The sequence below is a fragment of the Humulus lupulus genome, chromosome 4 (genome assembly GCF_963169125.1).
Source record: "Humulus lupulus chromosome 4, drHumLupu1.1, whole genome shotgun sequence".
Lineage (NCBI taxonomy): Eukaryota > Viridiplantae > Streptophyta > Magnoliopsida > Rosales > Cannabaceae > Humulus > Humulus lupulus.
The window spans coordinates 153,555,281-153,627,369 of record NC_084796.1 but is presented as its reverse complement, the minus strand read 5'-3'; the positions used below and the strand labels follow the sequence as shown (position 1 = coordinate 153,627,369).

General features: G+C 38.5%; 1 protein-coding gene across 2 annotated transcripts; it reads right to left on the bottom strand.

Annotated features, from left to right (window-relative positions):
- Positions 1-14,932: 14,932 nt before the first annotated feature.
- On the bottom strand, positions 14,933-67,879 carry LOC133830908 (DExH-box ATP-dependent RNA helicase DExH3-like). 2 transcript variants are annotated; one of them, XR_009892268.1, is made up of 20 exons: positions 67,232-67,879; positions 66,775-66,929; positions 66,595-66,682; positions 65,903-66,148; positions 65,727-65,822; positions 40,363-40,551; positions 40,016-40,175; positions 39,124-39,254; positions 38,599-38,772; positions 38,251-38,523; positions 36,212-36,406; positions 31,694-31,897; positions 17,687-17,756; positions 17,427-17,575; positions 17,011-17,319; positions 16,720-16,779; positions 16,445-16,597; positions 16,242-16,352; positions 15,393-15,962; positions 14,933-15,284 (listed from the first exon to the last, which is right to left on the bottom strand). XR_009892268.1 is itself a non-coding variant. In XM_062261024.1 (19 exons), exons 1-19 carry the CDS (start codon positions 67,646-67,648, stop codon positions 15,471-15,473), a joined length of 3,672 nt encoding a protein of 1,223 aa, XP_062117008.1. In that variant the 5' UTR covers positions 67,649-67,879; the 3' UTR covers positions 14,933-15,470. The 2 variants fall into 2 exon arrangements, 1 of the variants encoding a protein (XP_062117008.1); XM_062261024.1 differs by having other exon boundaries at positions 14,933-15,962.
- Positions 67,880-72,089: the final 4,210 nt, after the last annotated feature.

Here is a 72,089-nt window from a genome sequence, read left to right as displayed (position 1 = left end):
CTCAAGTTTAGCCAATTTTGTAGAAAAATCCACATGTACATTCTGCAAGATAGATTGGCACTTACTGTAAGTACTGTCTTTTCATACCTATTTCCTCTGCTTTCTTTTATTTACCTCAATTCTATAAATTGTAGGTTATGGTCGATATACCTGAGATAGGTGACCTTGTGATAGGAAACCTACCCATGATCCCTACGCCTATGATCAATTACTATAGACTCTTTAACCATGAGAATCCTCGACACTTCGAGTATGATCAACAGCATCGGCGTGTCATTTGGCAATGGACGCATTACATGACAGAAGTCTTTGATAGGGCCAACACACCCGAGCGACGGAGAGTGCGATATGCCAACACTTGTCTAAGAGGCTCAGCACAGATATGGTTTCGTCACAAATGTTGGCGGCTGGTTCGTGACATGTGGGATGACTTCCGTATGCAGATCAAGCTAGCGTTTTGCCCATGGATTGCCCTATCTCCGTGGTTGATAGAATACCTCAGGGCAGGGCGATAGATCCCAAGGAGGATCCCAAGCAGACTGACAAGGATATCGTCATATAGATGGATATGTTGATGGATAGCCTAGATTAGGTTAGGCTGGGAGGGTCTTGTTGATACTTTTTATAAATACTTGGCAAACCTACTAGGTTGTAGGGGTTTTGTGCAATTGTAACAAGTAGATGTAGAAACCTGACATGTAGCTAGGGTTCTCTTATTCTTGTATTTATCATTCTGCTAACTAAAACCTTGTAGCATGATCTTTCATGATCATTTTGTATTGCTAGGCTATATCCTTGAATGTTATGAATACCTGCTTTGAGTTGAATCGTATGGTTCTTCTTTCTTGTATATGAGCAAAACTTGTATGCTCATTTAATGTTAGGTTAGTATTCTTCCCTACTATACATTGTTGTATAGAAATTCGCGATGGTGCCTAACACCCGAGCCAGGGGAGGTCGAGCTGTTAACCCACCAGACCCAGCCGAGAGAGCAGCCGTTGACCAAGAGGCAGGTTGTGGCCGAGGCAGAGGAAGGGGTCGAGGCTGAGGGAGAGGCCGAGGACAAAGGGTACAGCCAGAACCAAATCTGGCAACTCAGATAGAGGATTTAAGAAGGACTGTACATGAGTAGAATGCAGAAAATGCTCAGATGTTCGAGGCATTAATGCGGAGATTCCTGGAAGTGCCACACAACCCCGCACCCCCAGCACCCCGGGAAGACATTCCCGAACAACAAGAATTCCCGATGCAAGAAGACCCACTGGTGGGCGCAAATCCATCAGCAGATGCACCTAGAACAAAAATGTCGAAACCGATATCGAAAGGGTTTAGCAGGCAAAACCTACCCGTATTCGAAGAAGGGACTTCGAACCCCCTGATGGTAGAAGAATGGGTCAGCATGCTGGAGAGAATCTTTGACTTTTTGGCGGCTACCGAAATGGAAAAGGTAATATGTGTTGTGTATATGTTGAGGAAGGACGCCCACATCTGGTGGGATATTGCTAGGAAGGGGCATGGTGTTGCACAGATGGAATGGGAAGAATTATTGACCCAGTTCAATGCCAAGTACCACAACCAAACAGTGATAGATCGGAAGGTGGTTAAGTTTGCCAACCTAGTCAAAGGGTCATCTAGCGTACAGGAGTACGCACGCAAGTTTGACCAACTCTCAAGTTTGACCAACCTGGTAAACACTGAAGCCAACTAGGTGTGCAAATTCATGAAGGGGTTGAAAAGAGAGATAGCTCAATCCGTGGATAATTTGCCTAGAGTCATGGCTGGTAAAGGAGAAGAAAGAGCCCTACAGGGCAGAAGAACGAGCACATGTCTCCACTGACCAAGCATCCAAGGAGAGAAAACAACTATTTGTTGCAATGCAACAAATGCAATCGTCGCCACCCAGGCGAGTGCGACAAAAACAACTGCTTCACCTATGGAAAGCAAGGTCATTTCTCTAGGCACTGCCTAACTCATGGTCAGAAGGGAGGAAACAACCAACCAAATCCAATAGGAACTGCACCGCGAGTCTATGCAATCACCCAGGGTGATAAAGGAGCTAAGACTTTTGACATGGTGTCAAGTCAGCTTCCTGTGACTAATAACTTAGCATATGTATTGATGGACACTGGTGCATCCCATTCTTTTATTATTGCATCTTATGTTGATCAGATAGATATGAAGCTTGAGCCTATGGCAAATTTATGTGGTGTATCCTTACCTTTGGGGGAGGATATGATGGTACGGTCTTAGGTTAGAGTCGTACCAGTCTAGGTAGAAGGTCGAGAGCTGACCATAGATTTGCTAGTTTTAGATTTACATGAGTACGATGTTATTTTTGGTATGGATTGGCTAACCAAATACAGGGCGGTGGTGAATTTCAAACAAAGAAGGGTGACTTTTAACCCACCTGGGGAAGAACCGTTCGTGTTCCAAAGCAATGTCGCAAGAAGAATTTTGCTATAATCTCCACCTTGAAGGCTAGGAAACTACTGAACGATTGATGTATCGGCTACCTGGCAAACATAATATACAGGGATAGAAAGGCTAACCTACAACCAACTGAGGTAGCAGTGGTGTGCAAATTTCCAAAAGTGTTTCCTAAGGATCTTCCAGGGATACCCCCAGATCGGGAAGTCGAGTTTGAGATCGAGTTAATTCCAGGAACCTCACCTATTTCAAAGGCACCGTACCGGATGGCACTGGTAGAGCTCAATGAAATGCAAGCACAACTACAAGATTACCTTGATAAAATCTTCATACGACTGAGACAATCTTCGTAGGGAGCCACAGTACTATTCGTGAAAAAGAAAGACGGATCCATGAGAATGTGTATAGACTACCGCGAACTCAACAAAGTGATGATCAAGAACCGATACCCATTGCCTAGAATTGATGATCTATTCGATCAACTGTAGGAAGCATCGATATTCTCGAAGATTGATTTGAGATCCAGCTACCACCAGTTGAAGGTCAATGAATCGAATATCCCCAAGACCACATTCCAAACTCGGTATGGCCACTACGAGTTCGTGGTGATGTCTTTTGGACTCACCAATGCGCCCGCGGCATTCATGGATCTTATGCATAGGGTACTGGGTGAGTATCTGGAAAAATTCATGATCGTGTTCATAGACGATATATGTAACGCCCTACCTCCTTAGAGTCGTTACTAAGTGAGTTTAAAAACGTGATTTCATCTCGCTAATCGAGGTTTTAGATCAAACAGTGTAATTAAGCTATAAACAGAGAGAAAACCTTAAAAATATTAATTTCCATAGAAAATCGTAAAAGGTTTACACTTGGGATCCCAAAATCCAGTTTAGAAATGTTTACAACATATTAATTAAACTAAGTCGACTAGATGACAAAATCAGAGTTTATTTACAAGCATCTCCCAAAAACCTCTGGCCGTGGCGGCCAGGCTGGCCGAACATGTACACGCCGCCTCACGCCTGCTGTACTCATGGTTGGTTGATCACCTCTGTACCCTTTACCTGCACCACAGAGCATCTGTGAGCCGAAGCCCAGCAAGAGAACCCGCAAGCAGATAACATATGCATCACATATATCGAATATATAAGCATGCCACCAATGGCTAAACACGTACGGCCTAGCCGTCCCAGACATTTACTAAGCTCTGGAACTGCAGACCATGCCGTGAGGATATCCCAGGTATCCTTCTGGGGACTCGCCCTGACAACTCACACTCCACGTGCTCAGCGCTGCCTCCGGCCCCTTTTCCGTTCTCGGCCTTGCACTCATTGTGCCCAATGCCGTTCTCGATCTACACCGTTCCCGGCCCAAGCCGACCATTCACATCATAATTCACAAAGCATAACAAGCATACATAGAGTTCTAGCATAATCAGATAAAGGGCTACGCCCCACAGTTCTAACATATTGGGCTCAGCCCCGCATATTAATCCATTCAATCACACTGGGCTCAGCCCTGCATATCAGTTCATTCAAACACATTGGGCTTAGCCCTGTACACAAGCTCTATGGAAACAAGGGTTCTCTTACCTGAGTTCCGAGCTTTCCGAGCACCGATGTCCCGAGCACAGTCCTCAAACTGGAGCCTTGTCAAAATCCCTAGTCACAACACATCACCAATATTCAGTCATCAAGTTATAATCCAATGAATAACCTCAAACCATAACCCTAACCTCCGGGACCTTGAATTCTACCAATCCGAATGATAAAATCCATCCCGAGCCTTACCCTTTAAGTTCCCAAGTCGAAAATATCATTAAAATCCTCACTGACACTAAGGGTCGCGGCCCCTCCCACTAGAGCCGCGGCTAGCCTCAAAACAGAGGCTAGCTCTCCACTGACCACCACACAGGCCGCGGCGCGCCCTGCAAGCGCCGCGGCGCGCTCGAATTCCCTCAGCCTCCCATGGCTGCGTGCGGATGCGGGCCGCGGCACACCCCTCCTAGGGCCGCGACGCTCCCCGTTGAACCCAGAATTCTTCATCAATTTCCTCCCTTTTCTTCAAGCTAACCCTCACCAAAACTCACCTATCTAACCCAGATATTAAACACATACTTCAGCCCAACAATAACTCAGTAGCAACATTATAATCCATCAAAGTCTACTACAAAAACCCAACTAAAAATACTCAAGAACACATCAAACTTAACTAGCATGCACTCTTACAAACCAGCAGCAAATTAAAGCATAAACCTATAATTAAAACTTACCCTCTTACTGAACTCAATCCTTGAAGTTGATCCTCAATTCCCCAAGCTTCAAGCTCCTGAGTTTCCTCAGCCCAAATCCTTGCTTAAGTTAGCTTTCTCCAAGTTTCCCTTGAGTTGTTCCTTAGAGAGTGAAAGAGAGAGGTGAAAATAGTGAGAGATTCTATCCTTAGCTGAAACTAGAGGTATAAGTCGGTTTCCCAAGGCTTCCAATTAATTCCCCCTTTTTGTTTTATTTAACTTAAATCTAAAGGGTTACCTCAAGGCTCGGGGTACCAAAACGTCCCCGAGGGAAAAATGTTAAAATTCCCCAATATACCCGCCTAGACATTCTATCCTCAAATATATCTCCAAATATTTATTTTCATGTCCCAATAATCCCATAACACACCTAGTACCCAAATTACCCCTCGACTCGCCCCGAGTCGGGATCTCAACCCCGTTGTGACCCTCTGGCTAACCGCTCCCCAGGACTGTCTCGGACCGTGCTGCAAAGACATTTCACATATATCACATTCACGCCCCCAATGCCCAGTCGGGACCCACATGCACATTTAATTCACTAAACATGCACTATCATATATTCACATTAATCCACCCATAACACATTAAAGCATAATAAATCACTTATTGCCCTCCAGGCACACTAACCAAGGCCTTAAGCTCGATTAGCAAATTCGGGTCGTTACAATATACTCGTATACTCGCGAAACCAGAAAGAACACGCCAAGCACCTGGAGTTGATCTTACAATGATTATGCGAGAAAAAGTTGTACACCAAAATCTCCAAGTGTGAATTTTGGTTGACTCAATTGAGTATCCTAGGGCACGTGGTGTCAAGAGATGGAATTGCAGTTGATCCAGCCAAAATCGAAGTAGTGAAATATTGGAAGGCCCCGAAGAACGCACAAAGAAGTTCGCAGTTTCTTGGGTCTGACAGGGTATTATAGGAGCTTTGTGGAAGTTTGTTCCAAAATAGCAACACCTATGACCGCACTAACCTGAAAGAACGTCAAATTTGAATGTACGGACAAGTGCGAACATAGTTTTCAAGAGATAAAGACCAGATTAACAACTGCTCGCGTACTCACTATTCCAAATGGTACTGGGGAATATGCTATTTATAGCGATGCATCAAGTCAAGGACTCAGAGCAGTACTAATGCAACACGGGAAAGTGATCGCGTATGCCTCCCTACAACTGAAAAACTACGAGAGTAACTATCCAACACACGACTTCGAGCTAGCAGCGATAGTGTTCGCATTGAAGATTTGGAGACACTATCTCTATGGGGTCCACTACGACATATACACGGATCACAAGAGTCTGAAATATTTCTTCACCCAAAAAGAGTTAAACATGAGACAATAGAGGTGGTTAGAATTGTTCAACGATTATGATTGTGATATACTGTACCACCCAGGAAAGGCTAATAAAGTAGTTGACGCATTGAGTCGATAGCCAATGGCTTATGTAATGACGATGAAAGAAATACCCCAAGAACTACAAATCAATATCTCCAAATTAGATTTGGAGATAGTAGTGGGAATATTGGCAAAGTTATACGTGCTACCCAAAATCATGGAGGCACTCCATGGGAAAACTTACAGATTCGGATCCAACGACTGCTGCATGAGACTGTGAAAGACATGTGACCAGGGTTTCACATCTTGGAGGATGGAGTGATGGGTTTCAAGGGTAGATTATGCGTGCCTGATGATAAGGCGATTAAGAAACAAATCTTTTATGGGCCCATAATACTCCTTACGCTATGCACCCTGGAACCACTAAGATGTATTAGGATCTCAAAAGATACTTTTGGGGGGTAGGAATGAAGAGAGATGTAGCAGAGTACGTGGCACACTGCTTGATGTGTCAACAAACCAAGGCAGAGCATCAGCGACCCACAGGGTTATTGCTGCCGCTAGAGATCTCTAAGTGGAAATGGGAAATGGTCACCATGGACTTTGATATCGGGTTACCACACACTCCAAAAGGGAACAATACAATCTGGATTATCGTGGATAGACTAACAAAATCCGCTCATTTCTTACCCATTAAGACAACGGATGGTGCGGATAAGTTGGCAGACTTGTACATTGCTGAGATAGTGCGATTACATGGGGTCCCCATCTCTATAGTGTACGATCATGACAAGCGATTTACCTCCACATTCTAGAAGAGAATGCAAATGGGATTGGGAACTAAAGTCAAGTTTAGTACTACCTTCCACCCATAGACGGATGGCCAAAGCGAACGAACGATTCAGACCTTGGAAAACATGTTGAGAACTTGCGTGTTGGATTTTCAAGGTTCGTGGAGTGTAAAACTTCTATTAATTGAGTTCCCCTACAATAATAGCTATCATGACTCGATAAAAATGGCTCCATAAGAGGCACTATACGGAAGAAAATTTCAATCTCCAATCCACTGGCATGAGACTGGTGAGAGAAAATTCTTGGGATCAGAAGAGGTAGACCAGGCTACGAATGACATTAGGTCAATTCGTTAGAGGTTACAAACCTCCATAGATCGACAACGTAAGTATGCTAATCATCGATGGAGACCTGTAGAATTTGAAGTTAAGGACAAGGCATTGCTAAAGATAGCTCCACTGAGAGGAGCTATGAGGTTCAAGAAAAAGGGAAAGTTTAACCCTAAGTACATAAGACCGTTTGAGGTTTTGGAAGGTGGCTTATTGACTAGCCCTTCCGCCCGTGTTCTCTAAAGCTCACGATTCCATGTGTCAACCTTAAGGAAGTACGTGTACGACCCCACTCATGTGCTAAGTTACGATGAACTTAGCATAGATCCTCAGCTAAGTTATGAGGAAAAACCTGTCGCAATTCTGGATCGGAAGGACAAGGTGTTAAGAAACAAAATAATACATTTGGTAAAGGTGTAGTGGTGTAACCACAGCATTGAAGAGGTGACCAGGGAGACGGAAGTCGAGATGTGGGAGCAGTATCCCCATCTATATTGAGTTTCGGGGATGAAACTTTTATAAATTGCAGGTATTGTAACGTCCCATGTTTTGAACACACGCTAGTAGCCAGTTGGAGTTGGTCGCTAAAATATGCACGTAAGTATACGTGTTCGTGTCAAGTAATAAATTCCATAAGAACGGATATCGTCCCACAAAGACTATTAATCAATTACCAATAATTGCTTTTCAATTTCTATTTGGTGATTAAAATTAAGATGAATACATATAAACTACAAACACAATTTAAATAACTATAAATAGAACACTGAATCAAATGGTAAAATAAATAATAAAAAGCCTAGGGAATTAATTTCATCAACTTTTCATTCTATTAATTTTACTAATCAGTTCTAAATCTCTTCTTCCTATTCTAATAGCAGGTTAACAAAAATCAACTCCTATTATTTTTCAAGATATAAGATCTCAACCTATATGCAAGTTTTCTACATCTCTGTGATAAACTTAAACACATAGCAGGCATTAAGAATGGTAACCTAATTGCTACACAAGTCATACAAGTACTCTCGTCCAATATGTAACCTATGTCTATATAATGATAGCATATTCAATTCACATCTTTCGAATTTTGAATCAAAATCATAAATCAAGCAAATAGTGATCAAGTATTTACTAGCATTAAGCAAACATCATATAGATTAGAATAAAGAAGAAATATCAATAGAACATCATAATAAAATTAAATTGAAATTCAAGGGACTACATTAATCCCTAGATAAAGGATTTAGTTCATATCAGACATAATGATAATAACATTCAGATACTTGTTCATAGAAAATAACCTAAAGAATTAAGATAAAGAAGAAATCTAGAAAACAATAAATCAACAACCTTTTCTTAATCTAGGGTTTACAAAACTAACAAGGCTGCTAAAAATCACAGAATAATGTCACTTAAATAGTTTTTCAATGCTCCCAAGTGAAAAGATTGTTTTGTCCTTCTAAAAGTGGCTTAAAATTGCAAAGTCGTGTTGATAGCGTTGCAGCGCTAGGTTTTGGGCGCTTTGGCGCTTATAATAGAGCCGAATCCCATTAAAAATCTGCCAACTAGCGTTGTAGCGCTAGGTTTGTATCGCTATAGCGCTACAATCAGACCCCCAAATTAATGTCAACTAGCGCTAGGTTGGTAGCGTAGTAGCGCTAGGTTTGTAGTACTATTATGATAGCGATGGGGCGTTATTCACAGTGGCTTAACTCGGACCCCTTGCTTCCAAAAAGACTCAATTTTCTCCAAAATAACTCTATTTTTTCCCACTTTTACTTCATTAATCTATTTTTACCGTCTTAACATCGAAAACCTGAAACATGAACAAACAAGCATAAATCTGCAACAAAATAACCCTAAACTAATGAAAACCTCCCTAAAAACTAGACCATAAAAGAGCCTAAAACTCGTTTATCAAGAGCTGGTGAAGAATTATGTGGAATATTATTTTGATAAATGAAATTATATGAATTTGTGATGATTCGAGAATTTTTATAGCCGTTGTGATGATCCGGTAAAGGATCTAGCTTTATGTAAAGAAAGATTGGTCTCGGACCGAGTAAACCCTAATGGGAGAAAAATCTCGGATTAACTAAAATAGGAAATACTATGGAATAAAAATATTAATTTTTTCTAGCAATTGGGACTTTACAGTTGAACAAATAAATTTTAGAAAAATTGATTGAGGTTTGAATTCCAATCAACTGAGCTTAAGAGTGAGAATTTCTTGCTAAGGCCTCTAAGGGCACTTTGGTCAATTTGATAAAATTACCAAAATTATGTGATATGTGACAAATTTTATTTTTGGGTCACATTTAATTTAATTAATTAAGGTTGGAGATATTTAAAAACTATAGGGTAAAAATTTAGGGAATTTTAGATAAGTAAAATTACCAAAGGGCCTTTGAGTGTCTAATGAGAGGTAAAAATGAGCAAGGGCATAAAGGTCTTTTCCAAGGGAGGAGAGAGAGTGTGGTGGACGGCAAGGCTATGCCCTAGGGCTCTCAAGAGCCTAGGACACCTACCCTAGGGGAAGAGTAAGAGTCTTACCCCACTCATAAGTTAAACCATAATCATTTCTTTCTCTTACAATTATAAATAGGATTAATACATTTTTTGACCATGTATTTTTTCTGATTACCTGTTTGGACCCTCTGTTTTAAAAAATTCTTTTTTTGACCCTATATTTTGTAAAATGGTTCAAATAGACCCCTAAACTCAATTTTGATGAAGAAAAAATTTAATATAACAACACAGTTTTTAAGCAGAATGATTTTATTTTTGTTCTAAATTGTTAGTTTGGTTAATTATTTGTGATTTCAATTGAAAAAACTTTGACCAAACGCTATTAATTACAACACTATTAAATTTTGGTCAAAACGCTTCTCCCTTGATCAAAACGCTATTAAATTTGGTAGGGTGTTATTTTAAACATTTATAAGGGTCACTATAAAATTTTAGAGGAAAATGTGTTATGGTATAAGATATATAATTTTTTAAAGTTTGCTCTAAAATTTGGAAAAAATACTTCTGGGCAGCAAGCACTGCTCAGATTGCTTAACATTTGATGGGTTCTATTTCTCCAAAAATTATGAAATTTTGATGGAAGCTAATTTAGACATGTATAAATATCCCTATAAAATTTTAGAAAGAACTGGGCTACGATGTAAGTGAAATAAATTTCAAAAGTACCTTAAAATCTGGGAAAAATTTCTAGGCAGTAGGCACTGCTCATATTGCGTTAAATATTTGAATGGTTTTTCCCATCCCAAAATTTATAAAATTTTGATTGAAATTAGTTAAGATGTGTATCAAGACCACTGTAAAATTTTAGAGAAAACTATATAAAAATTTAAGAGAAATAATTTTTCTAAGTTTGCCCTAAAATTAGAAAAGTAGTAATTTCGAACCTTAACGAAAAGTGATTTTTGGTAGGTTAGTTCTCCTAACCTAAAACAAGTTTTGACGCAAGACTTTTCCCTAGCTCTCGTCCTTATGACAATAATACATGAACGATAGTTTAAGGGTTTTGGTTAAAAAAACTCAATTTAGGGCAAAAGCTTAAAAACGAGACTTTATCACTTTAAAACATATAATGACATTAATGACTTTATCACGTTACAAATTAATTAATTCAATTTAAATTACCAAAAGTTTTTAAATAATTTATTTTGTTAGAAAATATGGGATTTTTGGAAAAATCAAAGAAAGGGTAAAATCGGTTAAGCTTCAAAGTTTCTAAAACTAAGTTTTTTCGGCTAGGCTCGATAAAGAGAACGAAGTAGGAAATGTTGTAAAATGCCAACTTTCAAATAATTGTTTAAGGGAAGTTTTCCCAAAAGTTATAAACGCAGTTATGGCTTAAAATGTGTGAGAATGAAAATACATTTGGTAGGTATTTTGTTATCACTTTAATGCCTAAAGTAGAGTGCTAATCTACTATAATATCATAATTAATCTGTGTACAATGTATGTTAGTTACAGTGTTGGCTAACAAAGCGGAATTCTCCGAGGAAAGATTTGTCGCGCGCAGCTAAGGACATTTTGTAAGTCAATTTATGATTTATATGTCTGCAACATGAGTTAACTGGTGTATTGTTTGTTAGAAGTATGGTTTATACGCTAGTTAGAGAGAGAGGGCTCATTTAGAGGCAATGATTAGGCGGTTCTTACGCTCCATTTGTAATTCATAAACGGTTTCCATGTTATCATGTAGTGCAGACGTTTTCCATACTTAATGACTGTGCAGACGGTTTCTGCCTTTGGCCTACCTCATGAGTCCAAGACAGTTTCCACCGGTTATATAATAATGGGCAGACGGCTTCTGCTCGGGTCATGAGTGGTGGACGGTTTCCACCCATTTACTTGTAGCGCAGACGTTTTCTGCCTATTCACCCATTGTGCAGGCGGTTCCTTCCCTTGACATTATTGGTCTGGTTAGCAATAATATCATGAGAGTTTATCTTAAATTACATGATAATTATGAGTTTCTAGATGGAAGCTCATGTTTAAGACCAAATGCAATATTGAGGAACAAATAAAAGTGAATTAAAGCCTATAGATAGTTGCTACCTTGATGAAAAGGGAAATTCCATAAATCCTTCTTGCTTTTGTGAAAAGGCGTAATCAGTTTTGTACTATTATTGAATGGTAAGGTGACACGAATTTGGAAATCAATATAAAAAGATGTGAGAACTAAATTCTTGTTTAAGATTTTTATTATTATTATTGGCTCGATTATGCCTTGAGATAGCTAATAAGGATACCTCAGTTCACAGAATTAAAATCTATTTTTGTTGAGTGGCATCAAGATAATGACTATTAGAATATTCTTAAATGTCACTTTGAAAGATGATTTATTAGTTGATGTTGATGTAAGAGGTCAGTGAAAAATGCATGATGATGTGAGACTAAGATTTAGTCTCGATATTGTGTTTCAAGTGGATCCATATTGGGAGTTATCGACATGCTTTGTGAATCTCTGTCTAGCTATGTATTATATGTGTATCTTGTCGATACAATGTGTTGCATAATTAGTTTTAGTCATTTGTGCTTCATGAGCTTCTTGTTTATAGGCATTATGGTTGAGTGAACATTTATTGATGTAACTATGAAATCCAAGTGGGAGAATGCTATAATTTTCATCTGGATTAACATAATAAGTAGCTCGAGTATCATTAGTAGCATGTAAGGATAACTATATGTTTATATGCATGAAATAGTGATTGTTGTTAATTAACACATAATAGGATGGTAACTTACTATACATACTTGAGGTATATGGATGCACCTAGCTTGATCATTAACTAGCTCATTGAGTTAGGAACCACATTTAGAACAAAATACAATTTTGGTGCTCATTAATGGGAGAACATTTGTGTGTTTATAAAATACTCGGGATGCATATTTATGTTGTGTAGACCAAATTTATCCACGTGTTTTATTATGTTTTAGTATGTATTTTGATATATGATTATTTTCTATAGTATTGTAACACTTATCCGATTTTATGAAGATCGACTAAAAAGGGATTTGATCTTGCCTAATACTTATGTGGGTTGAACATACTGGCCCATAAGGATCGGGAGGGTCTAATTTTACTTGATCCTCATTACTTAAGTTGTTATTTCCACCGTCTTTGAGCTGTTGGCGTGGGCCAATCGGGATAAGTCTTTCTTTTCCCTTAACCGAGCTATTGTGTCTATAAATAGCACTTCGAGGGACTTGAAAAAAGACCTTGGATTCATTATTCACTTGCTTTACATTTATTGAGAGACTTTAGAGAGAGAATCTCTACTGACTTGAATATCAAAGTACCCCGAGAAGGTTTCTATCATATCTTCAAGACTTGGTGAATACATCATTGGTGACTATTGTCATTTAACACTATGATATTATTCTGTGATCATCCCCAATCGAATAATATTGCACATCAACTTTTTGGGTAGAACATATATTATGTTGGCTCTATATGGGTTTATATGGAGAAAGGTTGAGAGTGTATGGTGGGTTAGTCTTTATGTACCCCTCTTGCTTTTCTTTGATTATTTTGTGGGTTATAGAAATCCCAAATCATCCTTATAACCATGTTTAAGAAGTTAGCTTCCTAATTCACTCTATTTTGATATGCCCTATTATCCTATGAGTAACTATAGAATTTGTGCATCCTATTGAGTAACTATAGAATTTGTGCTTATGTTGATGAGTTATTTTGTTAATATGTATGCTCATCATTTAATAATTTTATCACGTAATTCCATGCAAAATTATAATCATTCTTATTAATAATAAAAATTGTATGCTACAAATTCAGATATAAACCCTCTGAAATAGGTGAGAAAAAAAATTAAGAACGTGTGATGTGGGCAAAGCAACAAAGATCTTCATCTTCCCATTGATTTTGGATCATACAACATTGTCATACTCATGTCCCTTTCCCCGACATAATAACTGAAGTCGAAGAAGTAGGGGCACATATCCTTGTCAGAGCTTATGCGTCACTTTATTGCTAAAGGTTGGTTCATCGCGTTGCAGCCGAAGGCTAGGGTATCGCAAAAGGAGTAGGAGAGACGATCGGGGAGAATCGAATTGTGTCTATAGTAGACACATTTTCATATTCTAAATGTTTTTTTACTAAAATTACCATATTTTAATGACAAAGCTATTATTCCCATTTATAAGTTTACAAATGCCTTTAAAATCCATAAATATGAAAAATACCTATCATTTTTTTCCTGGATAAAATTTATTAAACCATACTTTATTTTAAGGATGTTTTTGTATTGTAAAATTAATTTTGGTTATTATTTAATACCATGGGGGATTATATTTGTACCCCAAAAATTTATAACTACACCCCACTACTAAGTTTATCTCATTTTATTTATCAAAATATTTTTTTTATAAAGACACTCATCTCTATTTACCAAATGAGGTCTTATTTGAAAAATGACACCTCAAATTTTTTACACATTAGATTATTCTTCCATTGATGAAATTTCAAATTGTTATTCCACTAGAGAATAATTTCTAAAATTTAAAGATGCTTAATTTTTTTAAAAAAAATAATAATTCATAAGAATATTAGATATCGAGTAAGTGAGGTATACTTACAAAAGGAAATTAAGATTTAAAAATGTATATTTTAGTCATTTTACATAGTAAAAAAATATGTAATTAAAAAAAATTTAAGACAAAAGAGGTATACTTGTCAATTTGGGGGTGTGAATATGATGCCCCAATATCATTACCTATGCAGAAACCCTTACAATAATAATACAATAATAAACAAATTATGATTTAAGAACATGTTTGGAAGTCAAAGTGTCCTAGTAATTACACTATTTTAAAGTACAAATTGTGTTTAAATGTAAAGTAATAATTAGTATTTATTAATTATATAATGTATTTACACCTGATTCTCATATGGCTAAGAGGAATGGAGAGTGTAATGAAGCACTTCAAATAGCTCCACTTACTTGGTTATTGTGTTATTATTACTTAGTTAAACAGACATGACAAATATAGTAAAACTAATGATACATAGTACATACACGCTTAAATTACACACTCCAATCACACTCAATTCCTATTACAATATAACTTTCCAAACATACCCTAAATAAATTACGAACTTACATAGCCATGAATAAGTAAATTAGCATTGTTGGAAGATCCATCAAATGGTTTATGATATTATACCACGTTATAACATAACCACAAAATGATCAAACAGAAATCCGAACTAATAATAATAATAATAATATAGAAGTTAAATATGAGGTACAAGGCTTTTGCCCACGTAAAACATGTTCTCTCTTTATCTAACCCTTTTCATTGTGCTAATTCCTTAATTTACTAACACTAATATTATTATTATATACAAAAGTTAAGCAGTTACCTAATGGAGCAAGAAGCTTGGATCAATGTGATCCCCGACTCTATAGGACTGAAAAACAAAATGTCAAGTATATTACTTCAACGGAACTGATAAAAAAAATTCTCCATCTTCTGTCGGCGAAGAATGTAATATCATCTCTTTTCCCCCTCAAAAAAATACTGATTCAATCCTTTTGAAGAACGTAATGCAATTCAATCCTTGCAAACAAACACGAGGGTTTGGTTTGTTTAGCATCTTACGGCTGCAGCTCCATTATCATCATCATATATAAATATATATATATATTGACTGTCCAGCAGCATTACCTGAACCAATTTGAAAATGACAAGAAACGCTGGTTGGTGAAAAAGAATCAGGCATATAGTATCATTCTTTGACCCTCCTTAGCCCCACTTGGCATCTTGAAAAGACTTCCTTTTCTGACTCTTCTTTTTGCTGGTCTTCTTCAAGAGCATCGACATGTGGTCAACATTGGAGGAAGATGAATGGTTCTCCCCCTGCAACCATAGCAAAGCCTCAGAGGCTGCATCTTTCTCTGCAAGTTTCTTACTGCTGCAAGGACTCCCCGCAAAATCTAACCCATTGAAGATCACTGTTGAACGGAACTGGTTATTTTTCAATTGTTTTGTCTTGTAAGTGGGCGATTCATGTCCAGCTCTGGCTAGCAATGTCTGCAGATGATTTTTGGAATTATTCCCACCAGAACCATTATTGCCTCCTTTTGCAACAGGTGGTATCTCTTTTTTTGCCTTTTTCGGGATCGGTATCTGGCGACCAAAGACGAATCTTCCCTCACATTGGTCCCCTGAAACCAGTAATCTTAAAGCAGAAAGGAGCTCAGGATGGGATTGTATATCTAGCTTGGGATTCAGGAGCTGCATATATGGAAAGCATCAATGCATTAACGTAGTGATACAAATGCATAGAACTATAAGATAATATAGAATACAAAATGGTTAACTAATAATGCTGCCACTAGAAGCTAAACTCAAGTGGTTGGATGGATGTGTGAGTATGGGAGTGGCTCGGGGTTCAAGTCTCCATATATGTATCATATAATAAGAGCAAAAAAATAAGGAGAAGAAAAAAAAAAGAAGTCAAGTAATAAAACGCAACTGCATTAAGATAGATGACACTAGTGGCGAAGAACTAACCTTCATCTGAATCAGTTCATCGAGCTCCTTCTTCAAATAAATGTATGTTTCTGCTAGAGCAGGTTTCATAAAAAATTCCAAGTATCCTCCTAACATTTTTAGATGCCCATCCTATCGAAGCAAGTGTTGGATTAATATTGTGTATGAGCAAACGAACATTTAATAATTGGAGTAATATGTAGAAACAAAGCTAGGGAACGTACTAGTCCACCCCTGGTAATGCTCCCTCCAAATAGAAGAAGCACAGAATCAGAAACAGCGGTTGAATCTCGGAGGAAAACCGAGTTTACTTTCACCTTTTCATTGAAAACTAACCATGGATATGGTATCTTCGGTACCCCAGCATTCACAGAATTCTATTTGGTGGAGTCCATTATTTAACACAAAAAACATTGTATCAGTGGTTAACAGTCATTAAACACACACAAACACATGTAAGAACATAACCATATAATTAGTAAAAGATAACAAAACTTACCGAATATAGAAGTACTTGGCCATCCTCCATTGTCTTTAACACTATCGATCTTTCCTTGTTCTGTGAAATAAAAAAAGAAAAAAAGTTTATGCACTCTTTCTTCTAAAGTTAAGAAACACTATGACAATTCCCACCTTAAAAGTCACATTGAAACTTTTGTGTACAGTTATTTAAGTTGCATCAGAACAAATTAGAGAAGCACAGCAAGTTAACTGGCAGAGAAAAAGAGAACATTATTTTATACATTTTGATCTAAGCGAAACCAGATCAAACATGTGCAGCTCAACTTACCATAACAGAGCATAACCCAGGGAACAAGCCTGCACAAATGATTGCACGGATAAGATGCTCATCATGGCTCCATGTGTTACAGCTTTCTCTATAGCGATCAACCAGACCAGTATCCTCCAGCAAATAAAAAAACTGTTTCCGAAGAGAGTCAATTGCTTTTAAAGTTTGTGCAGAAAGAAAATTCCGCCAGCAATACTCGTAACCAGATTGCTCTCTTTCAGCTTCTTTCCAACCCTCATAAGCACGAACCAGTGCCAGATGATCACTGTACTCACGAGCTGAGAACTGTGCTTTTGCTGACTCTGCTAACTGAAAAATGTAAAAGTAAAAGGAAGAAACAATAAATAAATTCAAACTACTTTTACAACAATAAATAGTGAGTTAAAAATTGTAAAAATAAATTATAGCATTCTTACATCCTTCTTGTCAAAAGGCATCAGGAATGGATCTCTGGAACTAAGGCCCGCAACAACAGTCATTACAGGATCAAGACAATTGAAAATAGCTCCTAATATGAGCATCTTTCCAAGTTTAGGCTCAACTGGAAGCATTGACAGGTTGCGTCCTGTAAAGCACCAAATCATTATTTTTCAAAATAGAAGAATAGTATTACAATAACACAGCTGCATAATCAAGAAGACATTTATTAACAGTAATAGTAGCATGATTTCCTCACCTAAACTTGTTAGATTTTCATCTTCATTCAAAGCTCCAATGATCTTCAAATATTCAACAGCATTTTGAACCTGCAAAGAGAAACATTGATGTCAATTCAATTTTAGAAGAACAAAAGTTGAGATATCTGAGAACTGATAGGAACTTCCCTGCAAAAAGAGTTAGAACACAGAATAGATCTAGAAAAGTGGGAATAAAATCTGTATGTATTGATAATTCCAGGAGTTCAAGAGCCTGGTCTCTCCCAAACGGCTACAGCCAAACAAAATACTCAACAACCCTCACAATAATCCTCCCTAGCTCTTATTCTATTACTCAGGTGTATACCCATTACCTACACCTCACGTACAGTAAAGCACTACCCACATAACTACCCTCTAGCTACTCACTATCAGCTGCTGACTTAACCCCTGCTTTACCCTTCGTTGCTGACCTGGCCTCCACTTGGCTTGCTTTGCCTCTTCTTGCATAAACGTAAGTGAGAAGAGGCTTATCAATACCGCCCGCCCAAAGATGCACCTTGTCCTCAAGGTGGAAATGTGGGAATTGCTCATGAATCACTGAAAAATCCTCCCAAGTTGCCTCATACTCGGGCAGATTCAACCATTTGATGAGGGCCTGTGGAGACTGTGTTCCTGGACGCACATCCAATACCCTCTCTGGCTCTAGCCTCCATTCGAACTCCGCAGTCATATCAGATGGGAGAGGAGTAGCGGCTTGGTTAGGTCCCAATGCTGCCCGTAACAAAGAAACAAGGAAAACTGGATGAATACGGGCATCAGGGGGCAATTTGAGACGATATGTCGCTCACCAACGCGAGCTATAACCTGAAATGGTCCAAAAAAATCTTGGTGCCAGCTTCTCGTTCTTTCTCTTAGCCACTGATCGCTGCCTATACGGTCTCTTCTTCAGATATACAAAATCCCCCACAATGAATTGCACGTATCTTCTCTAATTGTTTGCTTGAGCTTTCATCTTCTGCTGAGCACGCAACAAATTGGTTTTCAAAACAGCAATGACCTCATCCCGAGCTTGGAGGTTCTGCTCAACAGCGGAGACATTGGTGCCGGTTGTTTCGAAGCGAACTAAGGGTGGTGGGTCTCTGTTATTGAAGTTTTCTGAGAATTGAAAAGAAAAGCTTCTTTTTTTTATATATATATCTTCTTATGTGTTGATACACATATATATACATGTACTGTTCAGAGTTTTCCTAGAATAAGAACCTAGAAAATCTCTCCTAATGAATACAAATATTATGCTATTAATACAAATATTCATCTATATCCACAAAGTCAAACAAGGAGAAATTAGGAAATCAGTTCCCTAGAAATCAGGGTTATAGTAATGCCTACAGCTCAGCTTAGGTTGTTTTTCTACACTCCCCCTCAAACTAGGTGATATATGTTTTCCAAGCCAAGAGCTGAGCTTAGCTCAGTTAGGTTAGGTCTGAACAGAGCTTGGTTAGGGAATCTGCTACTTGTTGCCTTGAAGGAACAAGCTAAGAGTGACGGACGTGTTTTCAATTTTCTCACTGATAAAGTGCCTATCAATCTCCACGTGCTTAGTTCGATCGTGATGAACTGGATTCTTGGCAATAGCGATTGCTGACTGGTTGTCACATAAAATCTTGATAGAATCAGCAGCTCCAATCTTAAGTTCATTTAGTAACCTTCTTAGCCAAATTCCTTCATAAATACCCAAAGCTAATGCTCGTAACTCTGCTTCTGCACTACTCCGAGCAACCACTGTTTGCTTTTTGCTACGCCAGGTTACAAAATTTCCCCAAACAAATGAGCAGTATCCGGATGTGGATCTTCAGTCACTTGGAGAGACTGCCCAATCAGCATCCATGTAGACTTCCAGTGCTCGATTTATTGTCTTTCTGAACATAAGCCCCTTCCCAGGATCCTTGATAACTATACAACATAGAGTTATCTTAGTCACTTTTAGGCTTATAATTCAATGAGATTAGAGTGATATTTGTTCTTTTTGTTTATTTTGTGTTTAATTTCACTTTATTTGTGTTTGTGTTAGTTTTGATAAGTTTAGTGTTTGATATTTATGAAAAGATTAGAAATGGCTCATTAATAGGTGAAAAATTGTCTTGTGAATAGAAGACTTGAAAAGGCTCACTTTGGTTTTTAGTTTCTTTTGTTGAGCAGGAAAACTCAGAACATTTTCTGGAGCTTTGCGTGGATGACGTGGCTGCTCACTTAAGTGACTGCTGAAGTGGCGTTTTTTTAGGAGAACAGCTAGAATTCATTAATCTACATCACCTTTGGGTCCCAGAACAAGGGATGCACGTGAGGAACAAGGATTTTTCTGAATTGGGAAGGAAACCCTAAGGAAGCAAAGGGGATATTACATATATTTTTTTCTCTCTTTCCCCTTTTCATCAGCCACCACCATTTTTGAAGAAAGAAACCAGCAGCCACCACCATTAGGGAGACCAGATTTTGAGCTTCAAGGAGGAGGAAAGAAAGTGCAAGGAAGGAGAAGAGGAGACAATTTCATTTGACTCTTAGCGTTTGGATTTTATTTTCTCTACTCTTAATCTTTGTATTTGAATTCCTTTAATTGATTCTCATGAAACCCATGGCTGAAATTATTATAATTGTTCTCTTGAATTTTAGTATGAACTAAACTTTTGTAGTTAGAGATGCTAATGAACTCTAATATGTAATTTTGAGTGTGTGGGTAATTTTAATGTTAAAGTTGTTTTGAGCTTTTGTTCAATCAATGGGTATTATTGTTTATACTTGCTCTATGTTTGGCCAACTTGAGTAGGTAATAAAATTGGTATTGATGCTGGAAAGATTAATATTAATGGATATAAAAATTGATTGATGCATGTTCTTAACTTTTATGTTTTAGAAATTGTGTTTATATAGGAATATATAATCACCTTGCATGATTTTATAGGTTTGTGCTCAAATTGATATTCTTAACATTGGTTGGGCATAGGAATATGTTAATTAATGTAAGAATTGAACCTTAATTACTTTGGAAAAAGAATTAAGACAAGTAGAAAACCTAGTCAACATTACCCAGAATTGCGACCGCATTATTACCCGCATTTGTGCCCAGAATTGCATATTAGAGGGATTTGGTAGCTCTAACTTCCCATCATCGCTTGATTAATCAATTGCTTACTGTTTTAGCGTGGTTTTGGTTGTTTAGTTTACTTATTTATATTTTGGTTTTAATTTTAGTTCAATCAAACCTTATTGCTTATTTTTATTCCAAATTGTTGGGTTTTGGTCTTTACAATATCTTGCTTAAACAATCCCTGAGGAGACGATATTAAAATACTTACTATTATATTACTTGCATGCGATTGTGTACACTTGCACATTAAATATCATAAGAAAATATCGCTAACAATCCTTCTTTAGATACATCAGGATACGATTCACTGCCTTCAGGTGATCAACAGAGGGATTTCCCAGGAATTGACTCACCATACTAACTGCAAAGCTTATATCTGGACGGGTGTGAGTCAGATATATTAGTTTACCTACCAAGCGTTGGTATTGCCCTTTATCAGCCGCCAACTCATCAGTTCGAGGCATCAGCTTGGTATTAGGGTCCATAGGAGTCTCAACTTGCTTGCACCCACTCATGCCTGTTTCTTGCAAGAGATCTAGAACATACTTGCGTTGAGAAACTGAAATCCCTTTATTGCTCCATGCCACCTCCATCCCCAAAAAATACTTCAAGTGTCCCAAGTCTTTGATCTCAAACTGTTCTGACAAGAGGGACTTGAGTCTTCCAACTTCTCCTTCATGATTCCTTGTGAGAACAATATCATCAACATATACAATTAAAACTGTGATTCTTCCATCTATAAAGTGTTTTACAAATAGGGTGTGGTCTGCTTGCGTTTGAGAATACCCATCCTGCGTAAGGACCTTGGTGAATCGATCGAACCAGGCTCTAGGGGACTGTTTAAGTCCATATAAAGCCTTCCTTAGCTTGCAAATCTTCCCTTGTGTATCCTTAGTCTCGAATCCAGCTAGTATATCCATATAGACTTCTTCGATCAAGTCCTCGTTCAGAAAGGCATTCTTGACGACTAGTTGAAATAGTGGCCAATTCAAGTTAGCAGCAATGGACAACAAGACACGAACCGTATTGAGTTTCGCTACAGGGGCAAAAGTCTCCTGATAATCAATCCCATATGATTGAGTGTATCCTTTAGCTACTAAACAAGCTTTGTACTTGTCTACACTTCCATCTGTCTTCTGCTTTACCGAGAATATCCACTTACAGCCCATTGTTCTTTTTCCAGGTGGCAGCTCAGATAATACCCATGTGTCATTCATCTCCAGTGCAATGTATTCTTCTAGAATTGCCTTCTTCCATTCAAAGACCTCTAAGGCTTCATACACAGAATTAGGAATCCTTATTTTGTCCAAGGATGTCACAAATGCTTGGAACTTAGTTGACAGATTTGAGTATGAGATGTAGTTGCACAGAGGATGTTGAGTGCATGATCTAACACCTTTTCTGAGTGCAATAGGCTGATTCAATGTAGGGTCGAGCTGCGGACTAGATTCTACTGTTTCTTGTTGTCTCTCGGGCTCGGCTTGGCTAGAGGAGGCCTCTTGACAGTGCTGAGTTGGTACAGGTTCAAGATTTTTCCTTCTTCCGTAGACTTTGATAGCATCATCAGGAAGGAGGAGATGCTTCGGATAGATAATGGGAGAGGACTGATCTTGCTCGGATGAAGGTGGATGCACATAAGGAATCGATGTATTGGGAAACATCAAAGAAGATGAATTAGACGAATTTCGAGGAACTGATGGGTTTGACTCAAGAAGTGATGCCCACTCCCAATGCTGCAATTCATTAGTACTATTCTCCCCCTGAATTGCAGGATTGGAGTAGTACGGAATATTTTCGAAGAATGTGACATCCATAGTATTGTAAAACTTGTGATTGACGGGAGAGTAACACTTATACCCTTTTTGGTTGGCTGAATATCCGAGGAAGATGCACTTAAGAGCACGAGCATCGAACTTTCCCCGGTTTTGAGAATGAACATGGACAAAAGTGGTACAACCAAAGAGTTTAATCGGGATATTCTACACAAGCCGCGAGGTAGGAAACAAACTTTGTAATACCTGCAAAGGTGAGCAAAACTTGAGAACCCTAGAAGGTAGACGGTTTATCAGATAAGTTGCAGTAAAGAGTGCTTCACCCCAGAATTTTTTAGGTGCACTAGCTTGGAAAAGCAGGGATCGAGCCACCTCAAGAATATGACGATTTTTACGTTCAACGACACCATTTTGTTGAGGTGTATCAACGCATGAACTTTGTTGGACAATACCATGAGATTTGAGGTATGATCCAAGACTTGAATTGCAGAAATCTGTGGCATTGTCTGTTTTTAGGATTTGGATGGTGGCCTTATATTGGGTTTGGACCATGACATGAAAGTTTTGAAATATGTGTTTGGTTTCTGATTTTTCTTTCATTAGGAATGTCCAACTTAATCTAGTGTGATCATCAACCAGCAATAGAAACCATCGAGCACCAGTTAAACTAGGGATACAAAATGACCCCCAAATATCACCATGAATAAGAGTAAAGGGATGACTAGGTTGATATTGCTGAGGTGAATAAGTGTTTCGAGTGTGTTTTGCCAATTGATAGACTTCACAATGAAAGGAATGCAGAATTTTATTGATAAATAAAGAAGGAAACAAATGTTTTAAGTACATAAAATTGGGATGACCTAGACGAAAGTGCCACATCATGATTTCACTTTCTTTATTGGAATGACTGCTAGATTTAAGACTAAGAAAACCGACAGCTTTGTTCGAGGACATGATGCTATCAAGAACGTAGAGGCCCGCACGGGAATCAGCACTGCCAATCATCTTCCTCGTGCTCAAGTCCTGAAAAACACAAGAATCAGCAAGAAATTTAGTTTCACAATTAAGATCATGATTTAGCTTGCTAACAGAGATAAGATTGCAGTCAAGATCCAGCACAAACAACACAGTTTTGAGAATGAGAGTATCTGAGAGGTGGATTGTTCCTGTTCCAACCACTTTGGTGCGAGTACCATTGGTTATACGTACAGTTTGAGGGCTAATACATGCTGAGTAAGTTGAAAAAAGTGATCGGTCACCTATCATGTGATCGGATGCACCCGAGTCTACGATCCAAGACGAGTGCGGGGATATTGTGGCACGAAGTGCTGAAGTACTAGGGATATTGTTCCCATTGCCTCCTTGTGTGTGTTGATATTTGCCCCCTGTATAAGTTGTGGGAGAACCTCTAGTTGTTCCTTTGAGAAAGGAATAGAGTTGTCGGACTGTGATGCATAGCTGAAGCCTGCATTCCCTTTTGCTTCGCGATTGTAATTAGGTTTCCAATTAGGCGGCTTCCCATGTAGCTGCCAACAAGTTTCTTTGAGATGCCCAGGTTTTGGACAATGATCGCACCAAGGACGTCCCTTCCTTGTTCGATTGTCATTGCCATGACGAGAGTTACGGGCAACAACGGCACTGGAGTCATGCTGAGTGTTTTGGACTGCTGCAAGTGCTAGAGTTTCTGGAACCACAGAATTGGACTGCCCCAACATGACACATTTACAACTTTCTTCCCTACGAACTTCGGAGAAGGCTTCACGTAGACTTGGCAGCGGCTTCGTTCCAAGAATTCTTCCTCTTACTTCATCAAGAGATTTGTCGAGTCCCATCAAGAACTTAAAGACTCGCTTAGTCTCCACAATCTTTTTGAAGTATGTACGGTCTTCAGGACACTTCCAGATGTGCGCCTCAAATAGGTCCAGCTGCTGCCAATAGCGAATAAGAGTGGTAAAATAGGCCGTCACATAATTCGCACCTTGATGAAGGTCTTGGAGAGTACTCTCCACATAGAAGAGTTCCGCCGTGTTGTCACTGCTTGAAAAAGTTTCACGCACTGCCTCCCAAATTTCTTTAGCGGTGGTGTACAACAAGAAATTTTCTCCTATTTCGCTTGTCATGGAACTAATCAACCAAGACATGACTAGGTTATTTTCTGCCCTCCAAATTTTGTATTCAACACTGCTTGGATCCGGTTCTGTAGCAGTACCAGTGAGGTATTCATCCTTGCTTCGCCCACTGATGAACATCATCATTAATTGAGACCATTGAAGATAATTATGGCCATTGAGTTTGTGGGTGGTGATAGGGACAGGGTATTTTCTGGGGTTGGAGTGAGACGGGAGGCTGCTGGAACATTGAGAGAGGGATTGGTTGTCTGACGAGAGGAGCTATTAGGAATAGATGATTCCTGAGATGTTTGCTCTGATTCCATCTTGATTAGGAGGACGGAGTAAAGAAAAAAAAAATCGAAATAGGACAAAACCTAGAGCTCTCATACCATGAAGTTTTCTGAGAATTGAAAAGAAAAGCTTCTTTTTTTTTATATTTTCTTATGTGTTGATACACATATATATACACGTACTGTTCAGAGTTTTCCTAGAATAAGAACCTAGAAAATCTCTCCTAATGAGTACAAATATTATGCTATTAATACAAATATTCAGCTATATCCACAAAGTCAAACTAGGAGAAATTAGGAAATCAGTTCCCTAGAAATCAGGGTTATAGTTATGCCTACAGCTCAGCCTAGGTTGTTTTTCTACAGTTATACACAGCTTTGAACGGTGTCATGCCTGCCGAGGAATGGAAAGAAGTATTGTATCAATATTCAACCCAAGATATCCATTTGGCCCACTGATTCAGATGAGAACTCACAAAGCATCTGAGATACGTCTCTAACAGTGATTGATGACTTCAGTTTGCCCATCGGATTGTGAATGGTAGGCAGTGATGCGTTTGTGGGAAGTGCCCTGTAAACGAAAGAGTTCCTTCCAGAAAAGACCCAAGGAAAATCTTATCTCTGTCGGAGATGATAGACCTTGGAATTCCATGGAGCTTGACCACATCCCTCACAAAAACTGCAGCTACTGTAGTTGCAAAAAAAAGATGGCGAAGTGAAATAAAATGGCTATATTTACTCAAACGATCTGCTACCACAAAGATCGTATCAAACCCATTCGATAGTGGCAGTCCCTCAATGAAGTCCATAGAGATATCTTCCCATATTTACATTGGAATGGGCAATGGTTGGAGCAAACCCGCCGGTAATTGAGCCAAATATTTGCTTTGTTGACAAACGGCACACTCTGAAACAAATTTCTGCACATCCTTCCTCATACCCTGCCAATACAAGTCTGAAGCTAGCCACTAGAAAGTTTTGAACACGCCAGAATGGCCTCGCACCTTGCTGCCATGATATTCCTGCAGTAACAAAGGAATGAGTGGAGAAGTCAAAGGCAGAACCAAGCAACCTTTGAATTTCAAACAGCCCTGGTGCACTTGGTACCCCCCACAATCACGACCCAACTGCAGCTCCTGTACAATTTTAGCCAAAGTAGGGTCCGCAGCCACATGGGATTGTAAGTCTAGATGTGGCAGCAAGAGAAGCTTCTTGATGCATGCAAGAATGAGCATCAGTTGCCTTGTTTTCAAGCCCGGATTTGTATTGAATGTCAAAATCATAACCAAGGATTTTTGTAAGCCATTTCTGATGTTCGGAAGCTAATAATCGCTGCTCCAGCAAGTATTTAAGGCTCCTTTGGTCTGTGCGTACCAAAAATTTACGCCCCAACAAATAAGGTCTCCACTTTTGAATAACAAGCACAATGGCCATTAGTTCCCGCTCATAGACTGACTTGGTGCGAGCCCTTAGTGATAAAACTTGACTGAAATAAGAGATTGGGCACTGATTTTGCATTAAGACAGCCGCTAAGTCGGGCCCGAATGCATCTGCCTCAAGAGTAAAAGGAACTGAAAAATATGAAAGAGCTAAAACCGGTACCGAGCACATTGCCTCTCTAAGGCGAAGGAATGCTTCTTGAGCATTGGGTGACCATCCAAAGGCATCCTAGTATAATTGGTTAGTGAGAGGACGAGATATTGTGCCATATCCTTTTACGAACTTACGGTAGTACCCCGTAAGGCTGAGGAACCCACGTAGCTCTTGAAGAGATTTAGGAATTGGCCGAGCAGCCATAGCGGCCAACTTACTTGGATCTGCCGAAACACCATCTGCTGAAATGATATGGCCTAAGTACTCTACGCTAGACTGTCCAAAAAAGCACCTCTTTTGATTAGCGTACAATTGATGCTTGTGCAGCCGCTCCAACACCAACTCTAAATGCTGCAAATGAATCTCAAGAGATGGGTTGTAAATGAGTATAACATCGAAGAATACTTTCACGAACTTACACAAAAAGTCCCCAAAAACCTCATTCATGAGTGCCTGAAAAGTGGTCGGAGTGTTGGTGAGGCCAAAAGGCATCACAAGAAACTCATTGTGACCCTCATGTATACGAACATTGTTTTCTCCACATCCTTCGCTACCACCCTAACCTAATGATAACCCGATTTCAAATCCAATTTGGAGAAAATTTTCGCCCCATGTAACTCATCAATAACTGGTATGGGAAATTTTTCAGCTACCGTTTCCCGATTCAAAGCCCGGTAGTCTACACAAAACTGCCAACTACCGTCTTTCTTCTTAACTAAGAGCATTGGGCTTGAAAACGGACTCGTGCTTGGTTGTATAATCCCGGCCTGCAACATTTCAGCCACTAATCTCTTAATCTCGTCTTTTTGGACCTGGGCATAATGGTATGGACGAACCGAAATAGGACTACTCCCATTCTTCAGTTGAATAGAGTGTTCATGAGCCTGCTGTGGAGGTCATCCTGATGGCATGTCAAAAACAGAGGCATAACGCTACAGCGAAGACGTCACAGGCTGTGGCAAAGACTCAATTTCGGTTGTGGAATTCATCGATAAAGCACCCAAATGCACCCAAAACCCTTGCCCTTCTTGTTGGACCGTATGAAACATGGCCTACAAGGAGATTGGGGACTTGTGGAGACTAGGATCACCTTGTAATGTCACCCAAGAACCCCCCATTTCAAATTTCATAATGTCCTCCAATTGACTTGCATATTACCCAAAGTCACCAACCATTTAATCCCCAAAATTACATCTGCACAACCCAACTCCAAGGGAAGAAAATCGGTAACCACCTGCAATGCTCCCAAATCCAATTCGACCAGTCCACAAACTGTCCAGAAATGCCATCCGTATGAACCTTACCCCTGTTCCAAGTAAGACCCCACAAGTAGTTGCAGTAATAGGTAGGTTAGTTGCCGAAACAATGTCCACAAAGATGAAGTTGTGGGTTGCCCCACTATCAAAAAGAACTGTCACTGGCTGTTGCCCAATTTTTCCTGCCAATTTCATGGTGTGAGTCGAAGAGATGCCCACCAATGAGTTCAATGAGTGGCTAATTGCTCCTCATTGAAACTTTCCATTGAAGAATCCGGGGTGGGAGGAGGAGAATCCACAGGTGTTGTTTCTTCATCCATCATCAACATCACTTGGAGAGACTTTTGCTCACATTCATGGCCACAGTGATACTTCTTGTCACACTTAAAGAAAACTCCTCTTGCTTTCTTATCTTGATATTCAGCCTCACTTAGTCGCCGCATTGGAGGAGTTTTACTCGAGCTTGAACTAACGGAGGGGGAGGTGGTGGTCGATGAAGTTGTGATTTTTGGCACAAATGGGCTGTAGGTATATCGAGGTGGTGAAATGAGGCTGAGACTAGGTTTAGCCGAAAGCCCTTTTGGACTTTAGCCTGTTGACAACAAAATCTGGCCCTCTTCTATACGTTGGGTTGTATCCATGATATGGACCAGGCCGAAGGCTGCAAAATAAGAAGTGGGCCTTTGATCTCTTTCAATCCTTTGATGAAACTCCCCTCAAGAATGAGCTCCAGCACATCGGGAACACGGGAAGCCAACGTCTCCCAACAGACTTTGTATTCCTTCACAGTCGAGTCTTGTTGAACTGAAAGGAGCTCCTCTGACCCTACTGTGCGAAAACGCAAAAGTAGTAAATTCTTCAAAGCCGCCTCCAACATGTGGGCTTCGGTCAGCTTGTTCAAGAGGAAGTATCTCTTGGCTCGGAAGACCCGAGTCTGTGTTCTCTCCATAAAACAAAGGCAATTCCATTCTGCTCAAACACGAGAGGAGAGTTGGGATTTAACGTAGACGGCGGTGCCGGTGACGATGCGATTTCTCCTTCCACCGCCTTGCGTTGGCAGTCAGCACTAGCAACAATGCTCTTGACAACTGGTCGACCCATCGCCTGAAACAATTGAGTTATATGCCCAACCACAAATTCCAGCTTCTTCTCGATCCCAGGAATTCTTTGAACATCCGATTTCATCGACTCCAACTCCTTTGGTATGTGCTGAAACTCAAATCTCACCTCTGTAAGCTCACGCCTCACGTCCGATTGAATAGCTTTCATCCGTTCATCCAATACCTCCAATTGAGCATCCTTCTTTGGTCCCATAGTAGAAAAATGGCTCCGATATCACTTTGACAGGAACTTCCCTGCAGAAAGAGTTTGAATACAGAATAGATATAGAAAGTGGGAATAAAATCTGTATGTGGAAAAAAATTAGATTATTTAGATAAATTCCTATTTTGGAATTATTCTTGTAAAGTTGACTATATATTAGCCTTTCTATTCTTCAATAAAATCAAATTAGAAGAATTAATCCCAAAACAACTACAGACCCCAAGTACTACTAATCCCAATTTTAGTTTTGAATCCGAGCCTATCTTAGAAATAGCACCAACAAACATTGATTCAGATCTCAACCTTCCTATTGCCATAAGAAAAGGGATTTGAACATGTACTAAATACCCTATTGCCAAATATATTTCCTATAACCAACTATCTGAAACTCAGAGAGCATTTACTACAAATATTTCAGACCTTGTCATGCCTAGAAACATATAGGAAGCATTAGAGGAACCGGTTTGGAAATTGGCAGTGTTGGAAAAAATGAATGTCTTAAAAAAATAATACTTGGGAGATTGTTGAGCTTCCTGAGGAGAAAAAGGTTGTAGGTTGCAAGTGGGTTTTTTTTAGTAAAAAACAAAGCTGATGGGAGTGTTGACAGGTATAAAGCAAGGCTTGTTGCAAAAGGTTTCACTCAAACCTATGGAATAGATTGCCAAGAAACATTTACTCCGGCAGCAAAAATAAACTCCATTTGAGTGCTACTCTCCCTTGCAGTGAATTCTAATTGGCCTTTACATCAATTAGATGTAAAAAAAAAAATACATTTCTTTATGTAGATCTAGTAGAAGAGGTATTTATGAGTCCTCCACCTGGTTTTGAGAAGAATTTTGAAGGTGGAAAAGTGTACAAACTGAAGAAGTCCTTGTATGAACTTAAACAGTCTCCGAGAGCCTGGTTCAAGCATTTCGGAAGAGTGATAAAACACAATGGATACACTCAAAGTCAAGTTGATCATACTATGTTTTATAAACATTCAAAGGAAGGTAGAGTTGCTATCTTAATTGTTTATGTAGATGATATTGTGCTAACAGGGAGTGATCATTGTGAACTAAAGGCACTAAAGAAGAGGTTGGCTGAAGAATTTGAAATCAAGGACTTGGGTGCATTAAAATACTTTCTTGGAATGGAATTTGCTAGGTCCAAAGAAGGTATCTTTGTAAATCAGCGCAAATATGTTCTTGATCTCTCTTAATGAGACAGGTTTGCTATGTTGTAAGCCCGCTGAAACACCAGTTGAACCCAACGAAAAATTGCAGCCCGCTCAAGTAGAGAATGTAAAGGACCGGGAGTGTTATCAAAGACTGGCTAGAAGACTGATTTACCTATCTCGCATGCGTCCAGATATAGCATTCTCAATGAGTTTGGTGAGTCAATTCATGCATTCTCCTGGACTGAAGCATTTCAAAGCCATTTACAGAATTCTGAGATACTTAAAGGGAACACCTGGGAAAGGGCTCATGTTCAAACCGCGGGGTCATCTACAAATTGAGACCTATACAAATGCTAATTGGGTTGGTAGTGTAGTGGAATCTTAGGTAACTTAGTGGCATGGCAGAGTAAAAAACAGAGTGTGGTTGCTATAAGCAATGTTGAAGCAGAATTTAGAGCTGTAGCTCATGGTATATGTGAGTTTTTGTGGATAAGAAGGCTACTTGAAGAATTGAAGGTATCACAGTCATCTCCTATGAAGTTGTACTGTGATAACAAAGCTGCTATCTCAATTGCACACAATCCAGTTTTGCATGATCGTATAAAACATGTGGAAGTGGATAAGCATTTTAGCAAGGAGAAAATAGAGGATAGTTTAGTATGTATGATTTATATTTCTATTGAACAAGTAGCAGATATATTCACAAAAGGATTGTTTAAAAAGCAGTTTGATTTTTTGAACAGCAACCTGGCTATGGAAGATATTTTTAAACTAGCTTAAGGGGGAGTGTAAAAAAAAATCAGATTATTTAGATAAATTCCTAGTTTAGAATTATTCTTGTAATACTGTCAAATATTTCCCAATATTTGACAGCTATTCTTATTTTAGGAAACTAATTAGTAGGCTGATTCTTTTCTGTACACTAGTGATTTGATTCACATGGTTTGGGTAACCATATACTTGTATAAATATATGTTTATTGAATAGAACTAATATACAAGATTTTTCTATATTATTTGTGACTGTATGTATTGATAATTCCAGGAGTTCGAGAGCCTGGTCTCTCCCAAACGGCTACAGCCAAACAAAATACTCAACAACCCTCACAATAATCCTCCCACGCTCTTATCCTATTACTCGGGTGTATACCCATTACCTACACCTCACATACAGTAAAGCACTACCGACATAACTAACCCTTGCTTTACCCTTAGTTGCTGACCTGGCCTCCACTTGGCTTGCTTTGCCTCTTCTTGCATAAACGTAAGTGAGAGGAGGCTTATCAAGAACATATATTTCAAGGTAATTTAATGATATACACAACAGTAGTGATAAATGAATAGAATTATTCAACAGTTGGTAGATTTTGAAAATAAAATTCTAAACTGAAACATACTGATAAAGGTTCTGGAGGTTGCAGAGCCTTAGATAGAAACTCTGAAATACTTCCAAGTCGTAAGCTCTTGATTTGCAAACACAACGACTGCAATGGTGTTCTCAAAAGCTCTGGGAGCTGGTAATCAGAAAACGCATCATATACACATCTTGGATATAGATGGTAACACTCACCTGGCTGAACACGACCAGCTCTTCCCCTTCTCTACAAAACAGAAATATTATTTTGGTATGTTCAGTTCATATTTTCTTCTTTGTTTAAAAAAGAGACAGAGGTCAAAGACTGTCCTCTCAATAACATTGAGAGCCCTCACTTATGGCAGAGGAATACCGTAGTAACAAAAAATATAAAGCAAGGCCAAGAAAACACACAACGACCCCCCACTCCCCAAAATCTGTTACAGCCACAAACTACCCCACTCCCTACAAAGATCCAAAAAAGAAACCCCCTCAAAACCCCTTGATCTATACACCCAAGTGGCAACCCAGAACTTGATCTTATATCAGATATTATACAATAGAAAAAACCAAGAAGCCACAGAGAAAATTCAGATGGACAACACAAACAGAACTGAGAAATGGTTGATCAATTAAAATTTAATGATTGCTATACAAATTGGTGGGCTTTTTTTTATAGCAAACTTTCAATTTTAGAGGAGAAAAGAGAGGAAAGAAAAGTTTGAAGAGCAAAGTGGGAAGAAAAAAGAAATAAAAAATGTTTGTTTGGTTGGAAAGAAAAGAGGATGGAAAAACAATTAGTGGGGCCCACCAATTTGAATTCTTCCAAAATTGGAGAGAAAATTTTTACAATGTATATCTAAATTAAATAACTTATTTACCCTTTTTTCATTCAAAATTATTACAATTGTAAACTCACTTTCTTGATACTTTCTTTCCTTCCTCCATACCAAAAAAGATAAGAGAAATACATTTTCTTTTCAATCTCTTCTACTTCTTCTATCTTTCCATTTTCCTTTCCTCTATACCAAACATCGGGTGAGTAAAAATAAATAAATTTCAATGAAAGTTACTCCAACTGCAACATTGTTAGCAAAGATTTTGGAAAATAATATATTTTGATTAACAATATATTTTTTAATATGCAGCAAGGTATAATTTGCTATATGAAACCAATCAATGCAACCTCATTTCTGGAGTGGGAAAAAAAACCATATCCAGTTTTCATTAAATTGTCCTTTAACTTACTTGGTCCAATTTCAAAGAGGTTCCAATCTGTATTAGGCTGGATAGATTTCTCTTTTCAAATTGGTGAGCAGAGCAATTTCAGTTCGTGAGACAATCTTTGGAGATAAGAGCGGTTTCAGATCATTGCCCAGTGGCTCTAGACACAATAACAACAAATTGGGGCCAGCTCCTTTTCGATTCGATAATTCATGGCTACATAAAATGTCTTTCAAGACTGGTTTGGTTAAATGGTGGAGCGAGGCGCAAGTTTCAGGCTGGTTTGGCTTTCGATTTATGCAGAAACTGTCTTTTGTTAAGGAAAACTTGCGATAGTGGAACTACTTATCTATGGGGAACAAAAAGAGTATAAAACAAGCTTTGGAAAGGAAAATTCAGGAGCTGGATCGTTTTAAAGCTGGCAGTTCTTGGAATCATGTTCTAAAAGAAGAAAGGGAGAAAGTGAAAGGGGAGTGGCTGCAATTGGTGTTCGAGAAAGAGCAAGCTTTAAGGCTTAGAACAAAGTTCAAAGGGCAAAGGATGGTGACGAAAATACCAGGCTGTTTCAGTCTTTTAAATGCAAGAAAGTCAAAAAAATTCATTTTAGAAATAGAAAAAGAAAAGGAGTATCTTAGAGGCAGGAGCAGTTATTGAAGATGAGATTATTGGCTTCTGTAGGTCTTTGTATAGATCTAGTCAGAGCTCCTTCAGGAGTTTTGATGAATTAGAGTGGAATGTGATCTCTCAGTTCTTGTCTGATTGGCTTGAGAGGCTTTTACAGGAAGAAGAAATCAGAAATGCAATAGCCGATGTAAAGGAGATAAGGCCCCAGGACTTAATGGATCTACTATTACATTTTATAAAGAAAATTGGGATATAGTTAAAGGATAGTTGATGGAAGATTTTGAGGAATTTGCAAGAAGTGGAATTATAAATGGTTTCACTAATATCACTTACATTTGTTTGATACCCAAAAAGGTGAATTCTTTGTAGAGTGAAAGACTTTAGACCAATAAGTTTGCTGACAAGCCTTTACAAGATCATAACAAAGGTGTTGTCCTTGAGGTTAAAGGAGGTTTTGAGTAAGACAATAGCAGAAAATCAGAGTGCCTTTTTGGCTGAAAGGAAAATTTTAGATGTTGTTTTGGTTGCTAATGAGGTAGTAGAAGACTAGGCAATGCAAAAAGGAAAAACTGATTCTTAGAGTTGATTTTGAAAAAGCCTACGATCTAGTGGAATGGAGATTTTTAGATTTTGTTTTGGAACAAAAGAATTTTGGAAGGAAATGGAGAAAATGGGTAGCCGGGTGCTTGTCTTTTGTTTCTTATTCTACCTTCATTAATGGAAGGCCAAGGGGAAAGTTTAGGGGTTATAGGGATTTAAGACAAGGTGATGGCTAGAGGACAAGGCGAAGGAAGCTAACTTGCTACATGGATTTAGAGTGGGGAAAGAGAAGTTTGAAGTTAGTCATCTTCTGTTTGCAGATGATTTTTTTTTCTAGAAGCAAAAGAGGAATACCTAGAGAACTTGGTGAAGATTCTTCAAGCATGCAGTGCCCTTTTGGGTCTCAAGATTAACATTAATAAGAGTAATTTGTTGGGATTGAATGCGGAGGAGTCATGGTTATTGACAAAGGCAAATGAGATAGGGTGTGCTATGGTTAATTGGCTTTTGAAGTATTTGGGGATGCCTATGGGAGATAATCTAAGGAATATCAAATTTTGGGAACCAATAAGAAACAAAGTTTACAAAAGACTTCAAGGGTGGAAAAATGCTCACTTGTCTAAAGGAGGAGATTAACTCTAATTCAACCAGTGTTGTCATCATTGCCAATTTATTACTTATCGTTATTCCAAACTCCAATTTCAGTTGTGGAAAATTTAAAGAGATTAATGAGAAATTTTCTTTGGGGAGGAGGGGATTTGGGGGAAGGTGATCACTTGACTTCTTGGGAAACAGTGTGCAAACCAAAAGTAAAGGAGAATTAGGCGTTGGGAATTTGTTACTATGGAATCAGTCACTTTTGATGAAGTGGCTGTGGAGGTTTCCTAAAGAAAATGATTCCTTACGTTATAAGGTGACCAAGAGTATATATGGCCTTCAAGCAAATAAGTGGAATTCAAATTTGGGCAATATCAAGACTCATCGAAATCCATGGAAAGGAATAGTATCTTGTTGTGAAAAAATTTTGAGTTTGGTGGCGTTCAAAGTGGGAAATGGTAGAAATATAAGGTTTTGGGAAGATGCTGGGTTGGTTCGGAGTCTTTAGTGGTAGTTCCTCGTCTGTATAGGATTTGTTCTAAAAGTTCCATTGTATTTCAGATTTTCAGGAAAGGGATGAGGAACAAATCAGTTGGAATTTTCACTTTTTCAGAACTTTAAATGATAGGGAGATGGACGAGGTTCTTCTGCTATTACAAAGGGTGGATAGTAGAAATTAGTGCAATTTGCTGGAAGATTGCAGGGTTTGGAGGAGCGTTAGTTCAGAGATGTTTTCGTGTAAAGCAGCATTCGACACCCTCATATATGATATTGCAGCTGGGACACTTCGGTGGGCTTCTTCCCTTCGGAAATTATTGTACATCTTTTTTATAGCAGGTAATCTGGGTAAGGTAAATGTTCTTGAGGTAATACAGAGATATAGACCATATATGGCTCTGTCTCCGGGTTGTTGTGCATTATGTAAAAGCAATAATGAGTCTGTCAACCATCTTTTTCTGCAATTTTCTGCTTCGTTGCAGACTTGGTTTAGGCTTTTAAAGGAGTTTAATCTTTTTTGGTGCATTCCAGCTCACTGTGAGAAAGTTTTACTATTTCAGATTAAAGGAAGTCAAGATAAACAGAAGAGTGGGCAATAGGCAGTGGCTGCTGTCCTTTGGGTTTTATGGTTGGAAAGGAATAACAGAAATTTTGAAGATGAGGAAAGTGACGACTCTGTGGGATAATATTAGGCTATAAGTTGCTCTATGGCTGCATAGTGATAGGAATTTCAAAGATGCTCCTTTCTCGTCTTGGTTGCAAGATTGGAGTTTTTTGTTGTAATTTTTTCTGTTTTTGTTCAGGAAAGGATTTTATTTGTATTTTATTTTATTTGGCTCTGTCTTCGGTGTACAACTTCTGTACTCTTTCTTTTTGTATTTGATACTTTTTGATTAATTCAAGTACTGTTGTTTCATTTCAAAAAAAAAAAAAAAACCTTCATTAATATATGAGTGCTGCAGAGATGAAAGAGAAAAAACAGAACTCATAGAACAAATCAAACTGGCAAAGGATCAAATATAATTTTGTAACCAGAAAAAAAAATAATCAAAATTTTACAGAAGTCTTAGTGTCTTACTTGGCGTGCAGCAGCCTTTGAAATCCAGGATGGAAGCAAACAAGGGGTGTTATTTAGTGCATCATATGATGTCTCTTTTGCTTTTCCACAGTCAACAACAAAAACTACATCATTAATAGTGATGCTAGTCTCAGCCATGTTCGTAGCGAGTACAATTTTCCTCACTCCATCTTCTGGCTTATCAAATATTAATTTCTGTTTGCAAACATTTAATAGCAATACAGAAATATTTATATTAGTAAACGTATACTACCATTCAAATCCAAACCTTTGATGACATAAAATATACACCTAGCTAAAATCTTTAATGGCTAAAGTTATTTATACTATGGAGAGATAATGGAGACAATAATAAGATAAAATTTATTGATTACGTTTGAACCTTTTTCTGGGACAAAAACCAGAAACATTTATTATTGAAAAGAACAAGAATATAAGAAAGAATAAGATAAGGTATCCTACAAAAAAAGGCACAAAATACACTCTGAAAACAAAAGCGACAAGTATTTTTCCTTGATAACAAAAGAAACAATGAAAAATCTGAACAAAGAGTTTTTTTTAACCAAAAATAATTATAGAAAGCAGAAAGTCTTTTTAAAATTGGCAGCTTAAGCCTGAAGTGAAGCAAAGAACTTAATTTTCTCTCACAAAGAAAACAAATTGAGCTCTTTTTCATCAAATTTTTCGATTGTTTATTTCACAACCAAATGACTCAGGAACACCCAAGTAATATCTGCTTCATTCAACAGTATATACAAAAGAGCACTAGACTAGCCACACTAATATGCAGGAATAAGCAATCCAGTGTTTCACAATCCTCCTTGCACATCACACACGACAAGGTACAAAGGTATTGCCAGTGTTACCAAACTGCTATGTCACAATAAACGGTTTTTGGCTAAACTCAAGGAAAAGAAAAGAATGACACTAGGTAAAGTCTTGAACCACTAGTTCAATTGCAATGTAGCAGAATTGTTGAGTTGTTAGACTAGACTAATTGTTGAGTTATTTGTTGTAAATGTCGTTGCTTCTTGGGAATTCTATGTTTCCAATGTCTGTAGCTAATAAAGTTAAAATTTCTTAACAAAACTTTCAATTGTTACAGAAAATATATATATTTTAAAAAAAATTAATGTTGCAGAAAAGTAACATGTGTTATCCTTAATCCATGGATATTACAATTAATTTACAATGACTCTAGGTTTGGCTCAACTTTTTGCATGACATGGCCACAGTTAAACCAGTGTAGGAAAGGTATATCTCTTCACAACACACAAATAACTATTCCACACAAGAATCTAGCAATGCAGAGGAGTATCATGCCCTCACAGAAAGTACAATTGCCCCTCCCTTTCAATGTTTTAATAATTTACGCTTAAATCCTAATCCATATTAAACTGGCAAAGTTGAAAACAAAATAATTTCCAGATACATCTAACAGAAACCATAAAAAAAATATAAAAGAGTTCTACAAGTGCATTCCTCCTAACAAAACTGCAACTGTGAGAAAAGACTAACTCATTCAAAACTAACAAAAGATTCTATAAAAAAATGAGAATTTGCATTACCATGACTCTAATCCCTCTGCTCCAGTAACAGAATTTCTGTCTCGTTTATTAGGCAAATTTGTTGAAAAATTGAATCCATCAAGTGTTGAAAAAAAAAAGTCTTTACTTATGGTAACAAGAATGCTCCAAAAACTTTTATTCAAATTATCTGTACATTCAAGACAGAGAGCAAGCCTCAAGACCAAACCTCAGAAACAAATGCCATGGCCAGCTTAGAACTAAGCAATTACTTTGACTAAATCGCATATACACCTAGATACAGCTAAAACACAGAATAACATGTTGACGAAGGGAAAAAACATGCTACACCAAATCTCATTTACGCCACACATATCAGCATATTCTTGTCAAAATGATGCTGGTATATTTGAAAAGTTCAAATCATTCAAGAGTTTTATAAATCAAATCAGCAATAATATAATTACTTGCATTGAGTAAGTAAATCAATAATTATGTAAATATTAAAATCACCTGTTCAGAGCTGGGCATCGAACCATGACATGCTAGCAGCAATACCCTGCTAGGATCTCCCAAGAGAGGATGCGACTGAAGCTGATCCTTTAAAGAGTTAATGTCATCCCAGCCAGTCATAAAAACTAAAATAGCACCAGACCTTTCTTTCCGGATAATGTGACAAAGCACACACTCGATAAGGTTAAATCCAATTGAGTCAGGATTCCAACAAGATAAAGACTCCCGAGTCTTTGGATTATACTCCCTAAAATCAGCAGCTTCAAGTGCATCCTGCTCACAAGCATATAAACAATTATACCTAAGGGCCGAAAACAAAAAACTATCCAAGTGTACAATTTATTATACCTCAACCGAAGACGCAATCTGACTCTTTCTTTTTCTTACAGACTGAGCTTGCTTTTGCATTTTCCACGACTTTTCTTGCCCATAATCATCAATTTGATTATATTGAGTTAACTGATATCCTGTAATTTCCAAAATGTTCTCCAGAAAATGTGCTCGAACTGGGTATGTAAAACCCTGAGAAATATGACAAACATCCCCATACAACAAGTTCAATATTCTTTGTATTAATTCATTTCATGACAATCGAAATTTGATGGGGAAAGAGGATTGAAATCAACAAAAAGTCCTAAGTTGGGGCTATCTGCCACACACAGAAAGACCGCCAGGGAAATGATAACTTTGAAAGAGAAAAAAACAATTACAAAGAAACAAAAAGAAAGCAAGTCTTGGGTATTGAAGGTACTCTGCTTTCTACCATAATATTATAATTGGGAACTTCACCAGTCACCACTATAACTCATTCATTGAGTCATAAATCCCTAAATACACAATTACAAAAAATGGAATAAAAATCTTAAAACTTACAGGAATATGCATTGTTGGAGCCCCACCAAAGAAAGAAGAGAAAAGGTCAGCATTTAGAGTTGCACTCATCAAAATTAATCTCAGCTCTGGTCGGCGAGGAAGAAGTTCTTTCAGAACAATAAGAAGAAAATCTGGAAAATTAAAAAATTATAGTAAAAAATCACATGTGAAGAAATACCAGTACACAAAAACCTTAAGGTGTTGTTTGTTAGGAGCAACGAAGGTGAACTAGAAACGAGAATAAGAATAGAAATAGGAAAGGAGTGGAAAAAAATTTAATAAGAGTAAAAAATATACATAAAAAAATTTCAAAAAAATAAATAATATATTGTACATTGGAATAACCTTTTTCTTCCGAAGAAATACCAGTACACAAAAACCTAAGGTGTTGTTTGTTAGGAGCAACGTGGGTGAACTAGAAAGGAGAATAAGAAATGAGTAGAATAAAATTTAATAAGAGTAAATAAAATACATAAAAAAAATTCAAAAATTAAATATTTATATCCTACATTGGATTGGAACCTTTTTCTTCCAAAGAAATACCAGTACACAAAAACCTTGAGGTGTTGTTTGTTAGGAGCAACGAAGGTGAACCAGAAACAAGAATAAGAATAGAAATAGGAAAAGAGTGGAATAAAATTTAATAAGAGTGTAAAAAATACATAAAAAATTCGTAAAAGTAATATATATATATATATGTATATTGTACATTGGAATAACCTTTTTCTTTCATTTTTGGAAGAAATATCCATTCCACCAAAATGGTGAAAAAACTATTCTACTAGAATGACATTCTAATTCCTTAGATTGAAACCAAACAATGGAATGAAAATAGATTATTTTACATTCCTTTCTCTACAACCAAACATGACATAAATGAATTCTAAAATACCTTCATTCATCCCACGTTCATGAATCTCATCAACAATAACATGTGTAACACCTCTCAAGGTTCTATCAACAAGCAATCTCCTCAACAATATGCCAGTTGTGCAGAAAAGAAGTCGAGTGTCCCTGCCTTTCATTCCTTCCAGACGAACTTTATAACCCACCTTTTTCAAGAGAGAAAAAATATAATATATATTTGATAAGAACTTATATAACATATATACATATGTATATATATATATAAAAAAAACATAGAATATAAACAAAAGTAAACCATAAGCAAACAAAAAAAGCCAATAAAACTTTGGGAACAGAATCTGTTATATTTTTAAAGGAGATTACAAAACTCACAGATTCCCCCAGTGTCTCTCCCCTTTCTGCAGCAACTCTTTCAGAAACAGACATGGCTGATATCCGCCGGGGTTGTGTACATATAATATTACAGAAAGCTCCGCGAGCAGCTTCAATCTCAGATTCTAAAATGTACTGAGGAAGTTGTGTAGTTTTACCACAACCAGTTTCACCTGAAACGACAACAACCTACCCAAAACAAAATCAGTAAGAGCTTTTTTTATTTTGTACGGATTTAGCCACATTTCAGCTACACTCACACTTCACAGACCTAACAATTGCACAATAAAATGAAACCCCTTACTAAGACCTACATGTTTGAGATGTTGATTTACTTAGTTAACAAGAAAAATAACCAATCTCAGAAAACATTTGGTTATGCGAAATGACAGAAAGAAGAGAACCTCTAATAAAGATGATGAAAACAAATAACCAAATGCTAAATAGGGTTGATAATCATTACTTGGAGACCCAAAATAAGTCCCCTCCATTGAAAAGGGATTATTCTCACACAAAACACAGAGGTCAAAATGGCTATAATCTAAAAAAGAAGAATCACTACCAAATCTGTCCTTCTAACCTTCTCCACAAGCCTCCCCAAAATATCCACTACCAAAGTAAATAGAAATGGAGATAAAGAATCTCATTGATTACAACTGAATAAGAAACTGACTTCAAGCAACCCATAACCCACTTCCTCCCAAAATTCTTCTTCTCCATGACAAAGTCTAGAAACTTCCACTCCACATAATCGTACGCCATTTCAAAATCCACTTTACATACCACCCCCTTTCTTTTTCAAGCGTATGTATTTCCCTACCACTTCATTGGCAATCAATGCAACATCCATTATTTGTCTTCCCAACACGAAACCACATTGGGTTTCTGAGATTATATCACTCAAAACATCTCTTAATCTCATGAAAAGGGCTTTGCATATGACTTTGAAAAGACCTGTTACCAAACTAATTGGCCTAAAGTCTTTAATCTCACAAGAATTGACTTTTTAAGGAATGAGACAAATGTACATCTCATTAGTAATTCAATTCACCACCCCACTCTCTTCGAATTAAGAAAATACCTTGACCAAATCTTCTTTAATTATCTCCCAATTTCCTTGAAAAAAGCTACTGTAAAACCGTCTGTGTAACGACCCAAAATTACTAATAAGGCTTAAGAGGCCTTGATTAGTGTGCCGGAAGGAATAACTGGATTATGTGTGATTTAAATAATTAAATGCATGATTATGAGTATTAGTATGCATATAGGCCCTGATTAGGTTATAAAGGCATACTCGTAATTTTTGCCCGTTGAGGACATAAATGTAAATATTTGTGATAAATTATTGAGATCACATTATTATGTGGATATATCTGCATCTTGTGATACGAGGCGATCCTAGTGAGCGGTTTGGCGAAAAAGTCACAGTGGGGATTTACCTCCGGACTCGTTCAAATTTTGGATCAGAAGGATAAAGTACTACGAAATAAGACGATTCATCTGGTTAAAGTGTTATGGAGGAGGCGACCTGGGAGCTTGAGTCAGCGATGCAAGATCAGTATCACGAGTTATTCAGGTAAATTTCGATGAAGAAATTCTCATTAGGAGGGGATAGTTGTAACGACCCAAAATTACTAATAAGGCTTAAGAGGCCTTGATTAGTGTGTCAACAGTTTAGCGGAAAAGTCACGATGGGGATTTATACCCGACTCGTGGGAGCTGGGGGTATTTCTGAGAATTTAGGAAATATATTGGAGGCTATTTGATATTGAGGAGTAAAATTGGTGATTGGTTAGGTGTCGAGATGCAAGCGGTAATTATTAGGGACACTCGAGGAATTAGCGGGAATTGGGAATTAATGACCAAAATGTCCTTAGAATGTTTAAAGGCTTGGTTATAATTGGGAGGGCAATATGGTCTTTTGGTGTTTAAAAACAAGGATAAGTATTAATCTGCCTTTTTGCACTTAGTAGGATTTGTAGAACATAGTGGAAGCTGAAAGAAAGAAAAGAAGAAGGAAAACAGGGGCTCTTTCTCTCTCTTGGTTTAGGCCATCCTTCACCATTTCTTGAGGAGTTTTGGAGCTGCAATTCAAAGGAGGCTTAGGCTAAGTGTAAAGCCCCAAATTCTCCGATGCATTTAACGGTGTGAACAGTAGGCCGGGAGGGTCATACTTGCTTAATTGTATTATTAATTGATTAAATGCATGTATATGTTGATTATATTATGATATGATGTGAAATGCATGCATGTGAGTCCATACTTCTTTATACAGGGGTGTGATGGTAATTTGGCCCGTTGAGGGTAAATTGATTATTTGTTCGCATGTCGGTGATATAATTTGAGACCACATTATGATGTGGGTTTGTTCGAGCCATTTGGTATGAGACGATCAAAGAAATGTTAAACGTCGGTTTGGTCATAACAGGCTTAAGCTCGGGGCTCGGGGTGTTTTAATGGTTAGAGTGTTACCGGGTATTAAAGGGTAACGGGATGTGAAATATTGGAGTTTGAGAATATTGAGATTAGCGGGAAAAGGGAAGCGTTAATTATGATTAACGGTGTAGGTGGAAAATGTCAAAATTGCCCTTAAGTTGGTTTTAGAGCCTTGAATGACCTAGGGGCATTTAGGTCATTTGGCTAGGATATATGTGGTTTTAGAAGGCTGTGGAAACCGTTCAAAACAGAGCAAAAACAGAGAGTCTTCTTCTTCCTTCCCGTACATCATTTCCTCTCTATCATTCTTTGAGGTTTTTGGTCCCAAGTTGAGGTGGCAAGTTAGGGAATCAAAGCTTGGAGGTTGTGGTCTTAGTTCATCATCTTAAGAGGGTTCAAAACCAGTTGGAGGTAAGGAATTGTCTTTGAATTTCAGGTTATACTCTGTTTTTGTTTATAGTTTTCAATTCATGTTTTTGATGTGGGAAGCATGAATCAAAGGAGGTTTTTGTGTTAGCTTGATTGGGGTTTGATGAGAGTGAGTTAAGGGTGTTGATAGGGGGTTGAATTGGGTGTTTGGAAGAGGTTTAAAGTTGGTTTGAGAGGCTGGTTTTAAGGGTAAAACGCAGGGGCAATTCTGAGTTCGCGTGCTGGTTTTGGGCTGAACTGGGCTGGGTGCCGCGGCACAGCTTTTGCGTGCTGCGGCCCACGCGCGTCTGGCAGATGGAGCTTAGAGGCGTGCCGCGGCACAGCTTTTTGGGGCCGCGGCCCATAGGCCAAATTTTGTTAAAAATGGTTTTTAGCTTAGGGATTCAAACCATGGGCCTCGGGGTTGGACCTAGTACCCGGTTAGGTAGTATTTGAGGTCTCGGGGGCTGGGATTTGGTTTGGGCATCCTCAGTTTTCACTTTTTATTGATGAATCCTACATTTTGGTTATGACCAGGTAACCGCTAAAGGACCAAAAAGTCGATCGTTCTCAGGGTTGTTCTTTTGTTCGTTCTTGCTCGAACCAGAGGTAAGAAAACTGCACCCCAAGTGTAACATGCATGGATATTCCTGAGGCATGTTGAATGTGAGAATATGGACATGGATTGAACATAGAATGCTTAGCATATGTTGCTCATTTGTGCATGGCACTGACTTATTAGTCAGGTTTGGCAAGGGTGCTAGTATCACTGTGAAGCTGTGACTTGTTAGTCAGGTTCGGCAGTGGTATTGGGCATTGATCACGATGAACTGACTTATTAGTCAGGACGGCCTTGGCGTGTGTCACGCAGGCTAGTAAGATTGGATCTAATCGATTATTAGCATTGAATGACTCAAAGAGCATTAATGCCAGACCGACCCCGAGGGTCGATGAATGAAATAAGCGCTTGGAGGCTAGTGGCTTACTCAGCAGCCACTCTCCCACTTGAATTAGTGACATGCATGGCAGTAACTCAGTGCGGTTTACCAGAACCCGTTGAAGGCTAGTGGCTTACCCATCAGCCACTCTTCCATCTGAATTAGTGACTCGCTTGTCAGTCACTCAGTGTGGTGTATCAGGACCTCATGTGGTGTTCACTCATTTGTTTGAAAGCTTTATGCTCAGTGTGATTATAACGATAATCATTTGATAATGTTTATATAAAGTGTTATGTTTTCTTGCTGGGCCTTGGCTCATGGGTGCTATGTGGTGCAGGTAAAGGGAAAGAGAAGCTCACCTAGCCTTGAGTGGAAAGCTGATGTGGTGGTGTGTACATATGCAGCCGCTTGACCACCACGGTCAAGGTGTTCTCAGAGGATTTAGGGGGTTTACCCTATTTTTGCCGCTTAGGTCGGCGGGTTTGTAACTTTACAACAGTAGTGACCTTTTGTACTGAGAACAGCTTGTAAACGTTTTGTTTAGCTCTGCAGAGCAGTTGTAATAAAATCTCCATTTCCTTTTTACTGGTTTTATACCTTAACCTGTTAATTACACTTAGAGCACATTTTTGACCAAAGGACTCAGGTAGTGAGTCAAATTTCCGGTCCACCGTTCACCGTAACGGTTCTGGGGTAGCCAGGGCGTTACACTAAGGCTTAGCACTTGGATCCTTGGTGAAGCTAGGAAGTTCCACTGGAATTAAGCTCAATTGAGGTAAGGTCTAAAGAATTCTGATAAGTTTTCTGGATTTTGTTGAGGTGATTTCTAAGCTTGAGTTTTGGATGGAAGTTAGGGGAATTGAGCTTGAAGAATTGAGGAGCTAAAGGCTAAAAGGGCATAGAGATAACCTAAGGTCGAATTTCCCCATTGAAGGTAACAATTTCTGGCTTTGAGGTCTTGAATTTTTGAGTTTGTGGTTGAGTTCTTGAATTCTAAGTTCAATGCTTGTGTTTCTTTGTTTGATGATGCATGTGGTTAGAATTGAGGTTGTTGGGCCATGTGGGGTGAGATGTAGTGAATGGTAAGCTTGTTTTGAAGTGTAGTTGAGATTTGGAGGTGTTCTAGGGGGTTTTGGCTCGAGGAAATTTGAAGGAAAAAAACAGAGGTTGAAGTCTGCTGCTTGTAGCGCTGTAGCGCTAGCCTTGGAGCGCTACAACGCTATGATGGCTTCCTGGGGGGCTTTTGGCTCTGCTTGTAACGCTGTAGCGCCCAATCTGTGGCGCTGTAGCGCTACCCTACCTTCAGAAGTAGATTTTTGGGTTATTTCTTAGGGATTTTGCCCGGGGGCTCGGGGTTTGATTCCACCACCCCGTTTGGTGGAATTAGGGCTTCCCGAGGGCTTGGGATTGGTCCTGAGGTTAGGTTTTGGAATTGAAGTTTAGTGATGATTCTAATTTATGGCTGTGACTAGGTGTACGCTAGGGCTCGGACGGGATCGTGCTTGAAGGATCGTGCTCTGAGTTTAGGCTTTCTTTTCCAGTAGCCATGGTGAAAGTGATGCGTGAAAAGATGAACAGAGGAGAAGGGCTGGTACGATTTTGAGAAAGAATGAGTGGAAAGAGGCTCGTGCGATTAGGGCAGAAAAGAAAGAGAAGGAAAAAAAAAATATTGCGATTAAAAACCACCCCTCTCTGATACCATCTTTACGATCTCCGCCAAGAAGATACTACAGTCACACAATATTTTAACACTCTTGCTCGTTTTTGGCATCAATTGGACCTATTTGAAACCTATTCTTGGAAGTGTACAGATGATACTACTCTATACCGAAGTATTGTAGAGAAAAGGAGAACTTTCAAATTTCTTCATGGTCTCAATAAGGAACTTGATGCTGTCAGGAGTAGGATCATGAGTATCAAGCCACTTCCGACAGTCAAAGAAGCATTCTCCGAGATTCGACATGATGAAAGCAGAAAGAAGGTCATGATGGGCGCTTCTCCTCTTCCATCTACTCAAGAGTCATCTGCTCTTGCTGCAAGAGGACAGCAGAAGGGTCGACCATGGTGCGATCACTGTCGTAAACCTGGGCATTTCAAAGAAACATGCTGGAAACTTCATGGAAAACCTGCTGATTGGAAGCCGAAATCATGGAAAGACAAAGAGAGTCACGAGAATGTCGCTGCCATTTTAAATACTGCTGCTGCTAAAGGAAAGGGGACACATCTGATTCATCACCATTCACTAAAGCACAGTTAGAGGCACTTCAGAAACTCCTAAGTCAGTCACACATCGCTGCAAAGCTGAATACTACACCTGGTACAGGGCTGTTGGCCATGAAAGGTAACCATTCAGTAGCTTTTATGGTCAATAAAAGAACTACTAACCCTTGGATTCTTGATTCGGGAGCATCAGATCATATGACAGGAGATGCAAATATTTTTTCTGAATTTCACTCAAGTCCAGAGCATCATACAGTGAAAATTGCAGATGGCACATCCTCTAAGGTTGAGGGTTCTGGTTCAGTCAACATAAATCAGAACCTAACTCTCACTTCTGTTCTCTATGTGCCTAAACTCGATTGTAATTTACTTTCTATTAGTAAATTTACTCGTGACCTAAACTGTGTAACTAAGTTTTACTCAAATTTGTGTGTGTTTAAGGAATTGGATTCGGGGAAGATGATTGGCAGTGCTAAGATGTGTTCTGGGCTCTATATCCTACAAGATGACAATCTATCCGTTAGAACAGCTCAGAAATTCAGTTTGTTTTCTTTAAATAATCAGTCTATTTCAAATAAAGATAGTGATATTATGTTGTGGCACTATCGTCTTGGTCATCCGAATTTTCTATATTTGTCAAAAATGTTTCCCTCCTTATTTATTAATAAAAATCCAAACTCCTTTTGTTGTGAAATCTGTCAATTTGCGAAACACACTCGAAATACCTATTCTAGAATACCATATAAATCTTCCAAACCTTTTTCATTGATCCATAGTGATGTGTGGGGTCCCTCACGTGTAAACAATATAACTGGACAAAAATGGTTTGTATCTTTTATCGATGATCATACTAGATTAACTTGGGTGTTTCTCATAAAATCAAAATCAGAAGTGAAATTTTTAAAAATTTTCATTCTATGATTCAAACTCAGTTTCTTACTAAAATTCAAATCCTCAACACCGACAATGCCAAAGATTTCTTCAATTCTATTCTCGGTCCTTACCTCACACAACAAGGTATTCTACACTTAAGCTCTTGTGTTGATACTCCTCAACAAAATGGGGTTGCTGAACGGAAAAATAGACATCTCTTAGAAGTTGCTCGCTCTCTCATATTTTCTACTCAAGTTCCCAAATATTTCTGGGGAGAAGCGGTTATAACAGCCACCTATTTAATCAACCGAATGCCATCCCGAGTACTCAACTTTCAAACTCCATGTCACACAGTTTTGCAATCATTCCCTCATACGAAATTCATTAGTCTTCTTAATCCTAAGATCTTTGGCTGCACAGCCTTTGTTCATCTTCATTCTCAAAATCGTAGTAAGCTAGACCCTAAATCTATCAAATGTATTTTTCTTGGTTATTCCTCTCATCAAAAGGGTTATAAATGTTATTTGCCTATAACTCGGAAAATGTATACCACTATGGATGTCACATTTTTTGAAAATCATGTTTACTACAAATCTGAGATTCAGGGGGAGAATGCAGGTGAATCTCATCTTTGGGACACTATTCCGAGTATTAATAATACTTCATCTCCGAGTATTCATCATGAGGATTCTTCCAACTCTCAAGTCATAGAACATCAAGTTTCATCTTCCCCTAAATCCTTGGGTTCCCAAATCATTGAAAACTCTCCAGGTCCATCCATGGCTCTTGCACCTTGTCAAGAACCAGAAATTCGTGTCTATACGAGAAGAAAAAAATCTGGTAAAGATATAGAGCACACAACACATCTGGAGGACCACCATGCATCAGAACCGAATCCTCATTCTCTAGAAACTCATTCAGGTTTAAGTAATTCTAACCATGATAACGTTGTTCAAATAAATGATGATTTAGATTTGCCGATTGCATTGAGAAAGGGAGTTCGTGCATGTACAGAACATCCTATTGGCAATTTTGTATCTTACAAAACATTATCACCATCCTATCAGGCGTTTGTCTCTGTTATTGATAATATACAGATTCCTCACACAATTTAAGAGGCTCTGACTGATTCTCGATGGAAAGAGGCTGTGGAAAATGAGATTAGTGCTTTGGTGAAAAACAGCACTTGGACAATCACAAGTCTACCATCTGGGAAGAGATCCGTGGGTTGCAAGTGGGTCTTTAACGTTAAACACAAAGCAGTTGAGAGGTTTAAAACTCGCCTTGTTGCTAAAGGCTTCACTCAGTCCTACGGAATTGATTATCAAGAAACGTTTGCGCCTGTTGCCAAGCTTAACACTGTACGTGTACTGTTATCCCTTGCTGCAAATAAAGATTGGCCCCTACACCAACTTGATGTGAAAAATGCATTCCTGAATGATGACCTTGAAGAAGTTTATATGGACATTCTGCCGGGCTTCGAGAACTCTTCCAATCAGGACAAAGTATGCAAACTCAAGAAATCTTTGTATGGTCTTAAACAATCTCCACGAGCATGGTTTGGCCGATTCACTAAAGCAATCATTCAGAATGGGTATACTCAATGTCAAGCAGATCACACTTTGTTTGTTAGATTCTCGTCTGATAAAAGGATAGCTATCCTAATTGTCTATGTGGATGACATAATACTTACAGGTGACTACAAGGAGGAGATGGAGAGATTGAAAGATTTCTTATCTAAGGAATTCGAGATTAAAGATCTTGGGTATCTTAGATATTTTCTTGGCATGGAAATTGCTCGATCAAGACATGACATATTTGTGTCTCAACGTAAGTACGTTTTAGACTTAACTGAAGGAAACAGGAATGCTTGGATGCAAACCTGCCTCAACCCCAATGGACTCCAACAAGAAAGTGGGTTCAGGAAAGGACATGACACCAGTAGACAGGGGGAGATATCAAAGGTTAGTTGGACGGCTGATCTACCTATCTCATACTAGACCTGACATTGGTTTTTCAGTTAGTGTTGTCAGTCAATACATGAACAATCCTACTGAAGAACACATGGAAGATGTTACTAGAATCTTAAGATACCTCAAGATGAATCCTGGGAAAGGTCTTCTATTCAAGAAAAGTGATAGCAGAGAGATCAAAGTCTACACTGATGCAGACTGGGCAGGAAATGTATCAGACAGGAGGAGTACTTCAGGATACTGTTCTTATGTTTGGGGTAATCTAGTGACTTGGAAAAGTAAGAAACAATCAGTGGTTTCCAGAAGTTCAGCTGAAGCAGAACTTAGAGCTCTTGCTCTAGGTGTTTGTGAATGGATTAGGCTAAAAAGATTATTGAGTGAACTACGACTATTTGCAGTTTGCAGGCGAGTCCATAAAAATACTTTGCGATAATCAGGCTGCTATTAGTATTGCTAAAAATCCTGTTCATCATGACAGGACAAAACATATTGAGATAGATCGACACTTCATCATTGAGAAGATTGAGAGTGCCACAGTTCAAACTATCTATACTCCATCAAGACTTCAAACAGCCGATGTTCTTACCAAAGCTCTTCCTAGAATTGTCTTTGATGAATTAGTGTGCAAGCTGGGAATGTTTGATATACATAACCCAGCTTGAGGGGGAGTGTAGAATTATGTAAATATCTTGTATTTATTTGGTATCAATTCTTTAAGGAAACCGAATTATCTTATTTCCTAATATATTGTATATTCCTGATTTTTAGGAGATTAGTTGACCTAGGTTAATTGTATAGCTTAGCCTATATTTTTCTGATGTAATCTGCCTATTAATAGGAAATTCTCTTTTATGAATAAAACATCAATTATTCAAAAATCTACAACTACTTTTGAGAACCGATCGAACCAAGCTCGAGGAAATTGTTTTAGGCCATATAGTGACTTGTTAAGCTTGCAGACAACCTTTGCATCAGGAGTTTCTTCAAAGCCTGGTGGTTGGCTCATGTAAACTTCCTCTACAAGTTCTCCATTCAGAAAAGCATTTTTTACATCGAGCTAATGTAATTCCCATTCTAGATTTGCTGCAAGTGAGAGTAGGACCTTGATAGTATTGAGCTTGGCAACCGGAGCAAAGGTCTCAGTGTAGTCAATCCCATAGGTCTGTGTGAATCCCTTTGCTACCAACCGTGCTTTGTACCGTTCAATAGAGCCACTAGCATTATACTTGACTGTGAACACCCATTTGCACCCCACAACACTTTTATCAGGAGGTAATTCCACTAATCTCCAAGTATCATTCTGTTTGAGCGCTTTCATTTCTTCTAGTATAGTTGATTTCCACTCAATTGGACGACTAGGGAGACGATTGATGAGATAAGCAGCGGTAAGGATGGCATCTCCCCAAAGGTACTTAGGAATGTGCATAGTAAAAAGTAGAGCTCGGGCAACTTCTAAGAGATGACAATTCTTACGTTCAGCAATGTCATTCTGTTGAGGGGTATCGACACATGAACTTTGATGAATAAGGCCTTTTTCGGAGAGGTAGGGTCCTAAGATAGAATTGAAATATTTTGTGCCATTATCCGTTCGTAATATATGAATAGATGTTTGGAATTGTGTTTGAATCATGTTATAGAAGTTTTGAAACACATGAAATGTATCAGACTTGTGTTTGAAGAGATACACCCAAATAAGACGTGTGGTCATCAATAAATGTGATAAACCATCGATGACCATGTGAAGTAGTGACTTTTGAAGGTCCCCACAGATCACTATGAATTAAAGAGAAAGGGCTGGTTGGAGCATAATGTTTTTGAGGAAAAACAGCCCGTGTGTGCTTAGCCAATTGACAAATATCACATTGCAAAGAACCGTAATTATTATTTGAAAATAATGATGGAAACAAATGTTTTAAATATGAAAAACTTGAATGACCTAGTCGATAATGCCATAACATAATTTTGCTGGAGTTTGAAATAGAAACAGAGTTTATTGTAGAGATAGAATTAGAAGCCAAACTAGATGAACAAGGTTGCTGTATTATTGGTTGATGATTTTCAAAGAAATAAAGTCCACCTTGAATCCTAGCACTGCCAATCGTCCTTCCCGAAGATAGTTCTTGAAATTGACAAGAATTGGAAAAAAATTTAGCAAGGCAACGATTATCAGTAGTCAGCTTACTAACAGAAATTAAATTGCATGTTAAGGAAGGAACATGAAGGACCGATTTGAGGATTAAGTCGGCCGACAATTTAATGGTACCAATTCCTACAATTGGAGAGTGTGTGCCATCTACTATTCTGACACTAGAAGGATTAGAACATGGAGTATAGGATTCAAACAAAGAATATAAACTGGTCATATGATCAAAGGCGCCAGAATCAATTATCTATGGTGTTTGAGAGTTGGTGAGAGCAGTGAGAAATTACCAGAGTGGGCAACAAAGCCAGACATAGTATGAGATCCGAAACTCGAAACCCATTGAAAATAATTTTTACCCTTAAGTTTGTGGGCTATGATATGAAGAGAGCCCACGGATCCACTGAATTGTGTTTGGGCTTGAGGGCTGGTAGGCCCACTGGTTTGAGAAGAAATATCTTCAATGGACAACTTCGTCGAAGTAAAGAGAGAGGATCACCTGCTGTGAGTTGCCTGAGAGTTGAGAGGATCACCCAAGAGCCGTGAGAAAGACACCGCCGGTCTAAACAGCGACCAATCTGGACTTGCTGCGATTGAAGATGGGCTCCTAGACTTGCGATTTAAACGATTTGGAGAAGGACTGGGCAGAGAATCAAAGGGAATGAAAAATGGTGCGACTGGTACTAAAAGAAAATTTGGGACTGGCAATGGGTTCCTGAATGATTGGCTGGAAAGGGACAGAAGCTGCCGGAGAAGACAACCGAAGCTGAACAAAAAAAAAAAATTGTCGAGGAGAGAAAAGAACCTAAAGCTGTGATACCATAAAGAATAAAATGAGAGAAGATTTAAAACTATTTTTCTTGTATTTTTTATCAATACTAGGTATGCCCTTTTATAGGGACTGCACAGAATAATCACAATAAATGTCAAAGAATAAAAATCCTATAAATAAGGAAACTTGTATACAATAAAAGACTACAGCTATCACATCTAAAAAACTACAGCTAATATTGCATATCTTTGTGATTTTATTTCCTGGCTGTCAACACGGGTCATGATGAGAGAGTTTTCAGACTCCCGCTTAGCATAAGAGGGATCATCAGCCTGAGGAGTAGGAACAGAACCAGTGAGATATCTCAAGCGTCCATGTCCTTGAAGGTACATCTTCACGGATTGAGACCATTGCAGGAAGTTTTGACCATTCAGCTTGTGTATGGTAATTTGGAGAGAGTTTTGGTGATCAAAAGATGTGGAAGAGACATCAGAGGGGGTTTTGTTGATAATGGAATCGGCTGAGGTGTCATCAGTAACGAAGGCAGTGGGATTTTGAGTGTTTGGATGGGTTACAGTGGCCATGAGGGCAGAAAGAAGCAGAAAAAACAAGACAAAGGCAGAGAGTAGCGACAGCTTTAGGGTTAGGCTTTTAGGCTCTGGTACCATGTGGAAATAATGCTACAATATTTTATTGAATTAGAGTTATGCCTTTAAATAGGCACTGTACAGAGAATGAGAAGATATTTGGTAGTTAATACCGAATATCCTAAGCATAATTACAGCAAAGAATAAGGTAACAAAATAAGTCTACAATAATCTAAATATGGAAACTGTACAAAATATACAGCTAGGTTTCCCATTCTAAAAGGGATATCGAATAATATTTCCTACAATAAATCATTCTATTTTTGCTAAGTGTATATTTGATGTAAATATAGTTTATTACTTTCCTTGGTAGGTTGATTGTATCTTTAGCATTTAAGTATATTTCCTAACTTTGTCATTTGTAAACACTATAAAAGGTTGTACTACTATACGTGAAATATAAGAAAGAAAACATATATTTTTTCTCTGCCCTAAATTCTAGATGGTATCAGAGACATAATCGGTCCTTTGAATATTTTTTCTGTCTTGCTGAAACATGCTCTATTTTTCTTAGAGAAAACAGATTATTTTTTCAGTTTCTTTCTCTGTTCCTAGCCTTTTTCCACTATGTCTGACCAATCCAGTGAGGCTGCTGTCCAATCCCAGCCCCAAGGTACCAAAACCTTAGAACCCAAAATTACCCATACTGAATCCAACCATTCTGTCCAGATTACAACTATTCGATTGAATGAGGGAAATTTCTTAAGGTGGTCCCAATCGGTTTGGATGTATATTCGTGGATGGAGCAAGATTGGTTACTTAACTGGAGAGACTAAGGCACCCGATACTTCTGATCCTTCTTACAGTGTCTGGGATGCAGAAAACTCCATGGTAATGACATTGTTGGTGAACTGTAGAATCAGTCGTATGGTTTCCCTAATCATAGGCTGATTAGTTAGTCTTTAGTCAAGTCCTATTAGTTAGGGAGTTAGTTCCTATTTTATTTAATGTAAATACAGTATAAATATCAGATGTAATCTATTCATTAAAAATATAATAAAAGTATAAAATTTTCTCCTGAAAATTGCTCATATGGTATCAGAGCATACCGACACTTAAAAGCAATTTTTTGGTTGAGAAAATTCAATTTTTCTGGAATGAGCAGGACAAATGAATCTGATGCGTCTTTGGACACAGGTCGATCAAATCCCACAATCATTCTCACAGATCCTACTGATAATAATTCCCTACCTACAAATCCCACAATTACTTCCACCAATCCTACTGCCACTGATAATAACTCCCTGCCTTTCCAAATTACAAGTTTCAAACTTAATGGCCGGAATTACCTTCAATGGTCCCGAACTGTTCAACTCATCATTCGAGGAAAAGGCCATTTTGGCTATCTCGATGGTTCGATTCTGAAACCAGCTTCTACCGATCCTACTTTTCCTTCTCGAGATATCAAAAATTCATGGTTATGGTGTGGCTCCTAAACTCAATGGATGATTCCATTGCTGAAATTTATTTGCTTTACCCAACAGCAAAAGTAATATGGGATGCAGTAATTTTAACTTATTCAGATTTGGAGGATTCTTCACAAATGTTCGATTTACAACATCACTCTAGGAATTTGCGTCAAGATGAAGGTATTGTCACTCAATATTATAGTTCTCTAACCAACCTTTGGCAGGAACTTGACCTTTTCACTCAACCAATTTGGACAGACACTACCAATCAAGAGATCTATAGGAAATTGCTTGCAAAAGAACGAACCTATGATTTTTTTACTGGTCTCCATCCTGTCCTTGATGATGTTCGTAGTCGCATCCTCAGTAATAAGACACTTCCGACTCTTGATTCTATTTTTTCGGAGGTTCGTCGTGAAGAACAATGCCGTCGTATTATGCTTGGAGGTCCTTCTGTGAGTTCAGCTCCGCCACTTAACTCCAATGCATCTGCCATGGCTGCTCGCTCATCTGACTCTCGAAAGCCTCTTCGGTGTACACACTGTAGTCGACCTCATCATACCAAAGAAACGTGCTGGAAGCTACATGGTAAGCCAGCCGACTGGGTGCCACGCAACCAGCAACAGAATAATGGAGTCAAACCTCCAACAACCTCCAAACCTGATGCACCAACCTTCCCCAAACCTAATGTAGTGACTCAAAAACCTGATGCAGTTGCTTCCTCATCCATGACCTTCACTCAAGCTCAACTTGATCAGATTGGACAATTGTTCTCTTCTTCTAAATCATTAATGACTCATGGTATTTCTTCTTCCACTGTGAACGAGTCAGACACATTGGGTGAGTTTTGGATAATTGATTCGAGTGCTTCCGAACACATGTCGAGTTCTCATAATATTTTCTCTTCGTACAAAAAATATTTTGGTACTCGTACTGTTACATTGGCAGATGGATCTATAGCTCCAGTAGAGAGGGTTGGATCTGTGGTTTTTAATTCCCATTGCATGCTACACAATGTTCTATTTGTCCCTAAGTTGTCTTATAATTTGCTTTCTATTAGCAAATTAACTCGGGACTCTAATTGTGTTTCTAATTTCTCAAAAAATTTGTGTTTTCCAGGATCAGGACTCGGGGAGGATGATTGGGCGTGCTGCTGAAGTGGCTGGATTATATTACCTTCTTCGTGCTAGTCCTGAAGTTCGTTGTTGTCAAGTTGTCCATGGTTCATTATCTTCTCAGCGTCACCACCAAATAAAATTGCTCCATCATCGTCTTGGTCATCCTAGTTTCTCTTACTCGCATATTTCCCTCATTATTTCTTTCCTCGGATAATTGTGTGTGAAGTTTGTCAGTTAGCTAAGCATACTAGAATTCCTTTTTCACTTCATTTATATCATTCTTCTAAACCTTTTTCTCTTGTTCATAGTGATCTATGGGGTCCTTCAAAGATTTCCTCTATTTCAAATAAAAGGTGGTTTATTACATTTATTGATGATCATTCGCGTGTTTGTTGGATATTTCTTTTACATGAAAAATCTGAAGTTGTGCAAATATTTGAGCAATTTTATAACATGATTTTTACTCACTTTGATTCTCGTATCCAGATTCTTCGAACTGATAATGAAACTGAGTATTTTAATTCCACTCTAAATAATTTTTGTTCAAACAAAGGAATCATCCATCAAAGTTCTTGTGTTGATATATACCACAACAAAATGGTGTATCTAAAAGAAAAAATAGGCACCTACTAGAGGTTGCTCGTGCATTACTTTTTACTAGTAATTTGCCTAAACACTATTGGGGTGATGCAATTTTAACTGCCTCCTATTTAAAAAACCGATTGCCATCTTGGATTTTAAAATTCAAGACTCCAATTTCAGTTCTTCATGAATGCTTTCCAAGTAGTCATCTATTTTCTGATCTCTCGTTAAGAATTTTTGGATGTACTGTTTTTGTTCATATTCATTCACATCTTAGATCTAAATTGGATCCTAGAAGTCAAAAATGTGTTTTTGTTGGATATTCTTCTACCCAAAAGGGTTACCGATGCTATTCTCCTTCAAAAAGAAAATATTTTATTTCTAGAGATGCAACATTTTTTGAGCATCAGTCATTTTATTCAGATTCTTCTAGTCAGCAGGAATCTTTTGATTTTTCAAATTTTTCTGGTTCAGCTCCTCTTATTTCTCAACAAAATTGGGAATATTTTTGGGATTTAAATTCCCTCCTAATTCAGCTCAGGGGGAGACTGTATTCCCATCAAATCAGGGAAAAATCCAGAATATTAATAATATTAATATTTCCCATATTTCCAATTTAAATTCAAATCAGATTAGTCCAAATTCCTCTGACCAAATCCCACCAAATCCGCCAGATTTTTCTCAAAAATAACTCTGATATTTCTGATTTGAAATTTAATTCAAAATGGTCCACAAATTCAGCATGTTGAGCCAAATTATTCCCCACAAAATCAGGGAGCTGACCTAGCTTCTTTACCTATTCAGGAAATTCAAAATTCTGGTCAAAATAGTCCCCAAATTCCAGCGCCTGTGGTACCATCAATTTCTCATTTCCCTCTGACTTACAGCAGAAGAAAACATGCAGAAATAGGTACTGAACCAGCACCACCAGCACACCAATCATCTGCTTCGAAACCAGGTCCTGATAACACTGAGTTGGATATGCCAATTGCTCTACATAAAGGTACTAGCTCGTGTACTATAAATCATCCTATATCAGATCTTTTGGGCTATTCTCATTTATCTAGACCTTTGCAAGCCTTGGTAACTAATCTTTCAGAAACAGTGGTACCAAAAAATATTGAGGAAGCTTTTAAAAGCAAACAGTGGTATGCAGCGGGTTGTGAGGAGATCAAGGCTTTAGAAAAAAATGGTACATGGGAAATAGTGGACCGGACAGCAGGGAAAGATCCAGTTGGATGCAAATGGGTCTTTACAATTAAGTACAAGAGTGATGGATCTGTTGAAAGATACAAGGCGCATCTAGTTGCAAAGGGTTATACACAGATTTATGGCATAGATTATCAAGAGACCTTTGCTCCTGTGGCTAAGATCAATACTATTCGAGTGTTGTTATCTCTTGCAACAAACTTAGGTTGGCCGTTGTTTCAACTAGATGTCAAGAATGCCTTCCTTAATGGCGATTTGGCAGAAGATATGTACATGGATCTACCACCAGGGTTTAATAAAAATAGAGAGGGATCAGTTTGTCGTTTGAAGAAGGCTCTCTATGGGCCGAAGCAGTCTCCTAAGGCGTGGTTTGATAGGTTTACCAGAACTGTTCTACAGTTAGGATACAAGCAAGCTCATACCAATCACACTTTGTTTTATCACAGAGTAAAAAAACAAGATTGTTATATTGATAGTCTATGTACATGATATTATAATCACCGGTGATGATCTTGAAGAGATAAATAGAATCAAGAAGCATCTTGCAAAGACTTTTGAGATGAAGGATCTTGGAAAACTCAAGTTTTTTCTTGGAATAGAGATTGCTAGAAGTCGGGAAGGAATATTTGTCTCAACGAAAATATGTCCTAGATTTGCTGGAAGATACTGGATTAATAGGGTGTAAACCAGTGGATACTCCTATGGACCCGAATATTAAACTTGAAGTCAATCCTAAAGATTCACCTGTTGACCAAGGTATATTTCAACAGCTGGTTGGAAGGCTAATTTATCTTGCTCACACCAGGCCGGATATTGCTTTTTCAGTAAGTTGTATTAGTCAGTTCATGCATTCACCATATCAATGTCACTTGGATGCTGCAAACCGAGTATTGAAATATTTAAAAGGGACTCCTGGTAGAGGGTTAATGTTCAGGAAACAACCTAAGAGGAGTATTGAAGTGTTTGTTGATGCTGACTGGGCAGGATGTCCAAATAATCGGAGATCTACTTCAGGATATTGCTCTTATGTTTTTGGAAACTTGGTTACTTGGAGAAGTAAGAAGCAATCTGTGGTTGCTAGGAGTAGTGCTGAGGCTGAACTTCGTTCTACTGCTCTTGGTATATGTGAGGCACTTTGGCTGAAACATCTCCTTGGAGAACTACAAGTGCTGAAGCAAGGTCCTATAATCATTTGGTGTGACAACAAGGCTGCAATTTCAATTTCACACAACTCTGTCCATCATGATGGGACGAAGCATGTTGAAATTGATCAACACTTTATAAAGGAAAAAATTGATGAAGGGATTCTTGAGGTTTCCTACATACCGACTTCTCAACAGACAGCGGATATTCTGACAAAAGCTCTTGTTAAGCCTATGTTTGAGCAATTGATAGACAAGCTTGGGATGTATGATATATACCATCCAGCTTGAGGGGAGTGTAGAATCAGTCGCATGGTTTCCCTAGTCATAGGCTGATTAGTTAGTCTTTAGTCAGGTCCTATTAGTTAGGGAGTTATTTCCTATTTTATTTATTGTAAATACAATATAAATATAAGATGTAATCTATTCATTAAAAATATAATAAAAGTACAGAATTTTCTCTTGATAATTGCTCATATGAACTCTATGGAAGAAGAAATAGGGGCCAACTTCATGTGTTTTTCTACGGCAAAGGAGCTATAGGATAATGTTTGTCATATGTATTCTGACTTAGAAAATCAGTCCCAAGTTTTTGAGTTGGAATTGATGCTAGGCGAAATTCGCCAAGGGGAGAATAGCGTGACTCGCTATTTCAGTACTCTTAAGAGATTGTGGCAAGATCTGGATCTCTTCACCAACTGAGTGGAAGAGTACAGATGATTTTAAACACCAGAAACAAAGAGTGGAGGAAGGGCGAATCTTTAAGTTTCTTGTTGGCCTTGATGTTGAATTTGATGAGGTCAGGGGCAGAATTGTTGGAAGGAAACCTCTTCCCACTCTTGAAGAGGTGTTTTCAGAGGTCAGGAGGGAGGAGAGCTGGCGGGGGGTGATGTTGGGAAAGAAACCTTCTGATGGTACAGTTGAAAAATCTGCTCTCGTTGTGATCTTAATGTTGCTCGGTCTTTCTCTCCTCAAAAGCCTCGTGTGTGGTGTGATAACTGTAACAAACCACAAAACACTCGTGAAACTTGCTGGAAACTCCATGCAAGCCTGCAGATTGGAAAAGCAACAAGGGTGGTGACAAGCACAATCAAGCCATTTCTACTGCCAATGAAGTAGAGAGATTGGAGAAAAATCTTAACAAAGAGCAAATGGATCGCCTCATTAAGCTGCTAACTTCTAGTTCAATTCCTAGCCACTCTAGTGCTTCCCATGTTCAAACAAGTAGTATGTCCCAAGCTTTCCTTTGTCATTTCAATTCTACACCTTGGACCATAGACTCAGGTACTTCCGATCACATGATTAGTTTGTCAAACTTGTTTAATTCCTACTCACCCTGTCCAGGTAATAAAAAGATTCGCATTGCTGATGGAGGCTTATCTTCCATAGCTGAGAAAGGAACCATCAATTAAAAAATGTACCTAAACTCTCTTGTAATCTTATCTCAGTTAGTAAATTGGCAAAAGATTCTAATTGTTGTGTTACCTTCTTTAATTCTTCTTGTGAATTCCAGGACCGGAGCTTTGGGGAAGATGATTGGCAGTGCTAGTTTGTTGGAAGGTCTTTACTATTTTTGATGGTCATCTCTGCGGTAATAAACAAGCTCAAAGCTAGACTAGTAGTATTAGTTCAATCCCCGTTAGAGATCAAATAATGCTTTCGCACCTTAGACTAGGGCATCCTAGTTTTTCTTGTTTTAAACATCTATTTCCAAGTTTATTTAAAAATATTGATTGTACTATTTTTCATTGTGAGTTGTTATCATGAAAAAAGTCATCGTGATTCTTGTAAAACTATTGGTTAACGTGCTTCTAAGCCTTTTTACTTGATCCATAGTGATGTGTGGGGTTCTTCTAAAATCACAACTTTAACTGGAAAAAAATGGTTTGTCACTTTTATCAATGATCACACACGTCTTTGTTGGGTTAATATGATGCATCAAAAATCTGAGGTTGAAAAGCTATTTAAGGATTTCTATAACATGGTTGAAAATCAATTTCAAACCAAAATAGGTTTGCTTCACACTGATAATGGAACTGAATATTTCAATATGTACTTGGGGAGTTTTATAAATAAAAAAGTGATCAGTACCCAAAAATGCACATTTATTGATTTTAATAGTCAAAATAAATTAAATTTTAATTAATATTTTTATAGAAATAATATTATTTAATTTATAAATGAAAATATTTAATTTTAATTTAGTTCGTTTTATGTTGTAGGATTTAATTGGTATTTTTGGCACTTAGAAACAAAGAAAAAGAAAGAAAGAAGAGAGAATCAAAATTGAAAAAAAGACTTGAAATTGTGGCATTTTTTAAGAGAGTTGGCCCAGACACAGGCCCAAAAGAACCCAGGCCCAACCCTTATTCTCCTTGCCCAGCCGCCACCTGGCGACCCCATGTTGCGCCACCTATTCGCATCCCAGCCGAGCCGCGTCCCAGCCTTCTGCCAACTCCCCAACAGCTTACGCAGGCTAGCCTCCCTTCCCAGCGCCTCAACAAAGCAACTCCAGCTTTGCCTCCTTCAAAGTAAACGAAGGCCCAAATGCATATGAAAGCCCAACTCGGCCCAGCAAAGCAGCTCACGCCCAAGCCTTCTTCAGAAGCTTGCCTCCTACATTGACCAGTCAAACCATCAATTTTCCTTCTCCTTCCTAGCAAGCCCTTGCCTCATCAGCTCTGAAGGCCCAATGAAAGCCCAGCCGAGTTCACCTCTCCCAGCAAGCAGACCCAACATTGGCCCAACAATCCCAGCTGCCTACGTGGCACGTTTTCATTGGCTGGAAATTGGTCAAAACCCACATCTGCCACCAGCCACCTTTAACCCATATTTTGTGGGTATTGGGCCTTTCAAAATTGTCATTTTGAGCTTTAAAGCTCACCTTTTTTTTAGTGTTTTAGAAAAATGGTATTTTGACCATACACCAAAATAACTAGTTTAATATTTATAATAAGATTTGATTTTTCATAATTATATTTTATTATTAATATTTCAGATTTATTTTGTAAACCTCATTTTGTTGTTTAATTTCTTTTTAGTCATTTTCTCCCTCTATAAATAGGGACTCTTTCTTCACATTTTGTATATAATTTTTAAGTAGCAAAACTCTACCAAATTTTAGTCTTTCTCATATTCTCTCTAGAATTTCATGAGAATGTCTAGCATAATAGGCTAACCTTCTTAGAAAGGTTAGAATGATCCTATATGCACTATGACTTTGTTTGGTATTTTTGATTCACCATGTGCTTAAAGTTTATATATTTGAGTGATTTATTTTTTTTTATCTCTATTTCTTCATCTTGTCATCTATATTTATGTTTACTAATAATATATAGATTTTGTCAACCACTTTTTATGTATAATCAAATTAGTAAAAATAATATAGATAATATTTTTATCATTTTCTCCATCTCATTCATATATATTTACTTTTGCTAAATCTATATAGAATTAGTCATGCTCTTTCTATGTATTTTATAAATAGTAAAAGTAATATTTGTATTAGGTTTTATGTCTAATTTTTTATTGCATTATTACCAATGGTATAATGTCATTTTTAGATTTCTCATAAGATTTATCTCATCATTCCATGGTAAAGAATAATAATCACTTGAATACATTTTTGTAAAACATATTTGTGCTTCAATGTTAATCTTCCAAATGAATAGTTGGGATGTGAACTATCCATTTGTGTAATTTTGGTGAATCAAAGATCCAAATAAATAAGTATGCATATTGGTGACTCTTGATCATTCCTACTTGTTACCTATTTGTTACATCACACTTTATTCTATCTTTATTTCTAATATTTAAATTTCAAAAACAACAAAAAAATATCACTTGTTCTATTTTTCTCACATTATTAATCTCTAAATTTTATTTATTGATTAACTTTATTTATTTGCCTCCTTTTGGAATCGACCGCCCGATCTATACTACGACTACCGCTAAATGGAAGTCACGTTTAGGCGTTAAACAAAAAGGGATTACTCATACTTCCACTTGTCGTGACACTCCCCAACAAAATGGTATTGCAGAGAATAAAAATCGTCATTTACTTGAGGTAGGAAGGGAAATTATGTTTTCAATGAATGTTCCAAAAATATCTTTGGAGTGATGAAATTTTAACAGCTTGTTATTTGATCAACAGGATGCCAACTCGTGCTCTCACCTATAAAACACCCTTAGCCTTATTTAAAGAACTTTTTCCTTTTAATAGAATCACTCCTAATCTTCCTTTGTGAGCATTTGGCTGCATAGTGTTTGTGCATATTCTTCATCAATTTTGCTCCAAATTAGATCCTAGGGCCGAAAAGTGTGTTTTTAGGCTACGCCCCTAACAAAAAAAAAGACTTAAAGTGTTTTAATCCTCAAACTAAAAAACCTATGTAAGTATGGATATCCAGTTCCTTGAAAATCAGGGGGAGAAACTAGTGAGTGAATATCAATTTTGGCACATGTCAACACCAATTTTTTCCCAGTTCCTCGCCTAGTCAGGACACAAGTGTTTTAAATAAGAAAAATATGGAAAACTCTGATCTACAGGAGTCAAACTTAGAAGAATCAAATACAGGGGGAGAAATACTACCACAGCCTGAACTACGTGTGTACACTCGCAAGAGATACCATCACAATAGTGAAACTTTACCTCCAAATATGGCACAACCCAATCAATTCCAGGAACTAAGGTCCAAAATAATCTAGGTAACACTTCTACTTCTATTTCTTTGCCTTTTGATTTATCTCTTTCAGACTTGGATCTACCTATAGCCCTTAGGAAAGGAACTCGCACCAACACAAATCATCCTATCTCCAATTATGTGTCCTACCAAAAGCTATCCAGCAAATATAGAGCCTTTACCACAAACCTATCCAAGATTCTAATTCCTAAAAATATTGAACAAGCCTTAGATAATCCATACTGGAAGTTGGCGGTTCTTGAGGAGATGAATGCTCTTAAAAAGAATGAGACTTGGGAGGTTAGTGAGCTGCCAAATGATAAAAAATCTGTAAGTTGTAAATGGGTGCTTACTATCAAATGTAGGCTTGATGGGAGTATAGAGAGACTTAAAGCAAGATTGGTAGCAGGAGGGATTCAAACATAGGGCATTGACTACCAAGAAACCTTTGCCCTTGTTGCTAAAACAAATTCGATTCGTATAGTGTTATCCCTTGCAGTACAGCTTGACTGGAGTTTACATCAATTGGATGTAAAAAATACTTTCCTTAATGGGAAATTAGAAGAAGTGTTTATGTAGCTGCCACCCGTGTTTGAGGAGAAACTTGGTATAAAGGAAAGACCTGTAAACTAAAGAAGACCTTATATAGCCTCAAGCAATCGCCAAGGGCATGTTTTGAGCATTTTAGGGGTGTTGTAAAAAGTTATGGATACATCCAAAGTCAAGTTGATCATACAATGTTCTATAAACACTCTAAGGAGGGCAAATTATTTGTCTTGATTGTTTATGTTGATGACATTATATTGATAGGGGATAATGTATTAGAGATTGGCAGCTTAAAGAAAGCTCTTTCTTTTGAATTTGAAATTAATGATCTAGGTGAGTTGAAATACTTCTTGGGCATGGAGTTTGCTAGATCAAAATGTGGTATTGTTGTATCCAACGCAAGTATGTCCTAGACTTGCTAAGTGAAACTGGTTTACTTGGTTGTAAAGCTGCCGAGACTCCCTTAGAACCTAACCAAAAGCTTCTTCTTGCTAAAGTTGAAGATGTAATAGATGTGGAACTGTACCAGCACCTTGTGGGACGCCTAATTTACCTCTCTCACACGCGACCTAATATAACATTTGTAGTAAGTCTTGTGAGCCAGTATATGCATGCTCCAGGTAAGGAACACTTTGAAGCAATGTCTAGAATCCTATAGTATCTAAAAGGATCACCTGGAAGAGAACTATTATTAAAATAAAAAAATAGGGCATATACAAGTGGAGGCATACACATGCAGATTGCGCTGGCAGTGTAATTGATCAAAGATCCACTTCAGGGTATTGTACCTTTGTGGAAGGAAATTTAGTAACTTGGCAGAGCAAAAAAAACAAGCAGTGGTGGCTAGAAGTAGTGCTGAGGCCGAGTACAGAGCAATTTCCCTAGGAATTTGTGAATTCCTTGAGATTAAAAAGATCCTAGAGGAACTGAAAATTACCAACTCGCTACCAATGAGTTGTACTGCGACAACAAGGCAGCTATTTCAATATCACATAATCCAGTGTTACATGATCGAACAAAGCATGTGGAGGTTGATAAGCACTTTATTAAAGAAAAGTTAGACACTGGATTAATATGCATGTCTTATGTTCCTACGAGTGAACAAGTGGCTGACATTCTCACAAAAATATTGCCTAGAAAGCAATTCGAAAATATGGTGTGCAAGCTGGCCATGGAAGACTTATTTAGATGAGCTTGAGGGGGAGTGGTGGAAAATTTTGATTCTCTGACAAAATCTCCTTGATTTCTTTAAATCATTCTATTTTTGCTAAGTGTATATTTGATGTAAATATAGTTTATTACTTTCCTTGGTAGGCCGATTGTATCCTTAGCATTTAAGTATATTTCCTAACTTTGTCATTTGTAAACACTATAAAAGGTTGTCCTACTATACGTGAAATATAAGAAAAAAAACATATACTTTTTCTCTGCCCTAAATTCTAGACTTTCCAACCGAATAAACACAATTTGAGAGAGTCCGCTCCACTCCAGCACCTCATAACCAATAAATGTATCTTGGGTTGGGCCGACTAGTATAAGGATTTGTAAAAACCTACAACTTCCTCTTCAACCTCATTCTCTGTCTAAAATGTTTTATCGTTTCTTTCAATTTTTTAGATGAAGTTTTTTGCTTTTCTAGCATTCATTAGATTGTAAAAAGGTCTCGTATTCCCATCTCCCTTCTTGGCCCATTGAAACTTAGATTTAAATCTAAGTGCTTGTTGCTCCTTAAATATCATTTGAGACCATTCCCCTTTTAGCTTCTTTCTCTCTTTTTTTTTAGACCTGATTCCATCCTCCACTATGTTCTACTTGATCCCACTGATGCATTCTTCTTTCAAGTTCAACTGCCACTTTCAATCTTATATCAACTGGTTGAGCTAGGTATTAACCTAGGAATTGGTGTACCTGGTTGTAACTTTTTTACTCTCATTTCATCTTAAATAATATCAGACCATGTTTCTTATCTTAAAAGAAAAGGAAAACCCAAGGTTAGCAATGAACCAATGAATCTTATATCAATGACTAGCTCAACCAGTTGAAGAACTGAAATTTCCCCTTGGACAGAAGATCAGAATATATAATACAATAATAAACCCAGGGTAAATTAAGCGATATATGATTTTTATTATTTAAGGAGTAATGGGACTGCAGAAAACTTAAGAGAGATCATATCTTAAGCTACTCTTCACTTCTGGATGAGAAAGCATATACGTGTAAAAACAATAAACCATGATCAATCAATCAAAATATCATAAACATAGCAAACCTGATTTTCTGATATAACTTTTAGCAATGCTTCTCTCTCTTTATATGCTGGAAGACTTTTACGAAGTTCAAGCATCTTTTGACCTTCAGGAGATTCCTGTACAAAAAAGCTAAAATGTGTGAGGGGCTAAGGCCATGTAAATGAAAAGACAATAAAAGAAAAGAAGTATAAGTGACCTGCCATTCTTGCTGCTGATTACGCATGTTCAAACTTTTGTGTTGAAGGATTTTTTCCATAGCAACACTACGACGGACTGATGGCTCCTGCTGCTCATAAAACCCCTCATCAGAGACAATGCTATCCCTGCTGCTTGATCTTGACAATAAATTATCTGATAAACCTTCCCTGCCACTTGCCTTTTGAGAGAGATGGGCTCTAAGAAGATAGTCTACTTCTGATTGAAGTCCATAAGGTATTATCACCTAAACATGATTTAAGAAGTGAGTAATTGATGGTAACAAAGTAAAATACAGAACCAGCATCATCAACATTACCCTTTTCATTAACAAAGAAAAAAGATATCTACATATATGAGAAACTAAAAGTCTAAGCGTCTATATTAGATAAGAAGAAACAAAGAAGAAGGCTGAGGACTAGGGATCCTCCATTTTGCTACAAGAAAACAAAACAAAATACTTAAAACACATTGTGTCATCTTCAACAACATGCAAAGCTAGTATAGCAAATATGGTTCCAGTCCATAGACCACAAACTCCACCACTAGTTTTTTTGTCGCAACTCCACCACTAGTTGAAAGTGGGTAATCAAGAAATGTCAGCTATACCTATACTCACAAATATGAGTTTGTTTATCTTTAACATAACACAAGAAACTAAGTGGTCGACTTCACTTTAAAAAAAAATAATACCTCTCTCTGTGGGCGCTTAGTATCCAAATCTGATCGGTAGTTTGGTAGAGGAGCTTTACTAAAGACGACTACTTTGTTATATTGACGGCTGCAAAAGTTAAATAAAAGGATTAAACAGGTTTGAATAAATGACATAAAATAAGGAAGTGCACAGTTTTAGAAGCCTAGAAACAAAAATACCTATATAAACCCATTCTGGCTGCCAATGCTGAAAGTTGATCAAAATCACGCCTGTCTTTTTTCTCTCTTGAAATCACTTCTTGTTCTTCCTCATTACGGAGCAACATGGTTAATTTCCAACTCCATTCATCAATGTTATCAAGAGTTGAACCACACTGAATCATGAACAGAACTTAGATACTTCACTCTGTACATGCTAGAGAAGAACCACTTAAATTATCTAGAAGAACATCAAGACGCACTACATATTACAGGAAGATTACAACAGGAACAGAACTAAAACACAACATTAACACCGCATTACTTGATAGCTACAATCCCATAAACAGTATGATATTATATTCCAATGTCATAGAAGCTTATAAATATAATATATATATATATATATGTGAGTTCACACAAACAATCCCTGTCTGTAATTACGGAACCAACAAATATGGGTACACCAAAAACTAACCGGTTCTTTCCTAGAAGACCCGACTTCGCGGTCCGAATCCTCACTGCTTGACGCATCCTGATAAGCATAGCGGCCGTAATTCAGACTCTGCTGCTGCCACAACGGCGGCGTAGCAGCCCCTTTCTGCCGCTGCCGCTGCCGGCTCTGACCCCCATTCACCTCAACGGTCCCGGAAGAAGCCAAGCATGTGAGTTCTCGGCAAGCCAAGTAACGCGGCGCCCGGTAGACATTCCAGAAGCCAACATTGCGGGTATAGTAGGTCCGGTGCCTGGCGAAAAAACCCAGCAACCGAGGAGGTTCAACTGCCATAAACTTGCGGTGGGTCTTGAAGAGAGCAAGAGAATTGGTGGTGGTGGTGGTAGTGGGTCCTAGAGACATGGTTCTGATATAGCCGTGAAAGAGAGTCGAACAGGGCATGGTGGTTCAGACCAGGGTTTAGAGGGTTTATGAATATGTTAAGTAATATGTGCTTCTCTGTCTTTTTCAGTTGAAGGAAAAGGAAATGGAGAGTTTTATTTCTTTCATATGAAATGGCTCTCTCTCCTCTCACTATCCCTTTTTTCTGCAAATGTAAGGTTTCTTTTTTTTAAGTTCTGCAACTTCTGAATCGGCCAAGTACGAAAGTATGGAAGGAAGAGTATTTGGATGTGGGAAAATTATCATCATTAAAACAATTTATTATTTTATGTCAAAATGAAAAAGGGAAGTTTGAGGTTATATGCTTAGTAACACTTTCTATTTACAAAATATGCCATATAACTAAAAAAAATTGAAATTATTATGCTCCAATTTCAAAAATAGCCCAAAATACCCTCATCATCTCTCCTTTCTCGCGTCTCTCCGTTGCACTCTCTCACTTCTCGTCTCACTCTCTCACTTCTCTCTCTCAACTCCAATCGACCCATTCTCCTTTTCTCTTACTCTACTACTCAATGTGAGATCTCGTCCTCTGCCACAGTTGCCACCAGGATAGAAGCACCTCCTTCTTTTTGATTCTCGACACTAATTCACAAGTTCTTTTTAAGATTCTCCACAATGAAATTTGGTAAATCTAAGATCTAGAACATGTTTAGAATATTCTTTTGAAAGTATTTTTAGTAACTAAGTTCATCGATTTGAATAGGCATGGGTAATCGGTTTGTTGACGCGGTTCTTCGCCAACAGGTAATTAAGAAGAGAAGATAAAGGGATTAGTGCTTAGGGTGAACCGAAACAGATATATGATCTTAGAAAATGAAATGGTGACTCAAGACACATTTTTTAAGTGGTTCAAAGGTTAAAATCATTCTACTCCACTAGTCAGTATTATTGATATATACTAGGTATTTGATTACAGGGTATTTCTTACAATTGAGAATTCAACCCCTATTAACTCCCAGGGTCTCCATATTTATAGGAGAAGGCACCTGAGAGTTGGTAAGAAGGTCATCCCGTGACCTTCTTACCTATCGAATCAACTCTGTGACATTCATGATTAATTCCTAAACCTGACACATAAGTGTGGTCAAATCAATAGGTAAGGGGATAATGGGTCGCACGGCCCAACCCAGTCGTGGGTGTCTGAATACGCACGTTCATGCTGCGTGTCTGAGAAGTCAGGGATATATCATACACGTGATGTCTGATATATGCACGTTTACCTTGCGTGGTTGACTTTATAAAGGGTCATAGCCTCCAACTCTAGCTCGTACCACGAGCTGGATACTTAACTCGACCTTCGGCCTTCAGAGCCCGGACTCAGTCCATAAGTAACCAGAGGCGAACCCTCAGGTTACCTTGAGCTAAGGAGGTATGATCTTATGATGGCAGCTCTGGTTTTGGGGATGTCCACGAGATAATCATGCTTAGGCCATAGCTCAGCTCGCTAATCAGCCCGCGAGAAAATCAGGGTGTACATCTGCCCCCCAAGCTCCTGATCGTGGCATACGACGTCGTACAAGGCCACACTAGGGGCTTTTCGGCTTCCCCATGAACTCTTCACATTCCACATTTTACGCAGGCACCTGATACGTGGAACATCATGGTTGGTGACGGTACATCTTCCGAGAACCGCATTTAATGGCCCAGCCTATGCCCAGCCGTCGTTTCGTATTTCGAGTGGAGGGCCTTGGATCCCACATCAAGGCCATCCAACGACCCTCTTTACGTGACCCTTCGCGTATATAAAAGGGGTGGCCACCCTACGCATGGGCCACCCTTTCATTTGAAATTTCTCAGACACTCTCTCCTTCTTCTCTCTTCATCTCAGAAGAAAAACCCTATTCTTTCCGACTGTCATTCAGCGTTCAAGAAGCTCAAGCGTAAGGACTCCTTCAAAGCTTTGGAAACAAATACTCCGACGAAGCTCCCACCTAGGCGACACCTTCATCCACCTTCCAGCCAAACACTCTGTAAGTCCTCCTGACTATGCATGTTTTGAAAATATTTTTCACTATAGCCTAGGTAAATATTTATTGTAGCCACATGCAAGGGTTTACTGGTTTTTGTGGGTATGAAGGGTGAAAGCCTTTTAGGTTAGGGTATTTTTGCTGTAGGAAATCATTTAGGAGTATGGTTTACAGGATGCATTTTCTGGGGAAAATTTCTGGTTAGGAGTTTTGGAATTTTGGGTGCAAAACCGAGTAGCTTAGGGGACACGCTTCACAGGCGATTTTGCCCTCTTTGCCTACTGAAACTTTCCCTCCAAGGCAAATTCTATCCTGACCCTCCTGACACACGAATTCCGAGTAATCGGGGATCTGTTGGGAGCACAGGCGCGTGTTCATAGAACTGCATGGTCTCACTCTCCACGGGCTGGGCTTACCTCAGCTCGTGCAAAGAACACTTTGATTCTTCCTCATGCTTAGGTCGCCTTTTCTGAAATCTTTTCTTTTGTTCGCTAGGCGACCAGATGGCACCGAAGAGGAACGCTCCAAAGAAGACCGTCGGCAGCTCGGCCTCCCAGCAAGACAAAGGAAAGGCGGTGATGCCGGAATCCCCGATCCCCAACTTTGGGCCGGCAGTGGAGCAGGAACTCGAGGTGGCTCCTGACGCGTTCTTTGAGGCGGAGAGGATCATCTCAAAGATTACCGACCAGACGAAGATCAACAAGCTATTCCTCTCCCACAACATCGGGCTGGGGAGAGAGTCAGTGATTGCCCGACCTCCCACTGAAGGCGAGCGGAGCTGCGCGCCGCTCGACGAGGAATTCGTGGCCTGGAGCGGCGAGCATTTCAAGGCGTGGGCCTTCCTCCCGCTGGACCAGTATTTTGCCGACTTCCTAAATCACGTGAGGTTGGCCCCATTTCAGCTCCCCCCCAACTCTTATCGGTTGTTGGCGGGGTTGAGATATTTATTTTTGAAGCACGAGTGGGAGGTCCCCACTCCTGCGGATATTTTGTATTTTTTCTGCCTCAAGGCCAGGCCGGATCAGCGGGGGCAAGGCGACGGGTTTTATTACTTAACCCGATTCCCCAACACGGCTGTGGTCATCGAGCTGCCTAGCCACCCCAACGACTTCAAAGATCAATTCTTTATGTCGACGGGGTTCAGGAACTGCGAGCTCCACTACTTCAATCGTCCTCGTAAGTGTTTTTCAACCTTAGCTCGTAAGTTAAGTATCATACAACTCCTCCTGTATCCCTTTCTGACTTAGATTAATCCTGCAGCTATCTTTGCGAGGACAGAGAAATCTGTGACCCTCGGGGCCCAGTACGAGAGACTAGCGGGCTTGCCCCCCAGTGAGAAGGATTATCGCGTGCTCGTAACAGACGAGACGATGGTGGCCTGCAAGCTAATTTTCCCAAATCAGACTCTGAACCTAAGGAGGCCCCGGGGCTTTCCCCCAGCTCGCGATACCAGGCCCATCATCATGGAGGAGGTCGCGGGGAATGAAGATGAGGAGGACGAGGAGGATGAGGTTCCCCTCGTGAGAAACAAGAAGCGGGCGTTGGAGGTCGCCCAGACATTGGGCGAGGAGCGGATCCTATCCAGAGCAGCCGCGGGTCCTTCTGGCCAAGGTAACCCTTACTAGTTTAGGAGTTTAGATAGGGCCACTGATTAGTGGTGAAAAATGCACATTTGTTGATTTTAATTGTCAAAATAAATTAAGTTTTAATTAATATTTTCATGGAATTAATATGATTTATTTTATAAATGAAAATATTTTATTAGAATTTAATTTATTGTTATTTTGTAGGAATTAAAGTGCATTTTGGCATAAAGAAAAGAAATAAAGAAATAAAGGAGGAAAAGTTGGCATTTTTGCAAAAATTGAAGCCCAGAAATTCGGCCCAAAGCACCACAGGCCCAAAGCTTTCCCTTCTCTCCAGCAGCCACTTGTCGCGCTCCCAGCCTGCCACGTGTCCCAGGCAGCTCCTCCAGCTTGCGCCACCTGTCTCCACCTGCATTGACCATATGCACATATATGCATATTTTCCTTCTTCATTCCAACGTGACCTCCTTTTCTCCTTCAGCAAAGGCCCAAGTCAAGCCATTCATCACCAAAGGCCCAAATGCATTGACCCATATGCACATATATGCATATCCTTCAGCATGTTAACGTGATCATTCCATGTCCAAAGGCCCAAAGCACCCAACGACCCAGTCAAGGCCCGAGGCATTTTCTTCAGCCAAGGCTGCCTACGTGGCACTCTCTCATTGGTTGAAAATGGGTCAAAACCCTCTTGTGTCACCAGCCATGTTTTGTGGGTATTGGGCTTTATAAATTGCTATTTTGAGCTTTATAGATTATGTTTTTGTGGTATTTTAGAAAAAAAGCATTTTGACTATACACAAAAATAGCTAGGGTAATATTGATAATAAGATTTGATTTTTCAAAATCATATTTTATTATTAATATTTTCAGATTTATTTTGTA

Coding starts and splice junctions, on each gene's coding strand:
- LOC133830908 (XM_062261024.1), bottom strand. CDS start 67,648: ATGCCCTGTTCGACTCTCTTTCACGGCTATATCAGAACCATGTCTCTA. Junction 17,576..17,686: donor TGAAAATCTAACAAGTTTAG/GTGAGGAAATCA, acceptor GGTGCTTTACAG/GACGCAACCTGTCAATGCTT. Junction 17,320..17,426: donor TGCCTTTTGACAAGAAGGAT/GTAAGAATGCTA, acceptor TACATTTTTCAG/TTAGCAGAGTCAGCAAAAGC.